This window comes from Heteronotia binoei, chromosome 10 (assembly GCF_032191835.1).
Source record: "Heteronotia binoei isolate CCM8104 ecotype False Entrance Well chromosome 10, APGP_CSIRO_Hbin_v1, whole genome shotgun sequence".
NCBI lineage: Eukaryota > Metazoa > Chordata > Lepidosauria > Squamata > Gekkonidae > Heteronotia > Heteronotia binoei.
In genome coordinates, this window is record NC_083232.1 from 55,182,073 (window position 1) to 55,238,556 (window position 56,484).

At 42.2% G+C, this 56,484-nt stretch overlaps 1 protein-coding gene across 2 annotated transcripts; it reads right to left on the reverse strand.

The window, feature by feature from the left end:
* Positions 1–241: 241 nt before the first annotated feature.
* Positions 242–33,203, reverse strand: GSDME (gasdermin E). Of its 2 annotated transcripts, XM_060248663.1 has the most exons (10): positions 33,050–33,203; positions 24,595–24,831; positions 21,495–21,687; positions 16,998–17,169; positions 14,600–14,720; positions 5,940–6,128; positions 3,285–3,412; positions 2,909–3,104; positions 788–861; positions 242–577 (listed from the first exon to the last, which is right to left on the reverse strand). In XM_060248663.1, the coding sequence occupies exons 2-10, from the start codon at positions 24,803–24,805 to the stop codon at positions 338–340; spliced, it is 1,524 nt and encodes a 507-aa protein (XP_060104646.1). In that variant the 5' UTR covers positions 24,806–24,831; positions 33,050–33,203; the 3' UTR covers positions 242–337. The 2 variants fall into 2 exon arrangements, with proteins under 2 accessions (XP_060104646.1, XP_060104648.1); XM_060248665.1 differs by lacking the exons at positions 2,909–3,104; positions 33,050–33,203 and having other exon boundaries at positions 351–577; positions 24,595–24,857.
* Between the last annotated feature and the right edge of the window lie 23,281 nt (positions 33,204–56,484).

A 56,484-nucleotide genomic window follows, 5' to 3' on the forward strand; every position in this document is an offset into this window, starting at 1 on the left:
GTCAAATGCTTCTCACTTTTGAGAGGGATATGAATACTGAAGAGAATTAAGTTTTTGCTTGAATATCAAGACATGGGGAGGAGAACAAGGCCCAAGTCTCAAAGAATGCTTTAGACAACAAAATGTGTGTTAAGACAAGACTTGTGGCTTAAGGGGAATATGTTTTTGACTCCTGCACAATAATAGAAGACAGTGAGTGGATGTGTACAAAACATTTATATGAAACTGATGAACGTAAACATTACCATGTCTTAAATATTTATTTAGTTGTACATAAGCCCAGTTTGACTCTTCTGAATCAAGTGGTCTTAAACAGTACAGTTACTAAGCAGCTGCTTCACCCCTGGGCTGTTTTCCAGCCTAATGCACAGAGTCCATGCAATGCTATGTAAAGAACTAACGGTAAAAATTGGGGTTTCTTCATGGTTACAGCTCTCATGGATGACACTGTCATTTCAAGGTTAATGTTTGATGAAGCAAACAGCCTTTGCACCAGGCAAAATCTTCCTGTGTCAGCGAGCGGAGCCAGCACGGGGTCTGTGAGTGCCAATGTGCCATCTGGGGAGGTCATATCAGGCTGTTCAGAGATGGAAAGAAAGGGTCACTGCCACCGAAAGCTCTTTTTCAAATGACACCCACTCTGTCCCAACATGTTTAGATATTGCTTCATCGGAGCTTGCAAAATGCTGATTTGGCTCAGAGCATTCTGGGCAAATCGTGTGGAAGACCAGCTGTGGCAGCCTGCAGAGCTTGGCCGCCAATCCAGACTTCTCACACCTCAACTTACCAAGCAACACAGGGCAGGGACAACCTGGAGGTCACAGCAAGCCCACAGCAGGACAAGCGCATACTCCGACAGTTCTAAGGAAAGGAAAATCAGATGCAAACAAGTACAAAGTGGCAAATTTGCTGTCATTGAAACTTAATGAAGCAAACACATGGGACAGAAGGAAAAAAAGTTGCAGAGAACAGACTTGACCAGTCCTAAGGCACTTCTTTAAAGAAAAGATTACCAGGAGATGTTCCCTTCCTTGGAAAGCTGTCCCTCAACAATGAGATTAGCAAATAATTTTTGGACTCTGCCATGCATCCGTATAGGAGCAAACACTGCTGGTATGGTTGAAAGGTGCTCTTCCTGCCTGTGGAGTCTGTGACAGCCATTTTGACCACAGAGTGACTTGCCTGCCTGGTCCAAAAGTTGTGGACATTACTTGCTGTCTAGCTAGGTTGATCAGTAGTGCAGTTATGGTGCATGCTGGCACCAATGACATTGGGAAATGCAGTTGCATCATCCTGAAGGAGAAATTTAGGTTACTAGGCAGAACGTTAAAAGGCCAGGACCTCAAAGGTAGCATTCTCAGAAGTGCTGCCAGTTCCAAGCACAGGTCCAGCTAGACAGGCACAGATCAGGAGTAGATGAAAAAGTGGGGCCAGGAGAAAGGGCTTTGATTTTCTAGGCACTGGGAACTTTCTGGGACAAGCCACACCTGTACAAAAGAGATGGGATTCTCTTGAACTAAAAGTGAACCAGGCTGCTGGTGATTAATATCAAAAAGGTGGCAGTGCAGCTTTTAAACTAATCTCAAGGGGAAAGCTGTCAGGAGCTGGGGAGAAGTCAGTCCAAAGGGATGACTGCATAAACACTCAGGCTAATATTGATAGGAGCATACTTGCACTTGGGAGTGAGGGCATGATGGTGACTGAGGGTCATGTGTGGCAATTAGGGCTGAAGGTTACTGAGAGGAAAACACATCATAGTTGTATGCCAATGCTAGAAGTCTCCAAGCTAAGTTGGGGAGCTGGAGTGGTGTTCAATGACACCTGTTGGGGAGGTGGAGTGGTGTTCAATGCTAGAAGTCTCCAATGCTAAGTTGGGGAGCTGGAGTGGTGTTCAATGACATTTAGATATAGTAGGTATCTGAGAAACACGGTAGAATGGGGAAAATCTATTGGATACAGACATTCATGGGTATAAGCTCTATAGGCAGGACAGGAAGAGACAGGCTGAGAGATTTAGAGGTGGTTACACCAGCCGGGAACAGTGGCCACAATGCTATTACATTCAGCATTCAGGTCAATGGAAAGTTACCCCTAAAGTTCAAAACAAGAACATTTGATTTCAAAAGAGGGAACTACAAAAATAAGTGGAATAGTTAAAAGGAAGTCTGGGTTTTAAAATGATTTGGACCTAAGTCACACAAGAGGATGCATAGCAATACTTCTGCCTGTTATTTTTGGTAGCTGGATAATATCTAATTTCAGTGTCATTGTGTATGATTTGTTTTATGGGTGGCATTGGCACCAGTGTTCCCTCTAAGCTGAGTTGGTATGAGCTAGCTCAGTTTTTTACCCTTCAGCTCACAAATTTTTGTCGTAGCTCAGGAAAAATGGTCCCAGAGCAAACTAATTTATGCAGTAGCTCACAACTATAATGCCAGTAGCTCACAAAGTAGAATCTTTGCTCACAAGACTCCACCGCTTAGAGGGAACACTGTTTAGCACCCCAGCATTTTTAGTTAGAGCAGCACAATTTTTTACAAAACCTTGAACTTTACCATGTGCAGAGGTTTTTTCATTTTTGTTTTTCTGGTGCTAGTGAATCAGTTAGGTATGTAACAATCACCCTGCAATCACTTTGTAAACCTTATGTGAAGAAGCCAACATCCAATGAAAGCTGGGAGTTCAGTGATATCCACACTGTGCCCTCTTTAGTGAACAAGAGATGCCATGGCTAGGCTTGCATAAAAGCCTTAGATTCACAAAATGCTCAGTCTACCCACCCCAAGCATCACAGGGGAAAAAACACAGCTTCAGCCCATCTGTCACAATCCCTGAAAGCAAAACAAAGCTGTATGCAGAGGCAGATCCTCATTAGAAAGCTGTGCTAATTCCTCTCCCCTTTCTGTACCTGCAACAGCACTGAGGAAGATGTGAGCAGCTACAAGGAGATCCTGATTTTGACGTCGGTCCCTCAAAATCAACTGTTCATCCTGGAAACTGATTCCCAAAAGCTGTAAGAACATGTCTATATTTTGTTTCTCTGGCAGTTTTAACTCCTTCATTTCTAAGCTTTCTGACATGTCTTCTGAGTGTATATTGTCCAGCTGTAAATAAAAGAAACAAACATAATGTTCCTGGGGTGCTAAATATTCAAGTAGAATCACACAGGGGGCCTTTGGAAATATAATAATCAGTATTGCTTCTTTCTAAAAAGCCAGTTACGAATAAAAAGAACCAAGTGTGCTTAGAAAAATGTTTTTCTGTTTAGGAAGTAAAAGGATTACCACATCCTCCAACTGAGTGACTGTTTCTTCATGAAGCAGAAGTTCACGAAGTACTTGGTATAAAGCACCCTGTTTTCCTTCTGAAAGCTTTGTGAAGGACTGGAATTGAGCCTTTAACTGTAAGACATCTGCCAAAAGACAAAAGGACATACATACTAAGCAATACCTACTTAATAGAAAGCAGTATGTGTAACTATCAAGTATAACAATTCAAGGTTATACATTCACAAAGCATTTCAATTTAGAACATTACTGAAGATCATTTCAAGTCAGAGCACAATCTTAACTGGAAAGTAAATCTAAGTGCAGTTGTTATACCATGCCAGGATTTGATGCTGCAGTCATTTGGCAGTTTGGTTTTTTTTGCAGAAAAATCTTGCATCACATTAAAGAGATGCATCAGCAGAAGTCCTAGAATGACACTTTCGCTACCTCTCATTAATGGGAAAATATTTATATGCTAGATTTGCACCTTTTCAGTAAAATGCCCAATGCCACTCATGTGCCACACTTACTGTTTTCGCACACAGCTAACCTCGCAGTCACAATCCTGTTCCCTCCGCCGCGTCCGGTCAGATTTCACACCATCTGTGCCAGAGTTACAAGAAGTGCCGTGGCTTTTGCATAGCAAACGTAAACCGCTAAAACCCAGTTTACGTTTGCTACGCAGAAGCTGCAGCACTTCCCGTAACTTCAGCGCAGATGGTAGGAAATCCGACCGGACGCTGCGGAGGGAACAGGATTGTGACTGCGAGGTAAGCTGTGTGCGAAAACGGTATATAATTTCTTTAGAAGAAGTTAAACCTAGCTCCTTTTTCAATGTGTCATGTGCAGGGGTGGAATTCTAGCAGGAGCCCCTTTGCATATTAGGCCACACACTCCTGATGTAGCCAATCCTCCAAGAGCTTAAGAAAAAGAGCCTTCTAAGCTCTTAGAGGGCTGGCTACATCAGGAGTGTGTGGCCTAATATGCAAAGGATCTCCTACTAGAATTCCACCCCGGTCATGTGTAAATAAATACAGGAATGTACAGAAACTAGAATATTAGGACAGTGAATGCCAAAATCCATGTGATGGACAATATGAAAGGCGAATGGGATATACCATGATCTTTGCCAAGATAGGTTATTGCACAATATAAGCCACAAAGGGATCCAGGTGAGTTTTTAAGAATGAACAGGACACTTTGGGGTTAAATGGAGCACACACCATCCAAATGTGGCTCTATTGCAAACAGGACACTGCTTGAATGGGCTAAAGCAATAAAAAGGCAGAGCCACAAGTCTTTAAGAAATATGTGTGCAGCGGGTGAGCTAAGAAAATAATCACATGGAGCTTTTAACAAACACACTGCTCTTTTAGCCATACAAAGGGGGATGCATTTATTTCTTTCAGCTTTTGCTGTGCTCTGGAGAAAGTGCTTTAAAACACACACACACAACCCAGATATTGGAAAATGGCTGCATTGGCCAGTGCTACAGACCAACTGCAAACAAAAGGCCAACTTCACAGGCCATATAAAGCGGTGCACTGATGCAAGTGCAAATCAGCAGCTGAAAAAGCAAAAGACAAAAGCAAAAAAGCAAAACCTTGACCAGGAAATGAAGGTCACCAGGGTCCCATTTCTGCCCTACCCATGGCTTTACCCTTGATTACCTAAGGTACGGCCAGCCACTTGTTCCATCAGCACACAGTTCTCACGAGCTTTCCACCTGGCCTCTCAAATCCTTGCCTATAGCTGCCACATACCTCCCTAAGGTTTCTCAGAGTAAGATGGCATTTGCTGAGAAAAACAAGATTCTGTAGGTCGAGATGCTAACTGAGCCTCCACTGAGGAATTTAATTAAGAAACTATTGCCATGCTGTGTAACAAATGCTTAGGAATTGCTATTCCATCCATGCCTCCTAAAACATTAATTTTGAGCATTTTGGCAAAGTTATGCTAAGAACAGGAAATAGTTCATAATTACGCTCATGGCATGTACTTTTCTCTGCAGAACAAAAGGTACACATTCCAAACGCATCCCATTTTGGCCAGTAGGTACCATCAGACTTTAAAAAAAAAACTTATTAGGAAACATTTCCAGGCCATGCAAAAGCAGCTGCCTGCTGGAAAGCACTGAATAGTTTGGTTCAGGCACCCCAGCCTCCAGAAAGAGGGGGAAGGGCAATGGGTAAGGAAGGGTTATAATTAACTTCCCCCCACCAAACACCTATTTGGGAGTAAAAATCAATACAAACTCTTAAAACATGTTTGGAAGACTAGGGAAGAAATGGGGACAGTGTACAAACTGGCCAATTAAATGGGCTTCAAGTTTTTGGCTTAGGGGAAAAAACCAAATACTTTATCATTCATATAACTTCAATCCTAAAAGAGGCTTCTGATGCTGAAGACTTTTATGTACCAGCAGATAAAGCCAGGGTTGTCCCCACAATTTCATAGCAACTCATGCCATGGCCTCTGAGTCTGCCATTGCCCTGTTTTCATCAATTAGTGATTTCCTGCACATTTAACAAAATTAAATCTCTTTTGTTCCAACATAACAATATCCTTACTTAGGGATACTGAAGACGCAGACAAAATGTGGCGCAGGCTAACTACCCATTATTATTATAAACAAAGCTTTTGATATTTCTTATAGCATTATAAGCATACCTTTTTTCAAAATGCTTAATGAAGCTTCACTAGGGATAGGGCTTTCTGGACCAGACACCTTCTCATGGTCCACAGCATCTGGCTCATGGAGGAAGAGAGCATCTCTGAAGACTACTGAGTAAGGATGAGCTGACTCTTCCGCACTTTCTCTTTCAAAACCACCTTGGTGTTGATCCAACAGGCAGAATTCTGTCAGTTTAAAATGGTTTTGCATTGTTATTCAGGAAGACAAGGAATTTTGGATTACATTTGCCTTTGGATTACATTTTAACCCATCTAAGCAAAAATCTGTGTACACTAGAATTTAGGGAGAGAAAGGAAATGAACTACAGTCTACATCTACACTTTTTTTTGTCCTGTTTCACTATTTATTATTTAGATTGCTTGTTAGCCACATCGGCTTGTATCAAAAGTTGTGCGAGTACAAATTAGGAAGGAGGTTCCTTTTCCTTGTTGCAGTCCAAAGCACACCCTGAAGCACTGTCTCTGGTTGCTAGACCCCTGCTGGGGGCAGGAGGACCCTTGCTTTTGGGAGGTACCTCTCCACCACCAGCCCAGCTGGCTGGCAGGGGGAAATCCTGCCCCCAATGTTGGCAACCTGATGTTACTTCTGGGTGAGATCATCACATGTGCAAAGCATGTGGGGGATAAGATGCAGAAATCCCCCCCACCAGAAAAGATACAGGATCCCCCCCACCAGCTGCCAGGTAGGATTCTGCAATCCTACAGGACATGCCCAGGAATGCCAGAGGGTACACTGGAGTGGGGGATCTGCAGTGAGAGGGGAAAATAGGTAGGAGTTATCTCTCCTCCCCCACTGGCTGTCCTTCCACCAGTGGAAGTCTGGATCCATAAACTGCACTGAGGGCAGCTGACAACACATTATAAAGCCATTCAAATCAATTACCAATCTATTACATTTATATTCCACCAGAAGGTTCCCCCTTCCAGACCAAGCTTGCATCTGCTTAGCTTCAGAAAGGCTGTTCAATCATGTGCCTTCCAATTATATTGATGAAGCAATTGTGGAGTGCCTTTGTTAGTTGGAAAGATGGACTACATATTTTTAAAAATTAATTAGTCAATTAATTAAAATGACATTAATGGCCTCCCTTTTCAAGAGGCATATCACAGCCTTTTTAAAACGATGTTACTGGAAGTTCTGTGTAAAATGAGAAATGAGCCCAAGTATCACATTTCGAACAGACTGTTGTTGACTTACACTGTGTAATCTCCTCAGTGAAAAAGGTGAAAAAGTGACTATACAGTAAATAAATAAATAAAATTATAACATTTTTCCTTCTGAAGACTGCCATTTTTCCCTGTCATGTGATAAATTTCAAATCTCACAGCACGTGGCTTAGGAAAGAAGAAAATGGCTCAAAACTCAGTCCTTCAACTGATCCTCTTTTAATTGCAGAGCATGATTTCCATGGAATTACCTAATAAAGATGCCACATGCCACTGCCCCAGTTCAAACATCCCCCACAACTATTTGTCAGCAACACAAAAGATCTATTCACAGACCTCCCAACATCTTTCCTAGTTTAGTTCAGTCTCTGTTTTACACATTTTTACAGTCACATTGTCATTTCACAAAAGAAAAAAAAAAATTAAACGGATACTTTGCTTTCAGAAAACAAAGAAGCACTGCCACTGATAAACTTTCATGACCCTGTGCTCAGGCTATGAGAAAAAAAACACATTAAAGAATGCATCAAGAGAAAACCCAAACCCCTCTTCATACATTGTCCAAAACACTTTCCCAAAATTGTAATGAAATCCACACAAAAAGAAAAGAGAAATATAGATTATTTAAGGGCAAAAGCACCATGTTCATGACCCATGTTCAGAATTTAAACATAACCTTTTCACATTCATATATGAGTGAACTTAGTCTAAAGGGAAGGGAAAGCACAAAGACCAATGGGAAAGGAGCAATGCAAGAAAAAAGGAAGGCTGAAGAGCCGTCAGCAACTCCTATGTGCTATAACAATGAGAATGAAGAAAGCAATTGTTTGTGGAACTGTTAGTATATTAAGCCCCCGCAGAAACTAAGGAGAGTTACACAGCAAGAGGAACAAAGTAACACAAACTCAAGCTTTCCCCTCAAGAGTAATAAGGCTCTGCCAGGGTGCTTCTTGTGCCTCGATTAAGTCTAATAAAAGCCTTGTGTAAACATTGAAAGGCAAATGCTGCCAACATTTTCATTGCTGTTCCCAGGGCAATTTTATCTAATATTGTTCCAAGTCTGGGAAATTTGTCAGAATGGCTGTGGTCTCCTGAACCAACCCATGCAGAAGAGGTAGCTTTAGAGAAAACCAAATTGGAGGGAAAGGTAACAGGCTGAACATAGATGGTAAGTGACATCTGGGAGAAAAATCCGCTGCACTAGAAACCTGAGTGAAGAAAACCACAGTAGGTAAGATTCAATGTCTTTGTGACATCAGTAGCCAGCAGTTTATTCACCTCACTCTCCATTTACATGATTATATAAACCTATCTGCATGACTATAGTTTTTTAGTTTGAACTGGCAAGAAGGCACAGAACTCTCTACACTAGTAAATTTCAAGACTGGTTGCCAGGCAAATATCTTCCAAATGAATTTAACCAACGGGTCACAAAGACTGACTCCTACCCTGTTTCCCTGAAAAGAAGAGCTACCCAAAAAAATAAGCCCTAGCAGGATTTCTATGCATTTGTTAAATATAAGCCCTACCCCGATAATAAGACCTAGTGATGGACGTGGCTATGCAGCGTATCTGCATAGCCACGCCATGCATTTCGGAGCGGAGTGGTAAGGAAGACTGAAATACCTTTTATCTGCTACAACCCCTTAGATTGTTGAATCATACTTAATAAAAAATAAGACATCCCCTGAAAATAAGCCCTAGTGTGTCTTCTTGAGAAAAAACAAATATAAGACAGTGTCTTATTTTCGGGGAAACACGGAACTGAGTTCTAAAGTAAGTGTCCTGTACTACTAACTTTCAGGAAAGGGAAGAATTCATCTTGTTTTTATTTACCACAAAGATTCAAGGTGGATTATAGGATACAACCCCTAGGAATATGTTGTCGAAAGCTTTCATAGCTGGAGTTCATTAGTTGTAGATTTTCTGAGCTGTATGGCTATGGTCTTGGCATTGTGAGACCTGACATTTTGCCAGCCACAGGATGCCAGTCACAGTTGCTGGTGAAACGTCAGGTCCCACAATGCCAACACCATGGTCATACAGCCCGGAAAATCTATAACAACTAATCCCTAGGAAGCTCACAAGAATGTATGAACAAATGAAACAGCTCTGTGCTGAAACATACCATTGGTCTTCCAAGGTCAGTATTGCCTTCTCAGATTGACAGTGCCTCTCCTGGTAAAGCACCTTCATACCAGCACCTACCAGATCTTTTCAAGTGGAGATGCCCGGGATTGAACCTGGGACTTCCTGCATATAAAGCAGATGGTCTCCCACTGAGCCACAGCACCCCCCCCCCAAAAAAAAACCATATCATGTCCTGGGCATAAACACAACCTCCACTAGCAAACAGGAGCTATCAAGAAATGCCAAGGTCCCTGCAGATGTAAAAAACTGCAGGAGATAACAAGGCAACTGAAAGAGCAAAGGCAGATGCCATAGCCTCTTGAAAGCTGTCTTCATAAAGAGAGCCTCGAATATGCAAAAAGATGTAAGGCTTAAAATAGAATATAACAACAGCATTGTCACCTAGGAGGTGAAGGTGGAGATGTAACTGGCAAAATTCAGAACTCAAAATTTAACCTCTAAGCATAAGATAAACAGCAGAATAAAGCAAAGCAACATAAAGAAGCTGAAAAGCTCTTATGATTTACTGCCATTAAACATTACTGTACAAGTCAATAAACCTTTTATGTGAGTTCAGTTAGTTTAGACACAAATCCATCTGCATCATGAAAGATGCTGAGCATCAGGGATTAGAGACACCCTTCCACTAGAACAGTGAAGCAAGCAACCCAGATTATAGTTATGCTGATGCTTATTCCACTTGTTGTAGGAGCGGGGCTGGGGGGTATGGAAGAGAATACCTGGGTACTAGAGGAATTTGGATTTCTTAGTGACATACCTCAGGCACTGGGCTCTGCAACAGCAAGTCCCCCCCCTTTCCCTTCACCTTCAAGTTATAACAACCAGTACAGATAAAGATAACAAAAATCCACATCTTTTATGGCTTGTGTGATTATATTCAACTATGTATAAAAACAAGGCAGGGCACACCCAATAAAGAGCAGGACAAAGGTTAATGAATCCAGGCCTGCTATCTTTATTATTGCTGAGCTCAAAGAAGGCACTCCGATCAGGAGTAGCCATGGCTACAAAATGTCACAATTCATGTGAATTTATATGCACTTAATCCATATTCTGACATGCATGTCTTCAATTATATACAAAAGGCCACCATAACATTATATCCAATTATATTCAAACTTTTGGAAAGAGATTTTCAAAGTGTTTGTGCAGCGAGTTGTTCTCTCCCCAAATATACCTACACTAAATTCACTCTTCCCAAAGACTCGGAGGGGGACCTGGCAACCAGAAAGGCAGTAAGACCAGGTCCCATATCTCACAGTGGACTGTCACATGGAGCCAGCAGAGATTCATTTGGAGTACTGTGTGCAATTCTGGTCACCGCACCTCAAAAAAGATATTATAGCATTGGAAAAAGTCCAGAAAAGGGCAACTAGAATGATTAAAGGTTTGGAGCACTTTCCCTATGAAGAAAGGTTAAAATGCTTGGGGCTCTTTAGCTTGGAGAAACGTCGACTGCGGGGTAGCATGATAGAGGTTTACAAGATTATGCATGGGATGGAGAAAGTAGAGAAAGAAGTACTTTTCTCCCTTTCTCACAATACAAGAACTCGTGGGCATTGCTGAGCAGTAAGGTTAAAACGGATAAAAGGAAGTACTTCTTCACCCAAAGGGTGATTACCATGTGGAATTCACTGCCACAGGAGGTGGTGGCTGCTACAAGCATAGCCAGCTTCAAGAGGGGATTGGATAAAAATATTGAGCAGAGGTTCATCAGTAGCTATTAGCCACAGTGTGTGTGTGAACATATGAAGCTGCCTTATACTGAATCCATCAAAGACAATACTGATTTTGGTCCATCAAAGTCAGTATTGTCTACTCAGACTGGCAACGGCTCTCCAGGGTCTCAAGCTGAGATTTTTCACACCAATTTGCCTGGACCCTTTTTTGGAGATGCCAGGGATTGAACCTGGGACCTTCTGCTTACCAAGCAGATGCTTTACCACTGAGCTATCGTCCCTCCAAAATACTGTATATTTTGGCCACTGATACAGAGTGTTGGACTGGATGGGCCATTGGCCTGATCTAACATGGCTTCTCTTATGTTCTTATTCCATTTTGGAACCAGCCTAACAGACCCAGGAGAAAATGAGCCAAAGAAAGAGCTGAGAGCAAGTACGTACACAGGATCTCAAGAGCAATACAATCAATATCAATAGCCATTCTTATCTCCCTCCTAATCCCTAATCCCATCACCTTTAACTCTGGCACAGCTGCCCTGTCTCCTGCAAAGCAATTTCAAAGGTCTAGCAGCTTTCCCTACTCAACATTGAGCCACTGACACATAGAAACACAAATACTGGTTACTTTCTGGATCTTGGCAGCTTAAACCAAGCATCCTACATGTACCCAGTTTTAATCCAGCTACTCATTACACCTTGGATCAGTCCATCACTGGCTTCCCAAAGCATACTTAAACTGGCACTCTGCACCCCAATTCTGTACACCTCTTGAGGCGCCCATGAGGGTATACCCTCAGAATCTGTCTGAGCCTCTCTGACATGAGCCACTGGCCAGCTGTGTCTTCCTTCTTCCATCTCAATTCTGGACTTCAGGATTAGGTGAATATCACCCTAATCTGAATCCAGCCTCCCTCTTATCTCTACTGATCACCTCCCTGTTTCCTAGACCTGTTGTGTGTGTTACTCTGTAATTTGCCCTTGTATACATCAAAGAACCCTTGGACTTGTGTAATGCCCTGTGTGTCTATAATCAGACCCAGACAATCCATGTAACAGAGGAAATGCACAATCTCATAGCAACCAGAGATGCTATATTGGTTGCCTTCCCTAACTTTTAGTCCGATAAACTCTTACAGAGATTGATAAAACAAGTGGAATCTTTTCCTTTCATGTGTGTTGTCATTCATAACTCATAACAAAATGGGAGCCTTGAAAACTTTGCATTTTAAGAGCACCTCCCATGTGCTTTTTCATGCATCACAGTTACCTCTTGTCATTGTCATAGGATTTCTGAACAATCACACACCTTCCCTTCTTACACATCATTCCAAGAAAGCTCATCTGCTGTTGCTACTATTGTAAGGATATACAAGGAAAATAATCACCTCAGAAAATGTAACAGCCAATGGTATTAGTAATTTGGGGCATACTAGAAATTTGGCAGCTGAGGGCCAATTTAAATGTCATATTTATTTTTATATTTATATCCTACTTTTCTCCCCAGTGGGGACCCAAAGCAGTTTATAAGCAGGGGTGGCCAATGGTAGCTCTCCAGATGTTTTTTGACTACAACTCCCATCAGCACCAGCCAGCATGGCCAATGGCTGAGGCTGATGGGAGTTGTAGGCAAAAAAAATCTGGAGAGCTACCGTTGGCCACCCCTGGTTTATAGCATTGGTTAAGCCACCTCCATTCCCACCCCCCACCCCCCAATGACAATCCTGTGAGGCGAGTTAGGCTGAGAGAAAATGACAGGCATTCTGGCAGCTTCCATGGTAGACTGAAGATTTAATCTGTGTCTTCCAGACCCTAGTCTGATACTCTAACACCACCATACCACACTGGGTCTCTTTCTCTCTCCCTGAAAAACTCCTCACATCTAAACAGACAGTTCTGACTGTCTTCTAGAGTATCTGCAGGACAGCTGTCACTGAAATCGTCGTCAAGAAACAGAACTCAGTTCAAAACAACTGGGAAATGTGTGAAGGAATTTCCCTTGTAACAGTTTCTGTGCAAAACCTCCAAGCAGTGTTCCCTCTAAGCTGAGTTAGTGTGAGCTAGCTCACAGTTTACTAACCTCTGGCTCACACATTTTTTCCTTAGCTCAGGAAAAATTACCCCAGAGCAAGGCAATTTATGCAGTAGCTCACAACTTTAATGCCAGTAGTTCATGAAGTAGAATTTTTACTCACAGGACTCCACAGCTTAGAGGGAGTATAGCCTTCAAGTGGCTAAAAACTGTTGGGAAAGCTACAGGTTTTTCAGTGGTTGAATTCCAGGCTAATTACACAGTATGAGAGAATTCTGCAAATAGATTCCCTGACATATAGTTTAGTATTAAAAAACAGTTGTTGTGTGTGGTGCGGGGGAGAGGGAGATGAAGATGATTTGGATAGAGGCCACTCTGTGAGGGAACTGACTGTGCATGTGTGGAGAGGCCTTTTCCCCGCAAGAGCATCTGGGAGAAGAGGGAAAATTTCTCTTAGTTCCAGTGCTGTGTAAGACTGGTGCTGGGAGAACAAAAATAGAGGGGAGGGGGGACTTTGGCCTTGGTGTCCTGCTTGTAAGCCTTCTGCTTGGCCACTGTGAAAAACAGATGCTATAGAAGAACTGTCTGATACAGCCTGGTTGTTCTTATGCACAGGAAGCATAACAAGTATTATACTTGTTTCCCCCTCCCTCCCACGCACATTCACTGGGTGCAGTGGTTAAGAGCAGCAGACTCTAGTTCAGAGAACTCAGTTTGATTCCCCATTAAGCCTGCTGCGTGACCCTGGCCCAGTCACAGTTCTCTCAGAATTCTCTCAGCCCCACCTACCTCGCAAGATGCCTGTTGTGGGGAGAAGAAGAGAAGGAGATTGTAAACAATTCTGAGATTCTTTAGGGTAGAGAGAAAATGGAGTATTAAAACCAACTCTTCTTCTAAGAACTATTTTCATTACACCACAGCTTCAATCCATCCTTTAGCATTCAAAAGGAGTGGGCAATCCTGTAAAATGGCACATGGCTCATCTCAAGCAAACTATCAACAAGACTCAGAGGAGCTCCAGGAAGAAAGCAGATGGTGGATGAGAAGAGTACAACTCCCAAGTGAATTAGTAAAGAATCCAACTGACTCTGACAGATGGGTCTGTTTGGGTGAGTCAGCCTTGTGTGTTTACTCATGTATGCTGACACAGGGATGATGCTGTCAGATCTGAATTACAGGCAAGGTACTGTCTCTCTTTGTCACACTCAAACAAGTTGCTTACAACTTCCTTCAAATGTACTTGCAATTTCAGCAAAACCAGGATGTGCTTTATAGAGTCATGCAGTGCTTGTATTGTTTTAAAAAAAAAGATGGGAAAGAGAAAGAAGGAGAGAAGGTGCTGGTATTCATGCATAGATTGCTACCACCACCCCCCCACCCTCAAAAAAGTGCCAGTACTCTGCACCGGTGAGGACCAACACAAAAAAAGCCCCAGTGTCATGTGTACTTGCACAGCCCTCATTTTTGCCCCAACTTTTGAATAAAACCTTGTTAAATGACCTGTCTATCATGGTCTAATAAATCTAGCTAGGTAACATGGCTCACTAAGTAGTAGTGCTATGCAATGCTGCCCAGAGGAGGGGGTGGGAAATAGGCCCATTACCTACCAAATTGACCATCACGCTTTATATACAGTTCTATTACACTGTAAGCAATAGCTGTGGGAGCTGGGATCTCCAAGATCACATTAGAATCCTTCATCACATTCCCATTTTCACTCACTGATACCTGAGGGAAAGAGGCATTCATTCATTAATTTGCACTGGTTTAATCCAGCACAGCAGTAATTTAGCCACAAACCAACTGCCAAAGGAAAAAAAAGCTTGCTACAGAAATGGATTTAGACACTTTTTATTACTTGGTTAGTTTCATAAGTCCAAGATACAAGAAGTAAAGAACCAGAACTTCTCATTATTTTTCCTCAATTCAAACACTTAAAAAACAAGCTGGGAAGCAGCTGGGAGCCAGCCTCTTTGTAATTGGGAAACAGGCTCAGGACAAACTAAGAAAAAATTTTAAACATGCAAAAATAATTTTTCAAAATCCACTGCCACAGGTTTTGCTACTAGCTTATATAGGTTTCTAAAATAATAAAGCAATTTCACATAGGGCAGGTCTACCACATATACTGGACTTGGATCCTTCTTTCTGCATGCACAAAAGGAACATTTTTTTCTCCATTCTATGCCACCCCATGGAGACCTCTGATCCCCCTGACTATTCCTGGGATGGGGAGAGCTGTCCTCTAGGAACAGCATTTGGAGGGGGGTGCTTGGGGCTGCCACAAGAAGGTGGGATTGTTTCCTGTTCCTTACACCTACAGAAATCTAGGTGGGATCCAATTGTTATCCAGAATTGATCCCTCATGTACAGAGATACTTGTAAAGTTCAGATTACCAGGTGCCAGACAGAAGAAACTGGGTGCAGTTGCCTCCTTACTGTTCTATTTATGAGGTTATCTGGAGCAACGGCCTGACCACTGCTAGTTGCACAACAGTACATTCAATGGATCTCTGGCCTGATCCACCAAAAATCATTTAGCTTAGTTCTTGTCGTTCAGTCGCACAGTTGAGTCCGACTCTTTGCGACCCCATGGACAAAGTCACGCCAGACCCTCCTGTCTTCCACCATCCTCCGAAGTCTGCTCAAATTCATGTTTGTTGCATCAGTAACACTGTCCAGCCATCTCATCTTCTGCCGTCCCCTTCTTCTTTTGCCTTCTGTCTTTCCTAGCATCAGGATCTTCTCCAGGGAGTGCTCCCTTCTCATTTGGTGGCCAAAGTATTTGAGCTTCAGGTTCAGCATCTGACCTTCCAGGGAACAGTCTGGGTTGACTTCTCTTAGGACTGACTGATTTGATTTTCTTGCAGTCCAAGGGACTCTCAAGAGTCTTCTCCAGCACCACATCTCAAAAGCATCTATTCTTCTGGGCTCAGCCTTCCTTATGGTCCAGCTCTCACAGCCATACATTACTACTGGGAATACCATCGCTTTGACTTTACGGACTTTTGTTGGCAGGGTGATGTCTCTACTTTTTATTATACTACCCAGGTTCGCCATTGCTGTCCTCCCAAGGAGCAAATGTCTTAGGGTGCATCCTAAATACAGGTTTGGCAAAACTCTTCAAACGTAGCTTGAGGCATACATATCTCTAATTTGTAGCTGACTACTTGCACTTCACAAAAGACAATACTCTTTTTAAGAATGGAATTTCAGAAAGTAATATGACAAAACAGCCCTCATTCAAAAAGGCACATATATGCAGAGGACAGTTTGATGACACAAAACCACTTCCCCAGCACTTCCCAAAGCCACTTTTGTAGCCATTTTTACAAAAAGTATCTCGCTCAAATTGCCGTACATTGGCCCAAATCCAGGAAATATGAAAAGAGTTTTATGAATCAACAGAAACTTTTGTAAGCACAATCCACCAAGAACTTCTCCTTCACATGCTCAGAAGCTGTGCAATACCAAGGGAGGATATTTTTGCAGCTTCTACTAGTTTCAGTAGAGCTAGTATTGGAGATGATTTCATTGTTTGGAGTATGCTATTGTTTGGAGTATGCAAAAAGTCTGGTTTCAGCAAAATACAGGGGGAAGTAGCAAGCAAGAAACTGTTCAATCTTAAACATGAATGGAACATATCAGGGCTTTTTTTGCAGAAAAAGCACAGCAGGAACTCATTTGCATATTAGGCCATACTCCCTGACATCACCATGGTTTCACACAGGCTTTTTTGGTAGAAAAAGCCCAATAGGAACTTATTTGCATATTAGGCCACACACCCTGACACCAAGCCAGCCGGAACTGACACCAAGCCAGCCGGAACTGCGTTCCTGCTAAAAAAAAAAGCCCTGGGACATATACAGAAATTGGCATGTACACAAAAAACTATGGTATGGGTTTAATCCAATGACTCCCTTTTGCCGAGACTTCAGATGGAGAAAAACAGAGTAGAAGCAGGCCACTGAACTCAACCCAACAGTCTGACTTTTATGATCTTACCTTTATAACCTTTGTACGTAACCCCACCATACTGGCCACAGTTTCCTCTGTCTGAATGTGTTCAGATATTAAACATTTCTGAGTCGTTACTATTCTTTCTGTCAGAATACAAAGAACTTCATGCTTTCTTTCAAGCATTTGTTGCAGCAATGTATTTTGGAGATTTATTGTCCTGTAAGAAGAGAACAAACATCTAACACATACAAGTTACTGCCAAGAACATATAGTTTACTAGTTACATGCAGAATCATTGGGAAGGGTGTTTTAATTCTTCAGTGGCCAATCTGTACTTGTACCAGTCAAAAAAATACACTCAGAATTGAGACACAGAATTTGTACAATAAAATGACTCTCATTACAGCTAGTCACAAGACATCTAAATGAGATCTATACCCCTAAATTCAGATCACTATCCAACCTTCCATGATATCGATCTTCCACATGTTTCATACTCACTTTCTCCCTCCCAAATTTACATCCTCTTCAAGAATTAAGTGACAATTTAAATCATGGACAAAGCCCACCTTCTTGTAAAGGGATATTTAATCCTTGATATGTCTGTGGGAGATGTCTAAAAGCAAATTATTTTATCAAAATGTTCTACAGCTTTGGATAGACTTTGAGGATTTTGTAAGGCATGGAAACTGGAGTACACTGGCCACTGATTAGTAAAATAAGGGTGGCATGCCCTAACACCTCAAAAGAATGCAAAATAAGACCACTGTCCTCATGATTAAATCTCCAGAAGTCAAAACATTTGTTAATGGAATCCTGTCTATCAATCGTGCCCACTAAAGTAGTCTTTTTTTTATCAAATTAAATACTGCAATGCCTAGAAAATGCATCATACCCCCAATTAACTAGCAAGTCTAAAAAGAGGACTAGACAAATATGAAGATGTTTATTCCAGTATAATGCGAGGGTAGAGAATTACACTATCCTTCTGTCTTTTACTTTTAAATAAAGAACCAGGTCAGAATTCCACAAACATGTAACTATGCATGTAACAAGACCCAATTGTCACTGCTTCCATTTCCATAGGCTGCACGGGCCTTCACCTAGAGCAAGTCTATCCCCCGCCAGCAGCATGGCTCTCCCACTTTACAGGGTTGGGATATGTTGTCACAGGTGCTTTATCAAGGTTAGCACAAAGGGTGGGGAGAGTTTTTAAATCATCATGAAACGGTCCTGTGTTAATGCTAATATCCCCAGGATAGTCTTCATAACAATGACACTGGTAGCTGAGTTTAAATTTCAAATCTCATTTCCTGGCCTGTGTCCAGGGGACTGAGGCAATCAAAAACAGCGCAGTCTCCTCTATCAATAAACAGTGGCTGCAGTTCTATAATGCCAAACCTTGCACAGCTTTATTTCCTCAGAAGTGAATTAACTAGACCAGAGTGCCACAGTATAATCCTCTGTCACATTCCACCAAGCAGAGCCCCATATTCCTTCTCCTATTAATCCAATTCAAAATGCAGCTTTCCAGTGGATTAATTTCAGACATGCCGAAAGCACAATTCCTACTATAAAACTTCATGGCTTAGTTCAAAAGAGATTCCCAGGCTGTGGCTGTACTTCAGTCTGCATCTTCCATAAGGAGGGCAGGGGGTGGGGGAAGTCTAAAGAAGAAAGATATGCTTGGGAAAGATTCATATAATCTCCCTCACACAACTACCTTGGCCTAGTCAGTCACATCTTGCATTGTTGCAGGGATGCACTGCAGAACAGTGCATGAATCAACAGGGAGGATAATAGCAACAGAGTTAGAAAAAGAAAGGATTGGAACAACAGTCACTTTTGACGGATGCTTGTAAAAAGTGTGTGACAAGCTGAACAGAAATAAATTACTATTTGCAAGTGCATTGCTAGAAAAGGAGAACATAGCTTATTTCAGAGCATTCACTTAACTGATTACTGTTTCCTTGCTTTAGAAAATTATTCATGCAGTTGGAGAAAAATTCCTCAGCCACTCATGAGGGTAGGTGCAGTATGCTGCATTAATTTCACAGGCTGCGTTCAGATGTCCTGACAAGCCTGTCTGTTATGCTTGCAGGCTCCCCCCCTCCCTCACATGGAATAAGACTGACAGCTTCTTGGTTGCAGAAGCCTTCAGTCATGCTTCAGCTTGCCACAACAGCGAAAGGCAGGGGCCTTGGTAAATTGCCTTCTCCCTGCAAACCAGGATTCAAAAGCAGGGTTAAACTGTGGTTTAGTATCCCAGTTTGTGAGCAGAAAAACACCAATTTGCAAGCAAGCTTGGTGAACAAGGTGCATTTGGGACAGGCATCAGTAAAAAGACATTTGTTGTGATGTCTGAAAGCAGCTGTAATTTAAGAATGCCATCAATTCACAAGTCTCAAGTCCCAATGTAGAACACAGAAAAAGTATACAATGGGAAAGAATACAAACAACTAAGCCAAGATCAGCCCTGAAAGGCACCCAATGCATGCCCCAGAATCTGGAGAGATCAAAATTTATCATATAGTGTATCTGCCCCCCAAACTGTCAGGAGAACACGATTCAAATTCAGTTATTAAAAAAAATTGGCAATGGCAGGAGAATGGAATGCACATCTTCTCCATGAGCATCCCTGAATTCTAGATGATGGAGGAAAGTTGCAGCCAATTTATGGCAACCCTGTAGGCAAGAGACAATTTAAGGCAAGAAACATTTGGAGGTACGCCACCATTGCCTGCCTCTGTGTTGTGATCCTGTACTTCCCTGGTGACCTCCCATCCAAGTACAAACCAGGACTGACTCTTCCCTGGTGACCTCCCATCCAAGTACAAACCAGGACTGACTCTGCTTAGCTTTTGAGATCAGACAAGATGGGGTTAGCCTGGGCCATCCAGGTCAGGGCACATCCCAGGCAGGTTTCATCAAAACTATGTCACAAAATTCTGCAAAGGTAGCCCTGACTTCTGGAGCCCTTTGAGCAGGTTAAGAAGCATGCGGATAAGAGTTATCTCCAGTGCTCATTACATAATTGACTTCTAAAAGACTTTTGAGAAGGTAGCTCATCAAAGACTCCTGAGTAAGCTACCAAACATGAGGTATGAGGATAGATCTTTTTATGATTAACAACAGGTTAAACTATAGGAAGCAGAGAGTGGGAACAAACAGAGAGTTCTTGCAATGGAGGGAAGTGAACAGTGGGATCCCACAAAGATTGGTATTGAGACCAGTGCTTTTTATATTGTTCATAACTGATTTGGCATTGGGAGTCAGCCAGGTTTGCAGATGATATCAAAATATTCAGAATGATTAAATCCAAAGTGGATTGTGAAAAGCTACATGAGGATCTACCTAAATTGGATGAGTAGGTAACAAAATCAGGTTCAATGTTGGTAAATGTGAGAACACAATGACACAAAAAATCCTAACTATAAACTTATGCTGAGAGGTTCTGAACTGGGTGAAACCAAGACTGAAAGAGATTTTGGTGTTAAAGTGGGTAACTCAATGAAAATGTCACCTCAGTGTGCAGCAGCAGTGAAAAATACAAGCTCCACACTGGGGATTGTTAGGAAAGGGATAAAAATGGCCAATATTATAATGTCCTTATATAAAGCTATGGTGCACTCTCATTTGTAATACTGTGTGAAGTTCTGGTCACTATATCTCAAAAAGGATACTTGTGGAGCTGAAAGAAGTACAAAAGGGGAGTAGTCAATATGATCCAGGGATTGCAATACTTAGGGGGGGATTCTAGCAGGAGCTCCTTTGCATATTAGGCCACACTCCCCCGATGTAGCCAATCCTCCTAGCACTTACAAGGCTCCTTTTTGTAAGCTCTTGGAGGATTGGCTACATTAGGGGAGTGTGGCTGTCAAGCATGCTATTTCTGAGCATCAAATCAATACACTTATTGGGATTTGATTTCTTTCTCTTTTGTTCTAACAACTGTCCTTTCCCATAGTTGCATTTCAAAGCTCAAACCCCCTCTTACTTTTCTCACCTCCCTCTCCTCTTTCCCACCTCTGGTTAGAAAATGTAGTAATGAGGTAACTTTGATGATAGAGAGAAAGGAGGCACTTCCCCCAAACAGTTCCCATTCACTGCTTATCAAAAGGAGCAAGAATGTATGAAGTTTCGACTGAAAAATAGTAGAGGGTAGTATTTTTGCATAGTTGTAACAATTCACACATGCTTGTTATGTCTTGAGGCTATCTTTTCTATATCCTTTGATGTAGTCCTTAAAACACTATGCTATGAGCAACTCTCTATCACTCTCAAGGTACTGCACCTTGAGCAACAATGGATTTTCAATAAAACAAGTCTTTGTATCAAACAATCGCTTGGTTATTCGAAACACCTATGCTCGACAGTGGCCTAATATGCAAAGGAGCTCCTGGTAGAATTCTACCCCTGGCAATACTTTTCATATGATGGAACATGATCCACAACTGCATATTTTGTCCCAAATTCTCCAGCTGATCCTACATTTCTTTCACAAACTTTCAAAAAGATGCCAACTCTAAAGTCCAGACTGACCTTCCCTGGCTGTTCTTCATAAGATTCTGCAGATCAGCTTGCTGCTTTTTCAAATGTCCAAAAGATGAATGGCTAGCCACAATGCCTTTCCCACTGGCTCCAAGACTGATCTTTCCAAGAGAAGTTTCAATGCTCCCACTGATGTAGTCTTCAAACTTCCCTTCATATTTCACAAAGTCAGATTCCACAACAACTTGGAAGGGGGGAAAAAAAGAGAAACAAAAATCAGAAAAGCCATCTAGACTTCAGAATGCCCGTTTTAAAACAGAACAGCTTTCTAAACAGTAAAATGTTGTAAAATCAGATACATTCAAATGGAAAAAATTACTGAACATCTACTCTATTTGTTCCAGCCTGCAGTCCATAGAACAGTGATCCATTTGTGAGCTCTTGCAATCCACAGAGCAGAGGCACAGAAGCACCTGGATATGGCCCTAGTGTACACCAGAATAAGGGAAGGGTTTGTACTCTTTGGGGCCTTATTTCAACAATAACAGCAGCTCCTCTGGGTATGCAATTCTCTAGATTATGGCAGTGGGCTGAAAGCCTTTTAATTCTTACACTCCACGTGGTTTTGCTAACTGAAGCCAGTCTCCTCCACATGCTGGTATTAACCCTTTAAAAGAAAAGACACGGGTGTCCTTCCTTCCTTCAAAGAGCTCACAGCAGTACTGGGTGGTGGTTTTGATTTTTAAAATCATGTACTGGAGGAAGGATTAAAACTCCTCTCCACCTGCAGCCCTGACTTTGAACTGGCACAGTTGTAATTTAGCTTTTAAAGAGGAATGGATATCTGCAATCTCAATCAACTTGGAGTTTCCCTGGGCAGCTTCAGAAAGTTGATGGCTGTCTCCCCATCTGCACAGGTATAGCCATCTCCCCTACATGGAGAAAATGAAGTAATGTCATAGGGTTTTTTACCAGTTTAAATATCTAAGTGCCATCATGGCAATGGAAGGGGACAGCAGAATACCCTCTCAGTGAAACGAGATATTTTCCAAGGAAAAAAAAAGATGGGTACACTTGGTACAATTTGCAAACCCTGTTCTCTGAAATGCACCAGTTTCAAAGCCCAATCCTTGTTCTTCTGGTATGTGAAACACACAGACATTCACTATTACATATGTACAGAACTGAGAAGAGTTGTTTCTTCAATGTTGCAAGCAAATGAGCTGGTGCAGAAATGGAGAACTGGGGGATGAAGTGTGATTTGTTTTATTGGGTGATATGCAGGGATCATTTTGTAGAAAAATAGGTGATGGAGCTCATCCAGGGATTGTTATGCAGCTGCACATACTATTCAATGGACAAGGAGGTGGAACTCTCAGAAGGAGGAGGTAGAACTCAGGAGGAGGAGGTGAAACTCTCAGAAAGGTTCAGGAGCTGTGCTCCTGTGAGCTCCCACTGAATCAGAGGCCTGGTGATATGTAGTATGGTTATCTGAGAACCAATGTGGTATCATGGTTAAGGCTAAGATCTAGGCAATTTTCATAGTCCTTCTGAGCCAGGAAATTCACCAGGTAATCCCTGGGTCACTAAGTCAGCTAGGCCTACCTCACAAGAATGTTGTGAAGATAAAACCAGCAAGAGAAGAAGTTAGCTATATACACTGTCTTGAGGAATGTGTAGGACAGAAGCATGATAGAGAAATAGATATCCAGGAGAAAGTCCCATTCCTGGGCCTGAAGAACATAACTGGAAACTGAAAACCCCCACCTTTACTGCATATTTCTGCTCATGCACAAGGGAGGTGTTTGCTGATTTCCCCCTCACATTTCATGCAACTGTGTTTTATAGAGGTCTCTGGCCTTTGTGAGTGGCTTTCAGGGGGCTGTATGAAGACTTCAGCCTCTGGTTTCATTGTGATAGATAATGCCAGTCCTCTTTGATATTGGCCTATGGAGAGGTTTTATGACATCAAGTCAGAGGGAAGTGCATAATATATTCCATAGAATGTTCAAGGACACAGTACTCTACCAACTGAAAGGATCTGAGATGCAAGAGCGCTTAACAGACATTCCAAGTAAATGCTTCACAACATCAAACACATAAAATGAGATTATTTAAGACAACAGCCTCATTCAGAATCACCTTCCACTGCCTGCACTGGAGAAATTTGGGGAGGGATGGTGGCTCAGTGTCAGAGCATCTGCTTGGGAAGCAGAAGGTCCCAGGTTCAATCCCTGGCATCTCCACTAAAAAAGGGTCCAGGCAAATAGGCATGATAAACCTCAGCTTGAGACCCTGGAGAGCCGCTGCCAGTCTGAGTAGACAATACTGACTTTGATGGACTGAGGGTCTGATTCAGTATAAGGCAGCTTCATATGTTCAAATGACTTTGGAATACATTACACACATTTAAAAAATGAAAACAAAATCAATATGACAAGTTAAAATACAGTAAAATGGCAACAGCTTGCTCTCCAGAAAGAGCAGAATATTTCAAAGTTCTAAAAAATAAAAGGGAAGCAGACACATCTGTCTGAATTCAGATATGCCCAGTTGAATGCTATGCCCAGCTGAAATATGAAGCAGATTATTTTGGAGTGAAAAGGGGCAGTGGTGTCCCATTATTTAATATGTCCTTCTGATAAGTAGTATCTGACTACAATTACAGAAGGTTGTCAGCTCTTGAAAAAAGATCTTCTTGAAACGGTCTTTATTGAATGTCCATCAGGATCTACTCAGCTAATTACTAGTTTTTTCTTGAAGTCCTTATCCTAAATACCATGGGAGATTTCCCCGGTGATTCTGCATTTCATATGGTGTCTTCAGTCTGTATATTGTGCATTATATACTCTTTAAAATGTTGACACTAATTTCTTTTTCAACTGCTCATGTCTTGTAAAATATGACTTGATAATTTCTACCTACTATGTTTAAGAATTATTATGTACTCTATTGTACTTTATCAGATTGATTGAATGCCAATAATTAACTCACAACATATTGGCTTAAATTATTTGATTATAACGCATGTATCACATTGAAAGCTAGTTTGTTCCACAGTACTTTTGTTGTTTCTCATACTGAATTCAGATATGAAACAATTGTGAGTCATAACTGCACTTTGCCTTAACACCTGGAACTGCTGTTTTACCTGGTTTTATGGGATTGCCTTCAGTAAGCACATCATTCAGTGTGAATGACAAAAGGTGATACTTTGGTTTTTGCCAGCACCAGGTTTTCTTCTTCTTGGTCACCAAGCTCAGCAGCTGATATTTATCCAAGTCATTGAGTCGTGACACGGGGATTAAGTCTCCTCCACAGTCAACCTCTCTCACAAAATTCTTCGTTGCTTTTGCAAACATCCTTGCAGGGAATGTTGTTTCAGTACCTTGTGGAACAAAAGTCAATTGGGCAAATACAAGCGTCATGAAAAGCAGCACATGCAATTTACATTTTTAACACAGATACTGATTTGGTCAGCTGTCTCCAAAACAAACTGCATCTGCAGGGTTTTTCAAATCATGTTCTTAACATGACCATTTCTAATGATCTAGGCTCCACCAGCTAACAGCGGCTCAATTGAGACAACACAAACAAGTGAAAGCCTTTTCTTGACAGGCACAGACCTAGCTACCTGCAGGGCTGGCATGCTCCCTTTCTCTCCTTCCAGTGCATACAGTGCCAAGACTGAAGTCTTCAGCTTCTTCTTCAACTAATTCCAGCTAATCATGGCATCTGAACACGGGGAATTTCTGTCTTTCCAAGTAACTGGGATTTTAAATCTTAATCAAGTTTAGAAATCCCAAAGGGAAAAAACCTCCAGCAGTCAGCCTGTATTCAGCTGTCAAAACTAAACAGAGTTCAGTCAGGCTGTCCATCTTCAAGCTCAGCATGCTGCATGGGGCCAGGAGAGAACAAGCGTAAAAGCTCAACAACTACCCAAGTTTGTGCTCAAGCTCCAGTTTGTTTGTGATGTCTGATAACAGCTTTGGTGTTCAGGTGAGAAAGCTCTTTTGATAGCATGCTTCAGACATTGCAGTGTCAGACTCTGGCTTCCCTCTACGTGCGAACTCAACAAGGAGACATTACCAAACCTATTCTCCCTGACAAATCATCTGTGAAGAGATTTTGCAAAGAAGTCACCACATTCACTTTTCAAGATGCATGCATAAAATACCTTGGTCTGAAATTCAAACCAACCAATCCCTCTTGTGTGCATGAATAGAAAGCCTTTCTGCTAAGACCCAAATGGGTAGGACAAAATTTCCAGCTTGTAGTTCCTTGCATCTGGTAGAGTTCTGTTCTACAAGCCTCTGGAAAGTACTTTTACAGGGAATGGGGGTGAGGGCTGCTTCTTTAAGAGAACATCTTAACAATCCCAGGAAATGTTTGTTACTTGGTCGTCCATGTAAAGTGTGAAATTGTGATGCATTGTCAAACAACACTTTTTGACTTTCTTTTATCAGTTGGGTCAGAGTTCTACCTAACACAGAGAAACTGTGCCACTACTAATTCATTAGCTTGAAGTCTATGGGACGGATCTAACCACTTTCAAATGGATCCCACTGTACTCCTCTCCCCTTCTTATTGTAGTTCCTCTCCCATGGGGCTTTTGTTCACAGAGGCTCCACCTTCCCTGGTACAGCCATTTTGGTGGTGTTCCAGCAACAGCACAAGTAATTGCCAGAGATTTCCAAATTCCAAGACACAGCCTACATTTTGACTGGAAGTTCCATCTGTGTGTTTCATGTTTTTTTCTCTCTCTATGACTACCTGCAGGAAAGCAATGAAAGGGAGCAAGGGAAGGAACAGACTCAAGAAGAAAGCTGGCAAAATGGTGGGAGAGTGTTTTGAGTGCCAAAAGAAGCCTTTCCCCACTACTTTGCCTTTTGGAAAGCAAGCAGGATTCAACCTATTGCTCTTTACTTTGCCCAATTTGTTTTAATAAAGATGCAGTTTACTTTGCTTTAATAAAGATGCAGTGAAGCAGACAGAACAAAACTGATGAAGATATGGTTAGAACTAAAAAAAGGTAAAGGTAGTCCCCTGTGCAAGCACCAGTCGTTTTCAACTCTGGGGTGACACAATGCTTTCACAACGTTTTCAGAGCAGACTTTTTTACAGGGTGGCTTGCCATTGCCTTTCCCAGTCATCTACACTTCCCCCCACCCCAGCAAGCTGGGTACTCATTTTACCGACCTCGGAAGGATGGAAGGTTGAGTCTACCTGGAGCTGGCTACCTGAACCAGTTTCCACTGGGATTGAACTCAGGTTGTGAGCAGAGGGCTTCGACTGCAGTACTGCAGCTTTACCACTCTGCACCATGGGGCTCTTTAGGGTTAGCACTAGGGGTGTACAAAAAGAACCCAAATCCACACATGGTATTTTTCAGGTTCATATATATTGAACCCAGAAAATATTGATATTTTTCAATATTCCTGAATCCCAAAACTGGTATGGTATTTAGATTTGGTAAATATTTGAGATTGCTGAATTTTTGGGGCTTCATTATACCCTATGGGGACCATTATAATCAATAAGACCATTATAATCTGAGGATATCTGGGGCTCTGTGGAAACTTTTTTGAGGGGGAGGCACCAAATTTGCAGCATAGCTGCTAGTGCCTCTCCTCAAAAAACCCCTCTAAGCTTCAAAAAGACTGGACCAGGGGATCCAATTCTATGAGCTACAAATGAAGGTGCCCCCATCCTCCATTATTTCCAAAGGAGGGGGGAAAGGATTGAGTTCCCTTTAAATGCCTTTTGCAAGCCATGCTGCAAGTGAACTCCAAAGTGGTGAATTCACCTGGAAGATGTTTAAAGGGAAGGTAATCCCTTTAAACCAGCTATCTGGCAGCCCCAAAAATCCTGGATATTTTTGGGATTCTTTGGGCTTGAACATTTTGGATAGTTTTAGAGAATACCAAGCTTCATAGCTGGTTGAAAAAATATCTGGAAAATACCAACAAAGTATTTTGGGTATATTTTGGCTCAGTATTGTCCAAATGCACACCCCTAGTTGGTGGTGCCATTACTGGGGGAAATGGAAGGAAGAGAGGAAGGGGAAACAGATACTATGAAAAAGGGCTGCTTCAAAAGTGATTTTTTAATATATATGGTTGCAAATATATCAGTAGGAAATAACACACATTTAAAAACTTGTATTGGTAAACAGCAGCACATGTGTACAAATAATTGCTTTTCCACTTAAAAATACATGTAACAAGTGAAAAGGATTAGGTCCCACACACTGAAAGCCAAGAAGTAGCATTTTACACATGTGCAGTCTTCATATTTGATAGCATGTCCATGGTTCTATTTCATATCAGCTCCCAAGTACCATCCTTCAAATAATAAAAAACCCTGATAGGAATAAACAAATATGAAGACAGTCCATATGGGTGAAATATCTTCGAAAATATCAACTTTGCAACAGAATTTTTCAGATTTTTTTTTTACAAGGACATAAATTAAACTACATGCAGGAAGCAGATTCTACATGTTCAGGTTGCCAACAACATATATCAGCATTTGTGCCCATCTAATTTTTGTTTTGCATATAACCCTGCCTTGTAATTTTGTGCAATCACAGTCTGAATCAGGCCTCAGATTCAGTGGGAACTCACAGGATCACAGCTCCAGAACCTTTTTGGGAGTTCCTCCTCCTCCTCCTGAGAGTTCCACCTTCTTGTCAATTGAATAGTGTTGCAGCTGCATCACAATCTCTGGATGAGCTCCACCACCTATTTTTCTGCAAAATGACTGCTGGTCTGAATTAACTGCAATTGTGGCATGTATAGGAAGAGAAGAATTAAAACAAAGTGTTCAACTGTTAAAGCAGAACAGATTCATTATTTCCCTGGCAGTAAATACCACACAACTTTGGTGAAGACAAGATTTGTGTATTAGCAATGTTCAACAGTCAGGGCCAAACCCTACCGAATTTTTCTCTTTTGACTCTTCCTCCTTTTGCAAATGCATCTCACCATGGCAGCTTTTTCAATGAGAAAAACAGTACTAGGAGGGAAAACTCTTTAATCCCTTTCCCCCCTTGTCATTTGCTCACTTGAAAAAACTTATCTTGAATTGCTTTTACGTCCAGTGCGGGGGGGGGGGGGGGGACTTACAGACACCGATATTTTTTCATAGCAGGGTTACTTACACCTCAGAAGTGGCTATTTTTTCAACAAGGAAATGCTGAAAGGGTTAAAGAACTCCCTTCCCATTCTGTTCTCCTTGAAAAAGCAGCTTCAGTGGCTGCATTTGCAAAAGAAAAAGAAAAAAATTTAAAATGAACACAGAAACATAATATGCAGCTTGGCCTTCAGATCAGCCCTGACTCTTCAATTACATAGTTATAAATGTAATTATATTAAACATGCAGAATATTGAGAAGGGCTGGATGTACTCAGGGTGGGAGAACTGCAAATGTCAACTAATTAGTCCTCGTGCTTTCTTATAATAGAAATTACATCAGAGTTAGCTCACACACAGAATGTTTGGAAGTTCTCCCTGTGGGTATTGTTAAAGGATAAGGAGATCACAGTAGGTTATATCAGGTTTGTCATTAACATGCTGCTTGGTTGGCACTGGCAACTAGAAACAGCCCCCAAACTGATAAGTGGTGATTCAGAGTCCCCTAATATAGTAGCAGATTCCCCAACATTTTAAAACTAAATAAATCGATTGGTCACAGTTTGGTAGTGACAGGATTCATCACTTCTCAAGCCAGTCAGAAGCCTCTAGCTGCGTTTTGCAAATAATTCTTTCATTTGTATCCCTTCTGGGGCTAATCAAGACCTAGCAAATTAAGATAATGACTCAAACATAGCTCTCATCGAGATGACAAGCTTGGATTTCAGACTTCATGCAACAGCTCACAAGGCCAAATTCCCCCTCCCCCCAATGCTCTGTCTCACACACATACACAAAATCCCTGCCCACCAAAAACTGGCAGATAAGGGATCTGAAGCCAATTTAAATTTTAAAAAGACATAAATGATATTCAAATAAATCCCAAGCTATCTTTTTTCCGTTATCAGGTAGAGAAATAGGTTTCGAAACAGGAATCACCTTTTTCAGCGTGTTCTGTCTGAAGAAGCAGGCTCAGCAGATGGTTGGCAGTGTCCACACCAGTCACCTGGTTAGACTGGGGGACAGATTCAGAATACACTCCCAACCAATGCCAAAGCTGGCAACATCAAGCAGATGTTTGTTTGGCAGGGTGATCCTTGTGTGCAGGAATGCGTATGCAAGCTGCCAGTGTGTTTCTGGATCAAAACTACATAGGGTGAAATGAAATTACAACAAACATCATGAAAGTCTACCTTCCTCTGTGGTTGCTTTTAAGTGTTAAAGAAAACAGAAGGAGAGCCAGTCACAGCACTCCCACATTCTCATGAAGTCTGGCTTTAAAATCCGAATCCATCCCCAAAGGACATGCAATATGCATGAATTTGATCCTGGACCTGTTCTGACATGTTATTTTTGAAGTTACACATTTCTGCACAATAACGTGGCCACCTTGTTTTCGTGCATGAAACAGCCACAGAAGGTTAAGCAGGCAGAGGGAGGGGGGAAGACAGAGAGAGACAACAAATCGAAACCATCAGCTGTTTGTGAAAAACCTTTTTTTACTGACATTGTAACATTCCAAAACAAGATGCTCACAGCTTTTAAGAGACCCTGGCGGCACAGATGTTTGATTTATGATAGCTTTTTATGGACTATGCAGGAGAGAAGGGAGCATGGTACAGCTCAATTTTGTGAGATCTCAGAAGCTAAGCAGTGTGGCTGTTTAGATAGGAATACACCAAGTAAGGCTCTGGCCAACCACCTCTGCTGCTCAATTGCCCTAAAAGCCCCTTGCTGGGGTTGCTGACATCAGTTGCAATTTGATGGCACTTAGGTACCTACATTCTATGGATGGCTTCTGGGTTTTTTGCTTCCTCTCAGAATGCCACGGGTGCAACCTGATACTGGCCACCCCGGAGGCAAGCTGAGCATTCTGAGATGGTGACAAAGAGGCCTTAAGATCAAGACCTCGTAAATCTCCCTCTCCTCTTTAAACCTCCTGCCCAAGAGTTTTATATAACTTGAACAAAGTTTGCATGCCGTCAGGACAATACTAGTGCAGTTACTTTATTCTAAGCCCACTGAATCATTGGGAAAGCTCTGCATAGGGGTGCATGGAGTGTTGTGTTATTTTGACTAGTTTTAACAAAAGGTACTGCATGGCTTTTGTTTTGGGATTTTGTTGAGGACCATTGTGGCCACCGACAACTACTGTAGAATCCCTGCTTGACATACTGGGGCTGTTTCCAGGACTGACCTAAGGCTTTGGGGTACCCTAGGCTTGGGTGCCCAAGCTGCTCCCCTGCCCTATTGCAGAGAGGCAGGAAGATGGCACCTGTCCTCCCCCCTGCGAGGCAGTGAGGCTGTGCCCATCATCCTTGCCCTGCATGCAGCAGCAAGGTGTGGAGAAGGCGAGGTCGTACCACCTGCCTCCTCCCATGAGGCAGTGAGGCAAGGTGAGGAGAAAGTGTCTGTCCACCTTGTGCAGAGAGGCAAAGTGTGGAGGTGGTGAGGTGTGGAAACACCTGTATTCCTTGCCGTCCCTGCCACAGTGAGGTGAGAAGGCGAGGGAAGAAGGAACAGGGTTGGAGCTGGAAGGAAGAGAGGATTATCTCAGAGTCTCTGCAGCCCCTCCACTGGGCCTGGGTGCATCTTTGAGGGCTGCTGCTTGCTGCAGCAGACCCCAATGACGAAGGGTGACAGGGCTGGCTATTGCCCCCACCCCATCTCCGGTGCCCTAGGTGATCAATCATCTTGTGCCCAATAGATGAGGGGGCCCTGGCTGTTTCAGCTAAACAGCTCCTTCCTATTAAAAGTGAAAATAAGGTGAAAACACATGATAACATTACAACTTTGTAATGTTACACTTTGCCTCACTGAGGTAATGTTACACTTTGCCACACTTTGCCTCTCTGCACAAGGAGGACAGACACTTTCTCCTCACCTTGCCTCACTGCCTCATGGGAGGAGGAAGGTGGTACGACCTCGCCTTCTCCACACCTTGCTGCTGCATGCAGGGCATTACAACATTACAGCTTTGTAATGTAACTTTGTAATGTTACAGCATTACAACTTTGTAATGTTACAACATTACAACTTTGAACAGCTGGGAAGGTGCAGGTCAAAAAGATCAGACATGATCTAGTACTAGAAGAGGATAAGCAGCAGCTATAAAAGCAATGCCAACAGAACAGGTAACTGCTTCATGTAATCACCAAGGGATCATAAATACCTGAAACCTCTAGAAACATCTGGCCTAGTCAAGTGTGCGCAGGGAATGTAGTCTATGCGGTTGTCTGTTGGGGAGAAGTGGACGAGGGCAGGGTGTGCCTGCAAACCGTGCCTTGAGAGCGCACGCAGTGACATACATGAAGTGTGACAATTCTACAGCTACATTAGTCTGCCACAAACAAAATAAGGAAGAGCCTTATGAGGCCTCAAAAGCTAAACTATTTGTTGTGGTATAAATTTTTGTGAGCCAGGGCCCATTTCATTAGATGTATGAAATATTACATTCATTATGTTTGCCTGCACACACAAAGTTATGAACAGCAGAAGTATGGTGAGAGGCTGCTGTACAAAACATTGCCTTCAGGACTTAATGTATGGTTTGGAGACTGAAGAAAATAACCATGAAGTGTAGCATCGCATATATGTGCTTTACAGCTGAGACAAAGAAGCTAGTGGTTTATCAAATTATGCATCAGAAAAAGTAGACAGATAATAACTATTCTCCACTTAGCTCAGGATCACTCAATAAAATGGATGACCAACAGGTTCAGAAATGACAAAAGAAAGTCCACACATGGGACCTATGCTATGGAATTCACTGCCACAACATGTGATTACCAATTGCTTAGATGGCCTTACAGATGCTATTTAAAACAACCAATGGAAGACTGATCAATGGCTGTTAACCAGGACAGCAGAATGGAACCTCCATATTTAGAGGCAACATACCTTGAAATACCAATTAGTGGGGCAAAAAACAGGAAAGGTTACTGCATACATGCCTTCTCTCCTCCCCCCTCCTGCTTCCATCTGGCTGACCACTGCATGAAAAAAGATGCTGGACTAGATGGGTCTTGTGTTCTCAACAGTGCCAACAAAGACTAAGACCAAGGAGCCCCAGATTCCAATCCCCACTCTGCCCTGAAACTCACACGGCGTTTGGGCCAGTCAGTATCGTTGAACCTAAGCCTGCTTTTTGCAAGGGTTGCCCAGGGTTGTTGCAAGAATGGGGCGAGTAAAACCATGGCACACCGCCTTGGCGCGATGATACGATAAGAGCAACCAGAGGAAGAACGTCGCCCTCGAGGCTGCTTTTTTGTATACATAATACCCAAGCGGGAGAGGGGGGGCAGAAATTTGCGACAGTCTGCCTTTGCCCCCCAAGAGGTGCGCCTGCCAAAGTTGTGAGGTGCTCGCCACAACGGCTACTCTAGGCTGGGACGTACACAAAGCCCTAAAAGGCTGCATTAAGAGGGCGCAGGAAAGCAATCAAGAAGGACCTTGCACTTCCCTTTACTCACATTCGCTGGACTGCAGGGACCGACGGGCACGCTCCGCACAGGCGCTCCGCCACGACTAGCCTGCCGCCCATTGTTTGCGCCCCTCCATCCCTTCGCGCGCCACGCCTCCTCCTTTGACTTCGCCTCCACTGGGCCTCTTTGATCCTTCCCCGCCCCGCCGACTCGGGGGGAGGCGGAGTAAACGCTGGGCCGCGGGGCGGGGTAGGAAGAAAGTCGCGTCAGGCGGGCTTCCCTGTTTTCTTTCTTGACATTGGTTGACCATTTTGCACACAGACATCTGCGAAGGAGGGCGGTTTAAAGCTTCAATAGTCATTTGAGGGCGGGGGTATATTTATACTACTTTGATCTTTGCTGCAGTGGGAGAGACGAGCGGTTTTTGTGCCCCTTGGAGGCAGACCTCTTCCTGACCTGTTCGAGACTACTTATTTGTCCATCCAGGGAAGATTTGGCGTGCTTTAGGGCGCAAGCCTGTTTGGAAGTTTTCTTGGAAAGAAACCATGCTGAACCCAGGCACTGGTTTCTGCATGAACATGCTTGAGATCAGGGGCGTAGACTTTTCAATTGGGAAGGGGGGGGGCTGGGGCCCAGCCAGAGACATTTGATCCAGTGATATCATAGGGAGGAGCTAGTGACATCAGAGGGAGGGGCCTCCATTATCAGTACCTATGAATTTATGGAGAAGTTCCTTCTCCATAAATTTAGGGAGCACCCCCCCCCCCAAACAATGGCAAACCACCCTGTAAAAAGTCTGCCATGAAAACGTGAAAGCAACGTCACCCCAGAGTCGGAAATGACTGGCGCTTGCACAGGGGACCTTTCCTCCTCCTGCCAACAATGCCCATGGATGGGGCTAAACCCAGCAAAAGGTAGGAGTTGGCCAGTGGTTATAGTGGTATCTAAGAGGTCTCTTGCTGTGTCCTGTTTTTGAAATTCACTTTTAGAATAGTCACTTTAAGATCTTCAAATATACATATCATGTGCATAGGACAAACAAATGGTCACAAATTTGACAGTAAAAGGCAGTACAGAAAAACTTTAGGGCAGGGTTTCCCAAACTTTTCTTTTCTGTGGCCCGGTTATTTTTACACTTCTCCTTTGTGGCCCACTAAAATTTGGGGATGGAGCCAGGAGACTTTGGGGGTGGAGCCAGGAGACAGGAATTATGTCATTTCCTGTGGTGTCAAGGACCAAGTGATGTCACTTTTGGGGCATACAACCAAAACTCCACCTTTTCCGGTGATGTCACTTCCAGGGCACTCCTCCAAACCTGCCTCTTCTTCGAAAGTAAATTCATTTTCAGAAAAGTCTCTCTGAAACTCATGCTGAGCCAAAATGGGGGTAGAAAGTGGGCGGTCCTCTCTTTTCACCCCCACACTGGAATGCACCTATCTGTGTATTCTTCTCTAGCTTGCAAGCACTTCTAATGCCCATGTTCAATTGCCTGCACCACCTACACATCCCTTCCTCAACAGCACTGGCCAGTGTATGCAGTTGGGAGTGCTGTTGCCATTGCCATCAGAAATGCCAGCACTGTGTACCACCCACACTGGGCCCTGGCAGCTGCTCTACCTCAAAATATACTGACATATTTAGTAGGCCCTTCCTTCAACTGCTACTACTGGAACCCTGCCTCAAACTACAACCAAGCTTGCTTGGTTTCAAGAAAAATCTTTCGACAGCTATTTTTCATACTTTTCTTTGGTTGAAACACTGGGAAATTGCTGTGAAAGGTAGCAGAGAATTCTACTGCAATTAATGAATTAATTTCAAGTTATATGAAGTTCATACAAGCTTTTCTGCAGTTATTCCAAAAAGGATATTTATGAGGGGCTTGCAGCTTTTTACTGGCTGTGTTTCCCATGCCTTTAAAAGCAACCTGATGTGCAGATACTTAGCCAGTGAACTACTTTCATCCTTTTTAATATCTACAGGAGTAGTTTAATTTTGGTGTCAGACAGCTGTTAAAAGCAGGACCAGTAAAATGGTGCCAGGGTCATAGTACCATCTCTTCCAGTGCTGTTGAGATATGCTGCACTAATCTCCAATAATCTCTTTCTGCCCCACACCTCTTAGTATCAGTCACTCACACAGAAATCTCACAGAAGGCCTCCTGGCTACACCTGGGGGTGACCAACTTTTCATTGGCAGAGCTCCTATGTCTGCAACAATAGTATGATGAACAGAAAAGTTTCATCCAGTAAAAATGGAAGGAAGGAAAGAAAGAAAGAAAGAAAGAAAGAAAGAAAGAAAGAAAGAAAGAAAGAAAGAAAGAAAGAAAGAAAGAAAGAAAGAGGGAAAGAGGGAAAGAATGAAATGGAAGGAAAGGAAAGGAAAGATGGAAAGAAAGAACATAAACATAAGAGGAGCCATGTTGGATCAGGCCAGTGGACTACCCAGTTCAAAATTCCCTCATACAATGCCCAAAAAGCACCAGAATGTCCACCAGTGGGGCCAGGGAACTAGAAGCCCTCCCACTGTTGCTTCCCTCCTCCCAGCACCAAGAATACAGACAGAGCATCACTTGCAGGGAAAGAAAAAAGGAGGGGGCAAAGGAAAAAAAAGCCTTCCTCACCATCAGATGACCCCAGCCAGCAAAAATTCTGCCCAGGGGTCGTTTGGTAAAAAAAAATAGCTACTGGAATGCCCACTCCCCGCCCCTCCCGGCTGAAAAACACACACACACCCTTCTTCAAAAGAACATACTGCAAGGCACATGAAAACTCATACCTTGAAGAACACTTCATGGGTCTAAAGTGCCAGTGGATGCTAGCTTTTCTCTCAAACACTGGGAGCAGGGGAGAAGGAAGGAGAGGCAGCCCAGCTTCTCTCTGCACAACACAGAGATGGGGCGGGGCTAGCTTTGGCTTTTCTTGTGACCCAGTAGTGAAGCTTCCGTGGCCTGGTACTGAGTCCCGACCCTGCAAATGGGAAACACTGCTTTAGGGGAACATTTCCCTTCCCCCCGCTGTTTTCTGATGAGCCTGAAGCACAATCTCCTTTACCTTTTCCACCCCCCCCCCCGCCCGCCCACCATCAGACACCCTGTGAGGTAGGTTGGGCTAAGAGAGCTCTTACAGCAGCTGCCCTTTCAAGGACAATTCCTACAAAAGTGATGATTGACCCAAGGGCATTCCAGCAGGTGCAAGTGGAGGAGTGGGGAATCAAACCCGGTTCTACCAGATAAGAGTTTGGCACTTAACTACTGCACCAAACTGGCTGTCCCTGACTATATGTTGGGTTCAGTATATGCTACAGTTTACCGTTGCTGCTGATACCGGGGGCTTGACACCTAAATCATTCAGTTTTCACTTATACGCAGAAATCAAACTTTCATTTCATTTCATGTATTCAACATATCCTGCCTTACCCACAAAATGGGCTCAGGATGGCTCACATCGTAAAACCAACAGCAGCAAAACAATAAGATCAATAATTAATAGCAAAAAAAAAGGCTCATGTCAGATAAAATAAGTGTGTGTGCAGTCTAAATGAAACAGTGTACATGCACACAAAAGCTGATGCCCAGAATAAAACTTGGTTGGTTCTTAAAGGTGCCACTGGCCTCAAATTTTGTTCTTAAAGGCCTCTGATCTTCATGGCCACACTCAATCTCACTTTCCCCCCAAATGTAAATTGGAACCAAGCAAGTATTTTGAATCCACCAGCTGCAGAGTCTTGTGAGCAAAAACTACTTTGTGAGCTACTGGTATTAAAGTTGTGAGCTACTGCATTAAATTATTGTGCTCTAGGGCCATTTTTACTGAGCTAAGACAAAAATGTATGAGCTAGAGGCTAAAAATCTGTGAGCTAGCTCACGTTGACTCAGCTTAGAGGGAACACAGTCCACCAAAGAGAGCCTGCAATCTGACTGTTGGTGCATTAAAAGTGGAGGGGGAAGGAGTGTCACTATTATCTTGACAATTGCTGCTGTATCTTGACAATTGCTGCCCTATCCAAGGCTGAGTGGTTCATCTTCTTTTCCACCTCATGAGACTTTCAAGGCAAGAGAAGCAAAAGCTCAATTAGCATTTCTAAGGAGCTAAGCTTGGGTTGTAAAGTCATTAAGTCATTCAAAAAGTCATTCACTGACTTTGAAGCTCAGATTGAAAAATCCACCATTCATGCCTTTGAAGCCCCAGGTTCTGTGTTGATTGCCCAGCAGGGGCTTAGCCCCCAGCCCCCCCCCCACTTTACGCTTATGTTTGGGATTAATCTGTTAGATAAACGGCTGCTTTTAGCAAAGGGAGTTTAACAGAAATATCTGATGTGCTTGTAGTCTACACCTCTGCCCCTTGAAAACGTGCATTTGGTGCAGTGTTGCAATGGTGGCTGCCAGGATCTTTGATGTTTTAGTTTAGCGCTGAAAACTGAGTCGATGACAGAGTTTTAGGTTGGGTTTTACAGCCGCTCTCGTTACTATCCAGGATCTTGTTACTGTCAACCTCACCTTTTTGGAAATGGACGGTGGGACAGTGGTAGAGCATCTGCTTGGGAAGCAGAAGGTCCCAGGTTCAATCCCTGGCATCTCCAAAAAAGGGTCCAGGCAAATAGGTGTGAATAACCTCAGCTTGAAACCCTGGAGAGCCGCTGCCAGTCTGAGAAGACAATACTGACTTTGATGGACCCAGGGTCTGATTCAGTATAAGGCAGCTTCATATGTTCATATGTCGAGGTGAAAATGCATGGAGGGCTTTAATACTCATTCCCCAGGCAGTTGTGGATCACAATATTGATGACTAATTCTGTAATCCTAGTTCTGCTGCACGAGCCCCGTGGCGCAGAGTGGTAAAGCTGCAGTACTGTAGTTGGAGCCCTTTGCTCACAACCTGAGTTCGATTCCACGAAAGCTGGTTCAGGTTGCCGGCTCCAGGTTGACTCAGCCTTCCATTCTTCCGAGGTTAGTAAAATAAGTACCCAGCTTGCTAGGGGAGGGGGGAGTGTAGATGACTGGGGAAGGCAATGGCAAGCCACCCTGTAAAAAGTCTGCCGTGAAAATGTTGTGAAAGCAACGTCACCCCAGAGTCGAAAACGACTGGTGCTTGCACAGGGGACTACCTCTACCTTTTTTTAGTTCTGCTGTATTGTTCAAGCGATGTCTTATCTAGGGGTGTAAACATGCGGCCCAGGGGGCGTATCAGGCTCCTGAGAAATTGTGTGTCCTCTGCTTCCTTCTCCCTCTTCCTTCTGCATCGCAGCTTGCCTTGCCAGGCTTGCTCAATCACACAGGAGCTACAGAGCAAAGCCTTATTCTCGCCATTGGCTGAGGTTCCTCCTGTGGGGAGGAGGGAGGGCTTGCTTTACCAGGCTCTCTCAATTGCACAGCAGAGCTACTAAGCCAAGCCTCTCTCCCTTCTATTGGCTGAGGCTCCTCCCCCCTCCTGGTCCCCTGGGGAAGGAAGGAAAAAGCCAGAGCTTCCTTTGCCCAGTTCCCTTCTTCCCTATAAAGAAAGCACCTTTAAGACCAAGGAGTGCTAATGTTTTAAGCATGTTTTATTTTAAGTTTTTAAACATCTTTAATTGTGTTTGTCTGGGTGCTGTATAAATTTATATCTCTGCTACATTTTATGGCATTACATTTCATGACACAGATGGCCCAGCCCAACAAGATCTCATTTATGACAGTTCCGGCCCAAATAACATATGAGTTTGACACCCCGTCTTATGCTGTATGTTTGCATTGCTTTTTTATTCTGTAACCCACCTTGAATTTTAGTGTGTGTGTGTGTGTGCGAGAGATGGGTTATACATAAAGCAAATTTAGAGAGGTTGATAACAGGGGATTCACTTTCTTTCTGCACTTCAAATTTGTGCCCTCCCCCAGCTAGAATTAACTGCACTGGATTTACATTGCAAGGTTTTTGTAAAACAGTCTTTGCCCTCCCTCCACACAATATACAGAAAAGACTGGGGGTGGTATTTTACATCTCTTCCTAAGGAAGCATTAAAAATTAAAATGCAATCTCTTCCCTCTCTGGACTGAGAAGGTGTGCAGGAGCAAAAAAAAAAAAAAAATTAAGTGAGCAAGTGATTACTGAACCCATTAAGGTTTGGAATGTTGGGGTTTGGGTTAGACAGCTCTGTACATGGTTGCATAGAGTTGGGTCCAGTCAGTTTTTTTTCTGGTGAAAAAAGGGAGGGAAGGGTCTCATTTAACGATCAGTAAGGCTGTATCATGGAACTAGCCAAAACGGGAGCGTATACAGCCGGGGCTGCGTGAACTGCACTGGCTGCCGATTGTATACCGAGTCCAGTACAAAGTGTTGGTCGTTACCTTTAAAGCCTTATATGGCCGGGGACCTGCCTACCTGAGGGACCGTCTTTCCCCATACGAACCCCAGAGAGCACTGAGGTCAGTCGGGAAAAATCTAATGACCATCCCCGGGCCGAAGGAGATAAAATATCAGAGCACCAGAGCACGGGCATTCTCGATTGCGGCTCCTACTCTGTGGAACCGACTCCCCGAGGAGGTGCGGGCCCTGCGGAACCTTGAGCAGTTCCGCAGGGCCTGCAAGACCGTCCTTTTCAAATTTGCACATCCGGACTGTTAGGAAGATCAGAAATTAAGGAGCCGCCAATGCGGTTGAAGAACTATACCGCAGAATAACTGTATTTATTGAACTGGTTTTTAATGTTATTAAGTTTATTGTTGATGTTTTATATTGTTAAACTTAAAGGTTTTATTATTATTATTGTATGTTTTTATAAAATGTTGTTAGCCGCCCTGAGCCTGCTGAGGTGGGGAGGGCGGGATAGAAATAAAATTTATTATTATTATTATTATTATTAGCCTGGCAAAAGTCATATGGAACAGAATCTGTAGCAGAAAAATTGAAAGAAGCTGGCTGGATCCAACCCATTGCCTGTTCAAAGTTAACTTTTTATTTTAATCACAGTAAAAGGTTTCATATATCTTGGGCTCATCACTTCAGATGAGTTTGTAGAGAAATGAATGACAGATAGTACAGTAAATCCTCACCATTTATTGGTTGATGAATTGTGGTTTTGTGCTCTGTGATTTGATCATGTGACACGGACTCCAGCCTGTTCTTACTCTTCATAGCAGTCATTAAGTGATTAAGCTTTGCAGGTGTGTGTTGTTGTTGTTTGGGTACAGGAAGGCAGTAGACCCCTGCTTTCCCAGTATTTTCGCATTGCACCATTTGTGTGGATCCTGGGAACAAATCACCCCTGGATGTCTCTCCTGTAATAATAAGCACATTGACTTAAAATAAAATATTTTTGAAGTCACTGGGATATTTTTTTTTCAATCAAGCAATGAGTTCCATGGACTCTGAACTGCTTTACAACATATTTACATCAGGGATTCTCTTATCACACTACAATCTGCCTATTATCTCCAAATCTTTGAAAAGTTGTTGAGCACAGACATTCAATCCCATCTGTCAACGTGGTATATTGCTTCAGAGTGATAAACTAGGGATTGGGGAGGGTCCAAGTTCAAATTCCTACTCTGCCGTGGAAGTTTTCTGGGTGACCTTTGGCATGTCACACACTCTCAGACTAACCTACCTTACAGGGTTGTTGTGAGGACAATACAGAGGACAGGAGAACAGTGGTCCCCTATTGGGGAGAAAGGTGGGGTATGTGAAGTGAATAAATAAATAAAATATACACAACCTTTTGGATAGACACCTCAATTGACACAACAAAGTTAAGCGTCTGGCAAAAAGATGATGCTTATAGAGAAATCATCCAGTGGAATAAAATAAAATTAGTAGAGAGGTGGTTCTGCAAAGGCTTGGCAGAAGCATAACTAAAAAACCTCTCAGCATCAGTTAAGATATTAATTTCGACCACCAGGTGTCAGAATTGAAGAACATATGCAAAATTTAAAGTAGAGTGGGTTCCCAACCCAGGTGGGGGGAAAAAAAACTTTCCTAAATACTAAAAAATAACACTCGTTTCCCCAAAATCCCAGATATTAAAACAAGATTTCTAATATGTGATACATCCCCAGAATGTTATTCAAATATTCAAACCACTTCCAATGGAATATTGTATTTGGAGAAACAAAAGGGGAAATGCCTTAAATAATATCAGTTCAGTCACATGAACTGGAATATTCAGGAGCACTATATTACATGGGATTAGATGGACGCAGGGTTACTTAAGGAAATGTATGAGAGATTCACCTAATTGGAAAGAGGGGATATTTCTGTTATAGGGGATCTATGTAAATGAATGAGAACACACCAAAACAGATGTGTATATAACTCTCATTCATTCATTCCACTGAGGCTTTGTTCTTGTGGGGTATGGATGCTATGTATACATAATTATACTTAAAATAGACGAAGCAGCTGCGCCTGTATGACCTTCTGGGATCCTGAACGCAATGCTTTCTAGGACACATGTGGGGAAAGGCAGACTTGAAGGTAAGCAGGTAACAGGCCATATAGGGCTTTATTAAAAACATATATTGATCTCTTATATCTTAGGTGTCATAATAAACATGAATTTAGGGTAACGATGTGAATAATTCCCTTGTGTGCCTTGAAAGATTTATCTCAGGAGTATTTTGTGAAGGGCCATCTGGCCACATTCTTGTTTTATTAAAGACCATCTGGCTTCTCTGTTGTTCAGACGCCTCAACCCTTAGGGCTTCAACATAAATAAGATTTTTAGAACATCTGATAAAGCTTGAAAACATGATTTTATGCAATTGTTGTATTGTGCAGCTTTATTTTCAGTTTAAATATTTTGCCTTGGACAATGGAATATCAAATACACCTGCATCCCCACCCCCAGGTGTCTACCTTTTACAGTCCAACACTCTTTTGCAGCGGGGGCTTCCTGGCAAGCTGAACTCTAGAAATCACTTTTAATTAAGAGTTCCAGGGGATGGCACCATGTCGTTCTGCAGTAGAACAGTTACATTCGCATCCAGCAGCAACCTAAAGACCAATAGGGCTTTTTTTGAGCAGGAATGCATGAACATAAGTTGTGGATCCATTTCAATATCAATTGAACAGGGTCTTCCCCCCCTCTGCATTGTTAGAACATAAGGATACCCCTGCTGGATCAGACCAGTGGTCCATCTAGTTGGGCATCCTGTCTCTCACAGTGGCCAACCATGCTTCTCCTTCCTTTCCTGTCCACTGTAAGATAAGCTGCTTCTGGGAATCCCAGTATTCTCTTAACTCTCTCCCTTGAATGATACATTGCCTGTATGTTGGAAGTCTGGGATCAGTGCTGCAATGGGTTTCCCCACTCTGAGGTGCAAAGGTAAGTACATCTAATATGGAGCTTAATTCTGCAAGGCACACTTAAGTTCTCTTGCAGAACATGGGAACCACTGATCTAAAGATCACCATGCTAGATATGGTGGTTAGATGAGCATTTAGCACAGGTGGATGAAGCCTGATGAGATTATGCTTGTACAGAAAATGGTTCCTTGCTTTTGCTCTGTGTAAGAAAATCTTTGGTTCAGGTTGCAGTGGCAGTTTAAAGAGCTCCTTGAACATACTTTACCATATATTTATTTGCTTACCTACTGTACATTTATGTGCCTTTTTTCTGCCAAAGCACTCAGGACAGTTTATAGTGTAAGATAACAGCTGTCTAAAGGAGATGGAGTGGAAAGAAGAAAAATATAAACCTTAACATATAACATTTTAATATTTGACATATTTATGGGATTTTAAAAATACAAATTCCTTTGCTTTTTAGAAGATAAATGTTAAGTATACAGAGTACTTTAGAAAGAGTTGCAGACTGCTACAACCTATGCCGCCATAGCACATGTATCTTTAATTTTTGCTATCTGAAAGATAGGAAAAAATAAATGCTAAAGAGGTAAGATAGAAAACAAATTCCATTATAAAGATAAAGAAAGTGTATTACTTGCACAGAAGCTGTCATATAGAGTCACAATAGGTAAGGGCTACTAGCAAGTTGAGATACTGAGCTAAACTTGAAAACACTGAAAACACCAAATTCATTCTTTGTATATTATCACTAAACACATTATATCATATTAATTGTTGCCAGAATTATTTACATTTAACCCTGCACCAAAAAATATTGAAAATGTTTTTTATGTCTACCTCATAAGAGTGTTTTTCAGTGCTACACAACATTTCCCAGTTTTGTTATTGGAAAAAACTGAGAAAGTCCTCAGACTTTTTCATGCTATACATTTTGGGTGCAAAAAGCAGCTCTAGTTATGAGGAGGAGGAGCCAAATGATCCAAATAGCCATTGATTTCAGCCACTTAAAACAAAAACAGCTTAATACCTTTTATTAGAACCAGAATTAACACAAAACATTGTGGAAATTTTCCAGCTCACTAGAACTCTTCATCATATAAAAAAAGTAAGTCCCCTGTGCAAGCACCAGTCATTTTCGACTGGTGTGATGTTGCTTTCACAACATTTTCACAGCAGACATTTTACGGGGTGGTTTGCCTGTCATCTACACTTTCTCCCCAGCAAGCTGGGTACTCATTTTACCAACCTCGGAAGGATGGAAGGCTGAGTCAACCTGAGCCGGCTACCTGAACCAGCTTCTGCTGGAATCAAACTCAGGTTGTGAGCAGAGGGCTCTGACTGCAGTACTGCAGCTTTACCACTCTGCGCTACGCTGCTCTTAAAGGTGAAGGTAGTCCCCTGTGCAAACACCAGTCGTTTCCGACTCTGGGGCGATGTTGCTTTCACAACATTTTCACAGCAGACTTTTTAACAGGGTGGTTTGCCATTACCTTCCCCAGTCATCTACACTTTCCCCCCAACAAGCTGGGTACTCATTTTACCAACCTTGGAAGGATGGAAGGCTGAGTCAACCTCGAGCCAGCTACCTGAACGCAGCTTCCGCCAGAATCAAACTCAGGTTACGAGCAGAGCTTAGGACTGCAGTACTGCAGCTTTACCACTCTGCACCACAGGGCTCTCTTCATCATATGGGATGTTATAAAATTTAAAAAGATAGAGGGGTGATAAGCAGGTTTCTCAGGGCACGATGTTATGATGTAGGGACCAAGTTTTATTGCTGCCATTGAGTTACATCACATTCTTTGGGAAAAGCCAGCATTATTGAGTATGTTTGCTCTTTGTCTACTGTTTGGGAACGCACACACACAAACCAGAAGTAACCCTCATATCTTGTCCATTGTTTGGAAACACAAAAAACAGAAGTAACTCACATATTCATCTCAAATGCCAAATGAGACCGATATGAATGTTTACAACTTTTAAAATATAAAACAAGCCTTTCTCCCTTCTGGGAAGGGTCTTCCTAACAAGGAGCGGGCTATCGGTATCCAGGTTTTAGCTCTGTATAATTCTTTGCCTGGCAAACTTCTGTTTAATTTTGTGATCTCATTCATCTTTAAAAAATCATTAGAACTAAACAACATAACAAATATCTGACTCACAGATGAAATACACTAGTCAACCTGAACAGCTGTAAAAAAAAAAAAAAAAAGCCTGGGCTCAGTGTCCTGTTTCTTGTATGCATCTCTTCTGGAAAACACTATACTTAGCTCTTTTATAGCTGTTCAATATACCTTCTTGCCAGAGTTCTATATATGGCATGGAATTGGATTTCCAGCACTGCAGGATTAATCTTTTGGCTATTGCCGTTACCCAAAGAATCCATAATTGGTTTTCCTTTCTAAGTGAACCACCAGTTGAATAGAGACCTAGCGATAAATGTTCTTTTGACAGATCTGAAGACATAAAAAACCCAATTTCTCTGCTTTTTCTCTTCATACTGCAGTGGGGCTATCATTGGGTTGGACTACATCATATGAAATAAGATCCCTCTTTCTATTGTGCACTTCCTGCAGCAGGCCTATGATATTAAGAATGACCTCACCAAATGGTCAGTGGTCCAATATATTTGGATGACTAATTTATATATATCATCCAGTGATGTTTGTTTAGTATTAAGCATTTCTTTCCACTGTCAGGGGCTAAATTCAAAGTCCATACCCTTTAACTAAGCTTCGCAGATGTTCAGAAGTGTAGGTCTTAACTCTGAATTTATGAATGCATATAGCTATTTATGGGCTGGTGATAGATTCCTATTTTATGTAGAAACATGAAAGCCTCAGGAGTTTCAGAGGCCATTTAAACTTCTAGACCAAACCTTGATTGTAGGCTATACTTCATTTGTAGATATCATTACCGTGCAGATTTCAAAGAGGAGTTTAAAAGTATTTCAGGTTGCCATATTTTCTTTACAAACGAAATATTCTTTGTCAGTTGTGGTGACATCTAGTGGCTATATGTAGATTATAAAAACAGGCATACTTCATGGTGCCTAGAGAGCAAATCTAACAAGGCTGCAATCCTAGAAACAGTTTGCTGGAAGTAAACCCCACAGAATAAAATGGGACCTACTGATTAGGACTGCTTATGATTGCTTCTGAAGTAACCTGGATGTGCCGGATCTTTGAGTCCCTTGCACCTGTCCCAGTTTGCATCTGAACAAGTAAGCTCTGATTCACAAAAGCTCCAGCTGGGTAGCCGTGTTAGTCTGAAGCAGCAGAACAAAGTTTGAGTCTAGTGGCACGTTTAAGACAGTTTTATTCAAGGTATAAGGTTTAGTGCACTTTATATATGATAAAATTATATAAGAAAACGTTGTTGGTCTTAAAAGTGCCACTGGACACAAACTTTGTTTCACAAAAGCTTATTATGGAATGTCTCTAACATGCCACTGGGCATTTATATTATTTTGTCTATAGATGCACACACACACACAGACATGCACACATAAAATATTAAATATCATATTACCCGGACAAGCGGCAAATTGCAAATGCAATTTTTACCGTTTGGTGTAATTTATTCCTCTAGCTGTCATGAAGACGGGCAACTAGCTATGCAAGGTGTTGAAGCCCTTTCCACAGATAATTAGGAATCTTATCCAGTCACCTAAGTGGGTACAGAGAGTTCTGCAAGCATTACCTTAATCCTTTCAATCAAAAGGACTAGAAACTTTTAAAAACTCTTTAAAACTTGTTGAAATTCTCAAGAAACTGATTAGGCTGCCTAAAACCAATTAAGTAGCTGTACCGTATCATTGGATGATACAATATAAATTTGTGGATGATGTGATATAAATTATAAATTAGATGATTATACATTGAAGAAATTATTAATTGGATGTTACGATATAAATTTGTGTTCCAAATATATTGGCCCCGGCAGTTTGTTGAGGTCAGTCTTAATATTGCAGGCCCACCGCTGGGGCTGCATAAAGCAAAGAGGGTCCCTACTTCACATGATGTGGTTCAGCCCAGTGATAGCCCCACTACGGTATGAGGTGAATCACAGCAGACATGTATTCAGTCCTGGTTGCATCCTGGTACTTTAAAGTTTTTAAGAACATTCTGTCGTTCCAATCTGTGTAGCAGTTCTATTCCTTTAATTTGGGGCTGTAGGTAAAGCTGTCAGACCATTCCTGCCAACCAGTGAGAGGAATTTGGGGACAGAGCCATGGGAGACAATGTCAGCTGTGTTGCTATGCTCCTTCCAGGTTTCCAACACAGATTTCCCAGCATTTCCTAGAGCAGGAGTGTCGAACTCATTTGTTATGAGGGCCGGATCTGACATAAATGGGACTTTGCGGGGCCGGGCCATGTGCGTCATAAAATACGATGCCAGGTAGTAGACATATAAACTTTATAAAGGTCACAGACAAAAACAGTCTCCGATAACTGACACCTCTTGCTCTGAGGAGCCTCAGCTAATGGAAGAAAGAGAGGCTTAGAAGAGGAGGAGGAGAAGATGACTGCAGATTTATACCCTGCCCTTCTCTCTGAATCAGAGACTCAGAGCGGCTTACAATCTCCTATATCTTCTCCCCCCACAACAGACACCCTGTGAGGTGCGTGGGGCTGAGAGGGCTCTCACAGCAACTGCCCTTTCAAGGACAACTCCTGTGAGAGCTATGGCTGACCCAAGATCATTCCAGCAGCTGTAAGTGGAGGAGAGGGGAATCAAACCCGGTTCTCCCAGATAAGAGTCCGCACTCTGCACACTTAACCACTACACCAAACTAGCTCTGTTGTGTGATTGAGAGAGCCTGGCAAAGGAAGCTCTCCCTCCCCCACTTCCTTCCCAAGGGAGGAGCCTCAGCCAATGGAGAAAATAGGCTTTGCTCTGTAACTCCAGTGCGATTGAGCAAGCCTGGCAAAGCAAGCTGTGATGCAGAAGGAAGCAGATAATAGTCAGTTGCTCGGGGACCTGATAGGACACCTCCAAGGGCCTGATCTGGCCCTCGGGCCACATGTTTGACACCTCTGTTCTAGAGCTACCCTTTGTGACTTCCAGGCTTTCCCTAGAAATGACATAATAGCAACACAGACAACATCACTGCCATCTTAAAGCAATTTCTTCTACCCTTTCTACTCCCGTGAGCATTCAATGCAGATCAATAAAGCATCCTCAACAGCAATAATCATAAATAACAGTATCTTTAAAAATATCATGATGGCACCACAGTTTATGTAAAACTGGAGGAAAGGGGGGGTGGGGATTAAACTGGAGGAAAGGAGAAGGATCTCCAATAATGATCTAAGGGTTAAACTCGATGTGACAACGCCCTTGTGTCAGATAAGGTGCTCTTGTCCTCCCTACCCTTTTCAAGTGTTGAAAGGACTGCGGGGAGGGGGCAGAGACATTTTGGCGCTTGAAAAGGTGTGAGGCAGGGGCAAGATCACCTTGTTCTGGCATGCTGCAGGATGGCATTTTTTTCAATTTCCCATTTAAATCATTCCCTGTAGTGACTAATTCTTAAATTATCAATTATGTTTGGAGGGAAGAGGAGCTTTGGTCTCCCTCCATGCCATTATTTGAGCCAAAACAGTCCCAGAGGAACATTGTTTACCCCCTTTTGGAGCTTCATGTGCAGTGTTCAGCACATAGTTGCCTCCCCTTGGGGGAAATGGGCAGACAGGAGGGCAGGAGTCCTTCATGCTATGGTCCTGAGCTGCACTGGGACCTTACATTGCTTTAGAAACAAGTGACTTGTTAAAATCCATATCATCTAGTTTGGCCATTAAAACAAGAGAGTTATCAAACAGGAGTTTGAGTTACGGTTATCGAGGAGGAATTTCTGATTTGAATATTGCCTCTGCCATGAAAGCATTAGGTAGAGGCTTTAACAAAGGCCTAATGGTTCAAGAGGACACTCTGCCTTTGCTATGATAACTCGAGTCTTTATTGTGCATGTTATAGTGTAGGTATGCTGCACTGCTGCCTGGACTCCTCCATCCATGCCTGATCCATAATCTAAACAATTTTGCTGTTGCACAAGACTGTTGAGATCTCTGCTAGAGCACTCTGACATGCATGGCAAGTGGCAGCCTTTTGATTCACAGTGCTAGGGTTGATGTCATGTGGTCCATATACCCTATACACTATGGTACAGTCCTGTCAGCAGATTCAAGTTAATACCTTCCAAAACAAAACTAATGCATTGTGAGATTTTTCATCTGAACAGTTAAACATTTGGAGCAGACAAAGCACACGTGTAAGAAAGTCAGTTCTGAAATGAAGAACTCCCAAGTGGCTGCACCTTTCTGGGTCCAGATACACCTGATGGCATCCTAATGCTCAATGCAGGGATGTGGCTGCCATTTTGAAGTCTAAAATGAGTTATTTAAAATGCCATGAGAACCTGCAGCATGGAGGGACCAGGAGCTCATCTCACCCCCTGTGCACCTTTCAGATTATTCTGTATTCTGTTATAATCTGCAACGATGTAATTTTTCAGTAGAGGTAGTTCACCCATTCATTTGCAAATCAAACTATGAAAATTAAGTGATAGTCAAATGTTGGAGATTCAGCTGTCTTTGGAGTTAGAGACGAGGTTCAACAGTCTCCACAATTTGTGATATCATGGAATTATAGTGGGAAAACATGGAATTAAGTATTTGGCAATTTCTCCCTGATCTGGTGAGGTTGGCTGTTAGAACAGCAAAGTTGTTGTTTGATAAAGAACCGGCAAGAGGAACATGTTTAAGGGAGATGATTAAGGATCAACTACATGACATCCTAAAACATATTAGCTATCACATGATAGCCTATCACTCATATAATCCTACCTAGCAAGAGCTTGTCCAACTGAATCTGTACAATGCAAGTTCTGCTGACTTGGTAGATTTGGCTCGATACTGTTAATGAAGCAAGAGAACACAGTATTCAGTGAACAGAAAGGAATGCCTTTGTACTTGGTATGATGCCACATGTGTAGATTATAGTTTATGGCAATCCTTTGCTGGTATCCATCAGCCATGCCTGCGAGTAGGTTTGAGCTGATCTATCAGCTCTGATCAGTATAGTTCTACACCATGAAGGCTTTTGAATAGCCGGGAAGCTCCAAAGCTTAATAGAACAAACCCAGATAAGTAAACTAATAGGAGCATCTCATTCAGAGAGCTGTTTATCTGGGCCTGCAGATTAACACGACTCTAGTTTGGTTCATACTGGGGGCCATTTTCCTATTTTATTAAGCCAGTCTTCCACATCTGTATTCATTCTATCCTCTGTGAAATTTGCAGCTTTTCGATCTCTGTTGTGCCATGGGATTTCTACAGCATGTTCTTTCATTTGCTTCATTAATCTGGAGAGTGGGCAGATGTTACAACAAACAGATGAACATTTTCTATTGGCAAAATGTAAAGTGATCATATCCTCAGGCGACTAAAACGATGATGCATCAGGCTTCTGCTACTCCTGTTCACTTGGAAGAAATACTCACAGGAGCCATCAAATGTGGAATAAAAAAAATCAGAACACAGTGTGATGTTTGAGGTGTAATATTTATTAACATCTAGATAATGTGGTTACAGGAATAAAAAGCCTTATAATTTACACAGTAAAATGAGCCAGATCTGTTACAGCCAGCACATTATATAAAAGACAACAAAGAAAAGTGGAAGACGAGAATATTGCAGCTATGAAGAGACAAATGTCTCATAATGCAGCAGTCATACCCTTGACAATATGGTACAGCCCTGTCAGCAGGTTCAAGTCAATTCCTTTCAAAACAAAACCAACATATTGTGGGATTTTCCATTTGAACAGTTAAACATTTGGAGCAGATGAAGCATGCATGTGTAAGAGAGTCTGTTCTGAAATATAAATTGAAAACTAATATGTAAAAATGTAGGCTTGGTTCTGAAAGGACAATTGTATCCAATTCTTACTGAATTGGTAGAAGCCAACAGAAGCATGAGGTTCTCAGAAGAAGAGAAATTTATAAAAGGAAATTTAATGTGCCAACTACTTGTAGAAAGAGCAGAATGATTATAGAATCATAGGAAAATGATTATTCCTTATTGCTTAGAAAATGAAAAACATATTTTCTTTGAACAAGTATAGCTAGAGAGAAAGATTGAGATCTATTTACTAAGTTAGATAATTTACATTCATGTTTTGGATCTGAAAGGGCTTTAAATATGTAGGAATCCTTTGTGTTCTGTGTTCTTCACAGTATCCTAAAGTGATATTAAAAGGGGGAGGGGCGTTCATACAGAATATTTGGAAAATGTTTTGGGAATAAACGACATTAAAATCTCTCTCACATTTACAGTGATATCCAGAATTCTGTATATTGAAGCAGCAGAACTCAAAGCAGCAGCTAGCTGAGGAACTTTTAGCATGAGATCCAAATGGGTGGATTGATTGCTGTGTGGATCCATAAATGATACAAACATAACCTGCTGGAGATGGTGAAGGTGTAGATGAAAACATTTGAGTTAGCTGACCCATGATTGTGCATCACCAGGTTGCAGCAAGGTCTGCAACTACATATAGCACAAAACAGCCAGGGACTGGAGGAGGCTGACAGCCATTCTGGCCCTGTGAAGTTATTTCAAGTTGTCTTGTCCCAGCAACTATTTATATGAAAGGAAACACAAGAACACTCCAGCAGTAGTGCTAATTCTCTGTCAGTCTGCCTTGTACCAATTATAGAACTACAATTATTCCAAGTTTACTGCGCAATAGGGCATAGGGAAGAAAAATTAGATGGTCTAACAGCCTGTTTATTTTTAAATAGTAGAAAAGACAATTTTTCTCCAAGGTAAGGCTGTGAGCTCCGATTGTTTCACTAGCTAAAGGGTGACTCACTCAAAAAGAGGACAGGGCGGATGCACCCTGTATGCCAACATTAAAAAAAAAAGAAGCCCTCCACCAAAGTTTAGCCTTGTTAAAAAGAAAAGATTCTACACCAAAAAAATCCACCAGAAGGTGCAGGTGCCCTGGAGTTAGTTAACATTCATCTGCATAACTTAGTGCTGCTGTTTAATACATGGGAATTTTACAGAATTATGATTAACAGTGAACAAGGAAGAGCTCTAGGACAGGAACATGCAGACAGGGAGAGGCAGAATAGAGTTTGCTGGGCTTACACAGTATCAACAGATCACCCCTATACAGACTTCCTCCCACAGCCATAGGGACTAAAAGTTAGTTTGAATTGTTTTTTAAAATGAGAGGATGGAATACAGTCTTCAGCCGCATTTCAGATGTGCACAACAGAAAGTTATGAATACCGCTTGCATGAAGACAAATATTGGATTTCAAGTTATGCTGAATTTGATCCACATCAGAATTGTTCTGTGTACCATCCCAATAACACACTTGTAATGGGAATACCATATTCTCATAGCAATCAAAAACTTTAAAACTACTGAATAACAAACGTTAATTCATTTCAAATATTTAGTACCAGAAAAAAATAATAAAGTCAGCGGTGGGAAGACACCCTACCAAATGTAGAACATAGTGCTGGGGAATAAAAATTCAACATCCTGAGAGCCCAAATGTTTCCAAGTTGCCCTTATAGCTGCAAAGCAAGACTTGAAAGTGTGCAGGCAAAGCCTAGTGAAAATTATTTCAAAGTGTGAGGAGCAGTTTGGAGGGGGTTCTGATGCCCCATGCAGCCCCCTTCCACTAGCAGAAGCAGGCTAATATATGAAAAATAAGTGAATATATGTAGATGTGCTTAGTTTGCATATAGGTCACAGGATTTGGCTTTTTCTTGGTGAACCATCTAAATTCCCTTAGAAGTAACAAGATAAAGATTTTGTGCTTGAGTTCACATAGGCCCAGCAATTACTCTAAATATGTCATGGTACCCTATATGAATATAGGGATTTCATATATTTAACTCAGATAAATACTTCCAGCCTGAGTATCTTTTGCTGGCAGACACAAAAAGATAGCTGGTGTGGTATAGTCAGGGCTGGCCCTAGACTGTCTGGCATCTTAGGCAAGGCTAACTTCCAGCACCCCCATCCCCTCACTAATAATGTCACCGGGTAACATGGGGACAGCCAATTTGGTGCCCCAGAAAGCCTAGTTTGCCTAGTGACAGGGCCGGCCCTGGGCATAGTGGGGTGTGAGAGACTAGGACCTGGAACAACTGGGTTCAAATTCCTGCTCTGTCATGGAAGCTTGCCAGGTAACTCTGGGGCCCATCACAATCTCTCAGCCTACCTCACAAGATGGTTGGTACGTGGATGGATTGCTTTTATTTGCATTTGTAAAAGGACAACCTTAGAAACAGACCAGTTGACAGAATTTATCTGTACTACATTTTTTAAAAAGTTAAATATTGAATACTCATATACCTAATAGTAATTTAATTATTATATCTGTCTCCAATTGCATGTCATTTCTTCTAATGTAGCAAACAAAGATATTAATGTATCTGCGTCAGGGATGCAACTACATTTGGTGCTTGCCCAAAGACCTGGATGTTGTTTTAATGGCCAGAAAGCAAAAGTCCTGATGGCAGCTTTCCTAGAGATGTTAATATCAAAACAGGATATAATGGTTTTTTTCTCATGTATGGAACCTGCCAATTGATCTGGTCTCAGCAAGGGAACTGTTACAGTCTTCCCAGTGCTGGAATGCAGATGTTAATAGGCACCCATCACAAACCCTTCTACCAGGCAGTGCCTTCAAATGGTACCAGAAATTACAATCAAGATGAAATGATATATAGCAGTTCTCATAACCATTCAGTGTCAGAGCATTTCTTTTCCTTTTCTGTGGCACCCAAATTTATAGCTGTTCTACCCTTTGGAGTATTTAAGATTCTGTTATAATTGCAATTATCAACACATCAAGTGAACATGCCCTGACCTGAGTAAGGTCAGCCAGCCCTGGTTAGTATTTGGATGGGAGACCCCCAAGAATGTCCAGGGTTGCTATGCAGAGACAGACAACTGCAAACCACCTCTGTTCATCTCTTGCCTTGAAAACCCCACAGGGTTACCATGCAAATCTATCACCATTCAATACATAATCAGAGCAAAGCCAATGTATCTGCATGAACATGCCTGGTAATTTCACTATTCATTTTGCAAATATATTTTTTTCTTTATACCTCATTCCAACTTAGTTGGATAGTTGTTCTTCATACATCATTCCAGGCAGATCTGACAAATTTTATACATCTATTTTCCCAGATTACCTTAATTGAAACCACTCTTAAGGTGGCCAAATTTTGCACTTTGGCTTAGTCAGTAAGCAGATGTCTCAATCCTTTTACTAACTACTTTGTATTGTTGAAACTAGTGATGAATGGGGTTATGAATTTTTAATGCCTTTACATATTTTTATCTTGAGTTTAGCTTGCACTTTTATGTTGACACTGGCAGATCTTTGAACATAATGAATGAGGATGGCATGATTAACTGGATCCCAAGACCAAAGGCAGTACCATGTCCATGGTTGAATTCGCATGCCTGCACAATATTTTAGTAAACCTCCTCCCTTCCTCATGAGCAAATCCTCATATTGAAAAGTCAGGCTGCCTAACACGTAAAGTTACAACAGGGTATGTGGAAAGTTGCTACCTAATATTTGAATAGTTAGAAATATTCAGAACCACCACAACATTTATGAAAATGTATGAGTGAGATTTTGATTATACATTCGTCCTTTTCCATTGGGAAAAAAAATTACAGCCATGCTTTTGCATAGGGCTGGATACTTGTGTTAATGCAATATACATCAGTTCATATGATTCTGTGTCCTATGAGTATATGATGTAGTCAGTGTGCATGGTGAACTGGCTACATAAGTTCATCCTGCATCAGCTCCCTGTATTGTGAATGAGAAGGCAAGTAAACAATCAAATTAACACAGGGACACTGATGGAATCTGTGAAGCAGTGAGCTCACAAAAGCTCATTGTTAGTCTTTAAGGTGCTACTCAACTCTTGCTCAGACAGACTAACATAGCTACCCATCTTGATCTATCACTGATGGAATCATGAGTATTCAGGACTAGATCTCCACAAACAAAAGCTGAAGCATTTAATAGGCTGGATTCCTTTTTAAATAGTGGATACTAGTGCCGGGAGAGGGGCACCACATTGAGCTCCCCCCCTCCTGGTTCCCAAGACAAACACCTAAATTTGGCTTTTCCTGCTGCTGCCGCTAGCCCCCTCCCTTCCCTTCAGCCCCCTGTGCTATCAGAGGAGTACGCCATAATGAGGATCAGCCCTACTGGCTTCGAGGTGGCCGGCATCTGAGCATTCTTTGAAGAGAGAGCTGGAGGAGGCTTTGATCCCCTCTCACTTCCGGTTCTGGAAAGGAGGCAAGAGAAGCCTCCTCAAGCGCTCTCCAAAGAACGCTCAGATGCTGGCCACCTCGAAACTGGTAGGGCCAATCCTCGTTGTGGTGCGCTCCTCTGATGGATTGGGGGGGCATAGAGCGCATTGCTGCAGAGGGAGGGTGGGAGGCAGCCGCAGTGGGTGGTGGGCAGGGAGCTTGCCTGGGGCCAGCACTGGTGGTAGCCCCACATCTGCACTCACTTGCTTCAGAAGAGACACCAGCAGGAGGCACCCAGGCACTGCTGCTAGGGATGCCAGCCTCCATGTGGGACCTGGGGATCCTCCAGAATTACAGCTCATCTCCAGACTACGGGGATCAGTTCCCTGGAGAAGATGGATGCTTTGGAGGGTGGACTTTATGGCATTGTACTCCACCAAGGTCCCTGTCCTCCCCAGGCTCTATCCCCAAATCTCCAGGAGTTTCCCAAAATGGATCTGGCAACTCCAAACCCCCCCCCCATCTTCCGCTGGTGACGGGCTGGCAGCTTTAGGCATGTAGCCCAGCCAGAGGCTGCACTGAAGGCCCCAGCAGCAACAACAGGCCCTGATAGAAAAGGGAAACACTGAAAAGAGCGCTACAGACCCAGATTCTGTCCCTGCACTGACAGAGCCTGATAACTAGATTTTTGTCTCAATATTCGACTGGTTAATGCATGCATTGTGAATATGCTCATGAACAATGGCTCTGCTCCTCTCTCTTTAATAGCTACATTAAATATTTAAAAACTGCACTTGGACTATACAAAGCAGATCATATTTCCAAAGGACAGCAACAACCATACATCCAAACCAGTAAAACTTCTAAAGGCAAAATTAAATAATTCCTCTTAGCTTGACTGTAAACATGGAGACAATGTGTGCAGGAGATTATATAACACAAATTATAAACATATATGATGGACCTGCCTAATACCTGAAAAAACCTGGAATGGATTTGATTTGGGAAGGGAAAAAATTCAAATAAATATAATATATAAAGAGCTTACATAAAGAAACTTATGTTAAATTGTTTGGAAGAAAAAACCCTAAAAATGACAGAAAATATTAATCAATGAAAAAAGTCTTAATTGTGTAAAGTATTGGATATTATTTAATTACAGCATAGTTAATTACAATTTAGGGAGGGGAAAAAACAGAAACAACAAACCATTTTAACCAAGCTGAGGCAATCTCTTTAACAACTGGTACAGGGAAATGAGACAGGTTTGTTTTCTCAGAAAGGTTAATTTTTTTTTGTGGTCAATGATAATCAGTAGCACTTGCTGGGCAGGAGGATTTAGTAAAAATAAGCTAACAACCCCTAACTTATGTCAGGGAACAGTTTTGGATTGGAATACTTGATCAATGTTACACAGAATGTTACACATAGCTACCCATCTGGATCTATCCCTGATCAATGTTACACAGAATGTTCATTTGGCCCACTATTTAAAAGCTTTTGTTTGAAACTGCGTAAGCAGACATAAACTGGAGATCTTTCAAAGTTGTTATTTCCTTTTGAAAGTGTTATTACTACCTCAGTATGTGCATCTGCAATCAAAGAACTCTTAGCTTTTGATTCAGCAAGATTCTGTGTACTGTGAGTATGTCGGTAATTACATGAAAACCTTTCCTCATAGTGTTTGATTCTAACCGCATTTTTTAGACAGTTCCTGCTGCTACAGTGCCCCCATCCCTCACAAATTCCCTACCCACATGAAGTCCCAAACCTGGAAGAGATGCATGCATAGGGGATGCTCACTCCACAGGTAGGGATGTTCCCTATGCACAATGAAATTAATAGATCTTAAAGGTGTCACTGGACTCAAGTTTTATTCAATTGTTGGTTTTGT

Excerpts from the sequence above, each read along its gene's own strand:
- GSDME (XM_060248663.1), bottom strand. The coding sequence starts at position 24,805 with ATGTTTGCAAAAGCAACGAAGAATTTTGTGAGAGAGGTTGACTGTGGA. Across the intron at positions 21,688-24,594 it reads AGGCAATCCCATAAAACCAG|TTGTTGTGGAATCTGACTTT; the intron begins GTAAAACAGCAG and ends CCCCCTTCCAAG. Across the intron at positions 862-2,908 it reads CTTCCTCAGTGCTGTTGCAG|AACTGTCGGAGTATGCGCTT; the intron begins GTACAGAAAGGG and ends TCCTTTCCTTAG.